The following is a 71,968-nucleotide window of genomic DNA, read 5'->3' as shown; positions in this document are numbered from 1 at the left end:
GAATCCGCGTTACTTTCCCCTCTCTTCTAATGACGTAAACTGCTCAGCGAGTCGTGTGCACAACTGCAAAGAACATTCAGCGGACACGTCCAAAAGAACAATTCGTGGCTAACCACAGCGTGAGTTACCTTTAAAACATTACAAATGATGTCTTTACATTAGCGATGAACTGTTTTAATATATTTCTCATGTTATACAGGAACTATGAACATTTTACCGTTCAAACTGTTCGTATCTGCGATTACACGATTTAATTCAAGACAGAACCCGACGTGTGCAAGAATATTCATATTTTTATTATTATAAAGAACTTTAACAGCTTTATATATCTACGAACTGTTTATCCGTATTTTTAATGGACTTTAATTATCATTGAAAACATTGTAAAATTGTATTTATATTTGTATTTTCAGTTTTTCACCATTTGGATTGGTAGTGAAATAAAAGTCAGCTCCTGATTGTTTTATCTTTACTTAAACCCAGTCGTCTTGGTTACACTCACTGGTCAGGCCAGTACAGTGAAAAAGCTACAACTTGCCAGTTGTTTTTCTTGGATAACGTACGCCACTCCACGACAGTCAACAGACCAACAACGTAGTTTCAACGACAACGTTTTGTGCTAGTAAATTGACAACAACTTGTCTACACATCTCCTGAACAGGAAATACAACGGAGCATCGTTCGTAGCTGTTACCTTGACACTACGCAACACAGGTTGTGCGTCCTAGGCAGAAAACCAACAACGTTGAACAAACATTGCCTACAAATAGTTGATTTACATCATGGATCCAAAAGAGGGACGAAAGATACCAAAGGGACAGTCAAACTCATAAATCTAAAACAAACTGACAACGCTATGGCTAAAAATGAAAAAGACAAACAGAAAAACAATAGTACCCATGACACAACATAGAAAACTAAAGAATAAACAACACGGACCCCACCAAAAACTAGGGGTGATCTCAGGTGCTCCGGAAGGGCTAGCAGATCCTGCTCCACATGTGGCACCCGTCGTGTTGCTTATGTGATTACAAATCCGGTAAATAGTCTAATTCGGTAGGTCACATTCATGAAAGGGAAGGGGATTGTAGTTACGACGTAAGGAACATATCCGATATCATTTGTGAAACGGTTATTCCATAACGGTCAACCAACTCGTGATGGCGTCCGTAAAATTTATACGAAGGGATGATTTCAACTTCACCATTTGGAACTCTTGGTTTAATAGCTTCCTTGTGAGCAGTAACCCTCTATCAAGAAAATCATGATAGGAAATGCAAGCACGGGAATATCGTATCAATTGGGAGATATATACCCCGTATGCAGGTGCTGCTGGAATGTTGCTACTTAGAAATGGAAAGTTCACAATTGGAAAGCTGAAACCATCTCTTTTGTCGTAAAGTTTTGTTTTCAACCGACCCTCATTGTCAATTCCTAGATGTAAGTCAAGATATGAAGCCGACTTAACTGTATCTGTAGTATCCTTTATCTCCAATTCGATGGGATAGATGCGTTCCACATAGTCACCAAATTTTGAATTGTTTAGTGAAAGAACGTCATCTATATAGCGGAAAGTAGAGTTAAAGGATATTGCTAACTTCTTATCTTTCTTCCTAAGAAGTTCCTGCATGAAGTCAGCCTCATAATAATAAAGAAACAAGTCGGCAAGTAGAGGGGCACAGTTTGTTCCCATTGGGATGCCGACAGTCTGTTGAAAAACACGTCCTCCGAACGTTACAAATATGTTGTCAATCAAGAAATCAAGCATCTTGATAATATCGGTTTCAGAGAATTTTTTGTTTGAATCAGAATGATTCTTTACAAAGTATGATTTATCCCTCCCTAAGACAAGATACTTGTACAATGTATCTACGTTGGCCATTCTTTTTTATGAAGCAAAGTAATACCAACTCTTTCAATTTGTCTTTTAGTTTGGAATGTGGAATACTTGTATAAAGAGTAGAAAAGTCAAATGTTTTAATACTGTTACAAGATGAAAGAGAGTTAGATTGTTTGTACTCTAAAAGATCTTTGGAATTTTTAAGTATCCACATCTGATTCACTCCACCTCTAGAATAGGCAGTTTCACAATAACTTTGAAGCCCGTCTTTGATTGCTGATAAAATAGATGTTAATAATTTAGAAAGAGGTTGCGTGGAGCACTTGGAAGACCCAGCAATATACCGTTGTTTGTAAGGACACTTATGTAGTTTAGGTATCCAATACAGTGATGGAAGATCCAGTTCTTCATCTTTGGTTGAAATACCAAAGGAACAAAGAACAGACCTATGATTATCCAGGATTTCCTCTTTAGTAAGTGTCTTGAGGGTATATGTTGAGTTTCAAAGTGAATTGTCTATACCTAATTCGTTTATCAAGCAATTAATGTAGTGACTTTTACAGACAAAAACGATGTTATTTGGGGCTTTGTCTGCGGGGACAACAACATATTTATCATGGAGGTCGGATAAGTGTTTAGCAACATTTGGGAGTCCAAATCCAAGTCACGCGGAACAGCAAGAAGAGGTTCAGCCCCCAGAGGGAGATGTCACTGAAGAACCAGAAGAAAATCCGTCTAAAACAACAAATGTAGATGAAAATGCCGAGACTAGGCGAGTGCGTGAACTTACCGAAAAGGGACAGGGAGCCTTTATAGAAAAACGTGACAAGTTCTATCACGACTTAGAGGCCCTATGGTCAAACCTAGATTCTCAGTTATTAGAAACGGCCAAGCCTCCTAACGACCTCCAGCAATTGTTAACAGCACAAGATAAAATTGTACAAGCCTGTACTAAGTATCGCAGGCTCACAGACGAGTACTTGACATTTCTGAAAAATACAAAAACATTAGACAGCCTTCAAGACATTGATACGTGCAAATTCTCAACGGATATCCGAATGTCTAAAGTCGAACTGGCAATTGAAACTTTGCACGAGCATCGCCTTACCTTGACAAAGGCTAAGTCTACAAAAACGAGGACATCTAAGGGCAAGACCACCTCGCACAGTGGGAGCTCACACGCCTCCGACATGTCGAGCCTAGCACGGAGAAAGCGCGCCAAGGCAGAGTCCGCTAGATCGAAGATAGCCTTTGCCGAGCAAGAAGCTGCCCTCCTAAAGCAGGAAGCCGTTTTACAGGAACACACCCTATACAGGCAAACAGAAATCAAGGCGTCCGTGCTAAACAAGAGGCCACACAAAGAAAAGCCGAAGCGGAACAAGAAGTAACACGTAACATTGCTGAGGCTGCTAACCTGAAAGCTCAAATCGAACAGGAGGAAGAGCACATCAAAGCTAAAAAAGAACAGGAGGCCGTTCGCAGGAAAACTCAAATGGAACAGGAAGCCGCACGTGCGGTTCGAAAAAAAGCCGAACTTAAAGCTGCAATGAACATTCTAGAAGCACAAAGAGAAGCTGCAGCCGCAGAAGCCGAGGCTCGTGTCCTGGAATACGACGGCAGCCAAGCCTTTAGCGAACTACCTGACGAAAAGGAAGACCCGCTCCAGCGTGTGCAAGATTTCGTCAATAAACTTCCTGTATCAACTGTTGTAAAGAAAGTACTTAGTAACAGGACCTCAAAAGAAAAAAACACAAATTCCTGTTAAGATCGAGCTGAGTCACGAAGCGTTCGTGCCGTCCTCGGCACTGAACTTGCTGTCACAGACATCTGCTGTCTTACCTTCCGATACTAAGTCACCGGAAGTTACCTTAATCCCAGATCTGGGATTAGTAGCCGGCATACAAAAACTAGGCCTTTCAGATGAGAGCCCTACTGAACACCAAAAACAGGATGTTAAAGAAGCGATCCCTGTCTTACGCATAGAATAAGACGTTATAGAAGAGATCCCTGCTTCAAACCAAAAACAAGGTGTAATAGAAGAGACCCCTGTTGCATACCAGCAACAAATTAATCCTACGTCGGAGATAACTAGATTTCTTCTACGCAAAGACCTATTATTCTCCAGGCTAACAAATTTTAATGACCTGGCAGAATCCTTCCATACATGGAAATCTAGCTTCAAAAACGTCATAGACAAATTGCAAGTTTCTGACTCGGAACAAATAGCATTACTTATTAAGTGGCTAGGGCCAGAGTCTGGTAAACATGCCATAAGTATTAGGGCATCAAATGCCAACAACCCTACTAGAGGCCTACAGAGGTTATGGCAAAGATTAGATGAGCGATATGGTGCTCCAGAAATGTTGGAAGCCTCTCTCAGGAGTAAACTTGACAAATTCCCAACCTTGACAAATAAGGACAACGCAAGTCTCTACGATCTGTCTGACATTCTATCAGAAATAGAATACCACAAGGAAAATCCCAAGCTGGGATGTCGGCTAGCTTATTTTGATTCACCGACCGGAATAAACCCTGTCATTGAAAAACTACCCTATGGACTTCAGGAAAAGTGGATTACAAGGGCTACAAGGGCGTCTAGATAAAAATCTAACCACGACGTTGCCTTTCCACCTTTTACAGAGTTATCTGCATTTATCAGTGAAATCAGCAGAATTAAAAACGATCCTGGATTCATTTTTGGGTCAAGAGTCACACCAAGTACAAAAGGTGCTGCGCCAAGGTTTACACCTCAGCCTGGAACAAAAATCAACGTTCACAAGACACTGACAGCGGTCGAACAAAGATCTGGAGAGACTGCACAGCTATAAAATCTGTGCATAATACACAATACCAAACATTCGCTAAATGAATGTCGTGGGTTCAGAGCTAAAACTATAGAGGAACGCAAGGAACTGTTGAGGCAAAATAATCTTTGTTACAAATGCTATGATTCGACTATGCACAGAAGTCGTGATTGCAACGCGAGTATCAGTTGCAATGAATGCGGAAGTAAACAACACACTACCGCATTACACACTAATCGAGTGTACCAAACCAAAGGTGCACCGCCTTCACCGCCTAGATCAGTCGACGGCGGGGAGCAACTTGAGTTAGCTGAAACCAAGCTAACCTCTGTTAGTTCAACTTGCACAGATATATCCAAAGACGGCAACAGTAGTAAATCGTGTGCCAAGATACTTCCAGTGAATGTCTTTCACAAAGATAATCAGGACAAAGTAATTCGCATGTATGCAATTATTGACGACCAAAGCAACCGGTCTCTCGTGGCTCATGAATTCTTCAGCCTATTCAACGTACAGGCAGAAACAAAAGACTATTTGTTATCCACATGCTCCGGCAGCAAGGTTACTTCCGGTAAACGAGGAAACGGCTTCGTCGTGAAGTCTGTACAAGACAATACTAGATTCAATCTGCCTGAACTGATTGAATGCGATAACATTCCCAATAATCGGAACGAAATTGCTACACCTGAGGATATATTGCAATATCAACTTGCAAGAACTACAAAAACATATTCTCCCGATTGATGGAAAATGCAAAATCCTATTGCTCATTGGAAGAGACCTTATAGAGACACATCATGTCCTTGATCAACGTCTAGGACCACCAAAGGCTCCATTTGCGCAAAAGTTAAACCTGGGTTGGATTATCGTTGGAGAAATACGCTCCGATAAGCAACATGTTCACCTTGAACTCACTACAAAGGAAACAAATCCAACTCGCAGTGTTGTGAAACCACATACAAAGAAATTACCTGAGCGTAATAAAACCAACACCCAACTAAATGACATTCAAACTGATTCGTTCTGAAAACATTATCCCCGTTTACATGGGCAACCGAAAACGACTTCTATCGTCAGATTTGCAGAAGCCGAAAAGTTCACTTCGGAAGCAACGCCACCAAAAGTGAATGCCAACAAAGAAAAGTACATCCGAAAACATTCAATTCCCAAGGAAAGCTTCAATTCGCTTTTGGATACGCAAGGACAAGAGGAAAGCAGAATAGACAATTCCAACTTAAGTCACAGAGAAAAGGAACATGGCACCGGATGGTTTACTGTATGCCGTAAACGTAAAGGGAAAGCGTCCGTCTTGCAAGACGTCCTCGTTGGATCGCATATCCGTGTCGAAAGGAAATTCTTCAATTAGAACTACAGCCATGGAGTTGGATCTTAGATCGCCGCGATCTCGTCGGAAACACCGCCTTATCTAGGATAGAAGCTGTGAAATACTCAGCCTCCCGTTGGACTACTTCAAAGTAAAACTTTGGACTGTTGTTATATATATATATATATAGCATTTTATTTGTTTTTGATAATGGAATAGTGATGTCAGATAGACCTCAGACGGGGAGTGTTCTGCAAATTCATTCATTATTTATTCTTCATGTGATCATCATTTTATATTTTTAACGTTTCATTGCGTACATCGCTTTATGTGCGCCAGTTTTAGGAGTTTTATAAAGGACAGTGTAGGAATCCGCGTTACTTTCCCCTCTCTTCTAATGACGTAAACTGCTCAGTGAGTCGTGTGCACAACTGCAAAGAACATTCAGCGGACACGTCCAAAAGAACAATTCGTGGCTAACCACAGCGTTAGTTACCTTTAAAACATTACAAATTATGTCTTCACATTAGCGATGAACTGTTTTAATATATTTCTCTATGTTATACAGAAACTATGAACATTTTACCGTTCAAACTGTTCGTATCTGCGATTACACGATTTAATTCAAGACAGAACCCGACGTGTGCAAGAATATTCATATTTTTATTATTATAAAGAACTTTAACAGCTTTATATATCTACGAACTCTCTATCCGTATTTTTAATGGACTTTAATTATCATTGAACACATTGTAAAATTGTATTTATATTTCTATTTTCAGTTTTTCACCATTTGGATTGGTAGTGAAATAAAAGTCAGCTCCTGATTGTTTTATCTTTACTTAAAGGTGTCAGACCACCAATTACTCCCTCCAATGTAGAACGTAAAAGTAGCCCTACTCTGACACAAAATAGTGCTTTTGATGTCCTTGTTTACTTAAACTAGTAACCAACAACTTTGCAGAAATGAAACTTTTGGTGAAAGAGAAATATATCTAGATCATTTTGAGCCAAAATTTACTTGTCTATGACTTTGCATTAAAAATTGAGGATTAATGCGCTCCATAGTATACTAATTTTAGATTTCAAGAAAACCAGGTTTTTGTTTTGGAGTACCTCTGTTTGATAGTCAGTTACTTTGTTAGAAGGCTTTAAAGGTATGGTGAGAATTGGCATGTAGAAAGCTGATACATGTACAATTAAGGATATACCTGGTTTCTATGAAGTTAAACTTAAGGTAAAATATTTAGAAAGCTGTGAAAATTGCAAAATTTGGTTGAACAGATAGGGATTTTTAATTGGTGGTCTGACACCTAAACCCAGTCGTCTTGGTTACACTCACTGGTCAGGCCAGTACAGACATGCTCGCCAAACTGGAACTTCAAGAACTAAAAGCCAGACGCACTAGCCAAAAATTATATTTTTGTACAAGGTGGTTGAGGGATTGGTACCTGCTATCGATCCAGACGACTTTTTAAAAATCAGCCATACCAAGACGAACCATCACAGCGAAAATGTTTGAAAATAACAGGGCAACAAACATAGTGGAAAAACGTGTGAGGAACAATACTAGGTGCTTTGACATTCCCACCAGTAAAACTTAGCAATACTCAAACTCATTCTTTGTGTCCACAGTTATTAACCAGTGCACGACAAGTTAAAAATACTGTAAACAAAAAACACACTTGTATTTATAAGAACGAAAACAAATAACATTTTGTGATGTTTGTAACTTGTGACAACTGTACAGGGTTAAATGTTATTATCCAAAGTTACATTAGAAATTGGATCCATGGCACTTTCAGGTAGTTGGTTCAAGTCAGCAATATGTATTATAATATATATGAGATATCTTATAAAGTATATACGATATATTTGATACTATTATAAGATATCGTATTTACTGAGATACTATGATAAGATATATATACTATATACGATATGATATATAAGATATCTAATAAATTATTTAAGATATTTCATATAATTAGTATAATTAAGAAATCTTATATATTATATAAGCTATCTTGAAATTCTAATAAATAGTAATACGGTTTGCCATATTCAAGTCTTGTAAGAAAAAAGCCAATAATTAATGGTACCACGATTTCCCGAGAAATACGAGAAAAACGTTATATTCCCAAAACAAACTGATATATCCCGAGAAAAAGATTTTTAATGGTGTTATAGGTGATATACTGGTTAAATTCGTGTTACAGCATACAATAATCAGGTTTAAGGCGTTCGTTATTAATAAAAGTACACGCAACCTTCAGAAAATCTTTTTTTTTATGTCTTGAATGCAAATTCCTTGTTAAAAACAATATGACAGACGTTATATCTCTTTAACATTTTTGTCATACTTTTATTTCAAATATAGAATTCTTTACATCCATGAGTTTGATTCCTCTTTATTTTGTGAAAATTATTTTATTTAAGAAATTTTAAAACTACAAACGTACCCTGCACAAGGCACGGGCATACTTTATGAAGTCCGCGAAAATTATTTATTAAATTCTTTATTAACTTTGATCCTTACGGCTCATCAGTATAAATAAGTACATGTACAGTGTATACATATGTATGGCATATTACACACAATATAAACAATATGCATAATAAACAATAGGTGACGTCAGAAGTTTAATCAATACAAAATATCTTTTATTACAATAAACTGTTTCTTAATTTAAAAGAGAAATGTATATACTTTCCTAAGTTACAAAGCTGTTTTGTGTTTTCACCTGACAATAATTCTATTAATTTAAAAGTTGAAGGCATAGACCAGTAATATTTTTTTATATATTTTTTTCGCAAATCAGTATATATATACTACATTTGAGGAAGAAATGAAATTCATCCTCTATTAATACTCCTAAATAACAAAAAGACCAGTACAATATCTTTCATTTCTATTAGTACCAACATAACGTCCAGTTTCAATACAAAGATTATGTGAAGACAAACGAATCCTTGTTATACATTTACGAAAAAGTACAGGAATGCATTTCTGTAAATAAAACCACATACTTATATAATCTACACTTTGCAGAGGAATCTAATAAAAATTGTAACTCTTGGTTGGCTTATCAAACAAACGCTGTCTTATCAAAGGTAAATATGAGCTTTTCTACATTTAACAACCACTGATTATCCCACAAATTATTCATTCCAAGACTATATATCAATCTTTTTACATATGTTACCCAATTCATACATTTTGAACAATTTAACACAAGTTCTCTATTACAAGACCTTAATATACAGTTGTCACTAATTAAAATTTTGAACCAAATTTAAGTATTCTTTAATTACGCTCATACTGCAGTGGAAATCTACCTAATTCAAAATAGACCATCACATTTGAGGTATTTTGACACAACATTTTGCAGTAATCCAAATGGACCTTTTCTACCATAAGAGACTTGTGTACTCCCCATATCTCACACCAATACATTAAAGTCATAAGAAACGAGTGACCGGTGAAAAATAATGTTCGTCCAATTCTTGAACTAATGCATACAAACATCCTAAACTTCGTCTTCTGTGCTCGAATTTATCATTTTTTTCGTGTAAATTTCGTATAATTGTCAATTTTTTTTCTCAATCGGTCAGTGTTGTTGTGAAAATATGGCAGGTAATTAAAGTTCGTGTTTTGAAGCCGAAGTGTAACGATTGTCACCTGTATGTCAACAATTGACGAAAAATAAACAAAAAAGCATGGAAATTGAGCACGTGTTTAACATGTAAATTCAGATAATAGTTTATTTTAAGGACATCCATGCGTATTGTGGTCACCGGATTTTTACGAGATGGGTCACACTGAGGTCACCTTGCATACGGAAAATATGTCGGGGGAATAGCTTGCTGGAAGGAAGCTATTCAAATAAAGTAAACTTCTTCTAAATATGAATAAATTAAAGAATTTTCTTCAGAAAAAAGTATATGTACATAAGTTTTATAATGAAAACTATCCATTGAGTTATAAAAATCATATGCATTATTTTTTTTTGATTTGAGGTTTCTTATGACTTTAATATACTACTAACATAAGTATCAAATAGACTAAGCATTGTAAATACCTTTAAACATAATGATGATGTAGTTCTCCTCATACTGAACATAGCTTTTCTACCTTGTTCTGCACAATGTTTCTGTGTAGTAAGAAATTTACAATTCTAGGGTGTTAAAACACCTAAATAACAAAATTGATCCACAATGTCCATTGTTTGACCATTATAGACCCATGTCTCATTTATCAAAATTTGGATTCTTCACCATCCATTAAATTTGAATTTACATCATTGCAATGCATAGAAAAGTCAGTTTTTATCATTTTGGTCTTTTGTGGATAGTAGTCTCATTGGCAATCATACCACATCTTCTTTTTTTATATTTAATAGAACATGTATGGGAGCATGGTCACTGTATGTAGTAACATTACTTGTAATAAATTTTAAAACTTTTTCAATGTTATTTGGCTTAGCTAATAAGTAGTCGATCACACTCATACCTCCTGGACCACTGTATGTAAAATCATTCGATAGTCCATCAGGGTGGCGCCCATTTATAATTCTAAGTCCACTGCTCTTACACAAGTTAAGTAGTTTTGTTCCATAGTCGTTGGTTCCTGCATCTGGGTTATTACGGCAAGAAAAAGCCTCATCAGCAACATATGTAAACAGATCACCAACCCTATCTAAAATACTATCATGTAATTTATCATTTTGTACATAATCATTCATATTAGCTGTTCTAGCATTTCAATCGCCAATAACAAAAATATTTGGACATTCAGCTGAGTAATGTATCATTTGAGACTCAAGCTCATAAAATAAATCCCATTTATGAATCCTGTAAAAGGATGAGTTGTGTGGTGGTATATACAGATTTGCAATTAAATAGTCACTTTCACATCCAGTCAGTTCTTTATCCAAAGTAAATACAGATACAGATACATATTTAAATAAAGTTTATTCATTGTTATTATGTCTCTGGACAGGTCTTTGTTTTTGTTTTTTGAATGATGCTTTCTAATGTATTATAATTATAAATTTATTTGTTTGTCATTGCTTGAACCTCCTGTGTGATTTTTTTGTAATACAAACTGTAATTAATAGTATTAAAATGTTATGGACCTCAATTGGAAATGAAAAATAAACAAAAAAGCATGGAAATTGAGCACGTGTTTAACATGTAAATTCAGATAATAGTTTATTTTAAGGACATCCATGCGTATTGTGGTCACCGGATTTTTACGAGATGGGTCACACTGAGGTCACCTTGCATACGGAAAATATGTCGGGGGAATAGCTTGCTGGAAGGAAGCTATTCAAATAAAGTAAACTTCTTCTAAATATGAATAAATTAAAGAATTTTCTTCAGAAAAAAGTATATGTACATAAGTTTTATAATGAAAACTATCCATTGAGTTATAAAAATCATATGCATTATTTTTTTTTGATTTGAGGTTTCTTATGACTTTAATATACTACTAACATAAGTATCAAATAGACTAAGCATTGTAAATACCTTTAAACATAATGATGATGTAGTTCTCCTCATACTGAACATAGCTTTTCTACCTTGTTCTGCACAATGTTTCTGTGTAGTAAGAAATTTACAATTCTAGGGTGTTAAAACACCTAAATAACAAAATTGATCCACAATGTCCATTGTTTGACCATTATAGACCCATGTCTCATTTATCAAAATTTGGATTCTTCACCATCCATTAAATTTGAATTTACATCATTGCAATGCATAGAAAAGTCAGTTTTTATCATTTTGGTCTTTTGTGGATAGTAGTCTCATTGGCAATCATACCACATCTTCTTTTTTTATATTTAATAGAACATGTATGGGAGCATGGTCACTGTATGTAGTAACATTACTTGTAATAAATTTTAAAACTTTTTCAATGTTATTTGGCTTAGCTAATAAGTAGTCGATCACACTCATACCTCCTGGACCACTGTATGTAAAATCATTCGATAGTCCATCAGGGTGGCGCCCATTTATAATTCTAAGTCCACTGCTCTTACACAAGTTAAGTAGTTTTGTTCCATAGTCGTTGGTTCCTGCATCTGGGTTATTACGGCAAGAAAAAGCCTCATCAGCAACATATGTAAACAGATCACCAACCCTATCTAAAATACTATCATGTAATTTATCATTTTGTACATAATCATTCATATTAGCTGTTCTAGCATTTCAATCGCCAATAACAAAAATATTTGGACATTCAGCTGAGTAATGTATCATTTGAGACTCAAGCTCATAAAATAAATCCCATTTATGAATCCTGTAAAAGGATGAGTTGTGTGGTGGTATATACAGATTTGCAATTAAATAGTCACTTTCACATCCAGTCAGTTCTTTATCCAAAGTAAATACAGATACAGATACATATTTAAATAAAGTTTATTCATTGTTATTATGTCTCTGGACAGGTCTTTGTTTTTGTTTTTTGAATGATGCTTTCTAATGTATTATAATTATAAATTTATTTGTTTGTCATTGCTTGAACCTCCTGTGTGATTTTTTTGTAATACAGACTGTAATTAATAGTATTAAAATGTTATGGACCTCAATTGGAAATGAATTAATTATCTTATCTCTAGGCTTTAGAATATACATGTCATAAGTGGATCGGTGCGGGACGTTTGCGCTTTTTCATAGTATGATTTGTGCTTTTTATTTTGGACACTTGCGCTTCAAATTATAGGACATTTGCGCTTTTTAAAAACGCACATTTGCGCTTTGTACATAGGACATTTGCGCTTTTGCAATATTTGTTTTGTATGACTATCCTCCTCTTTTATCCGGGCTTGGGACCGGCAGGCTTGACCGTGAAGAGTTGGTCATATTGTTCTTTGTGATTGAAAAGTTTAAAAATCGTTTCATAGCACATATCATAGCACATTGATATATGCTTTAAAGTTTATATACAGCTAAAAGTATATATTATAAAGACATAAAAACCCGTAAAGTCATCACAGGTCAGTTTTTAGTTATTGCAATGACACAATCATCAGTACATCAGTACATTTTATACACGGATATTTCATTTCCTCTGACATTTTGGAAGAAAATCGTAAATTACTTGTTATATGCAAATGTTACTAAAATAATACCAAGCCATTGTCTTCATATTTTTTTTTATGAACAAAATTTGAGAAAATTTTGTATTTTGTATTAAAACAACACCAAGCTTTAGTTTAAAAGGAGATATTTAGAGAAAATTGTACAGTAATAACCGCATTTAATCTTTCATAAGAAAATAATATAATTACTAAAATTTGGAAACATGTTATTTCAGTTAAAAACTTTGACGAATCATAATTCATTTCATTAACAATAACGATATTTTTAACAACAATCAGTTTTTCATATGAATGTAAAATAAAAGAAATTATTCGGTAAGCTTAAATACCCGAATGAAGTTATGATAACGTTGTATTAACTTTTTATAATTTCATTTTTTTAATTGAATCTATTCTTTCAGTACTTATGATACTTTTCTATTCTTCCAGTTCTTTTAAAACTTAAGTTGTCTACCTTTAGAATGTCCGCCATATTGTGTTCAACAAGGATTTTGCATACAAGACATACAAATCGATTTTTTTTTAAATGAAATTACACTTTTATTGAGAAAAAAAATGAGTAATATCTTTAATTAATATTCTTTAATATTGTTAAAAGTAGTATAAAACAATAAAAAGTAGCATAACACCATAAAAAATCTTTTTCTCGGGATATATCAGTTTGTTTTGGGGGTATAATGTTGGTGTTTTTTTTTTGTATTTCTCGGGAAATCGTGGTACCGAATTATTTATAAAGAAAAACTTGAATTGGATGTAACCCGGAAATAAATCCGCAACCGATTTTTTTATTTAGTTTACACTATATCAAAAATGGCCGCTCCAGCAAAAAGTTTGCCGAGAGATGCTCAAATTATGACTGCTATTTTGAAAGATCTTGGTGTTACTGAACATGAGCCACGAGTCATTAATCAAATGCTTGAATTTGTTTACAGTAATTTTTTACCATTCTTTATTTTGCTTGAAAATGTTTTTTGTTGTGTGGTTCTACATTCAATTTTTGCTATGATCATGCTATATCGGCTTCGTCAATTACATAAGAATGTATCCAAAATAACCACATTAGCTGCCACAGCTGCTTATAAGCTAGTCCAAATAATTATGACGTCTGGCAAGGCTATTTTTTTTTTTTTTTTGGGACGCCTACTTATACATTTTATAAGCGAGATGTGCATTTAAATAACCACATACACAGGAACATTTCCCAAATTTAAATGCACTTGTAAATGAAGGCCTGTCCCATTCCTTCCACAGACAAGGGGGCATTTTGCTGTTGTAGAAAAATAATCCCGGGCCCCCATAAAATAGCTTTTTATCTTTTTATCTTAAAACAATGCCAAAGCATGCATGGAGGGGTGATGCTCAGGTGCTGCTTTGGCTCCCAAAAAGTTTGAGCCAGAAAAATCACCAGCTCCTTATTTGTCGCCAGTTTTGAAAACTTGGAGCAAACTTTGGAACCAGCTAGAGTCTTTATTTCTTCTACCAAAATTTAAACAATGTTCAATTTAAATTCCTTATGCACTCAGCCTGAACATTACATCATCTAAAATGTAATACTAAGTAAGTTATTGCATCTAGGGTTTATATACATAAAACAAAACAACATGTGTATTGTTGTAAATGGGCAAATGGTGAATGAATGAATATGTGTGATATATATATACATGTATACGAGTTACCTTTTAGTCGGGAGTATTCAACCAACTAGGTTATCCATCAGGTTTCTAGTTCTAAGTATACGTCTAGACACAGAGGTTGTTTGCAAGTAACTCATTCAAATCGTCAGGTTCCCACTATCAGCTGATCTGTATTTACGGTTTCCGGTATGACCAACAAGACCAAATACCAACTTTATCAATACAACAGTATTTTATTTTGTTATGTCAGTATTTTATATATGTAGAAGAATATAAATTAGTGTATGGTACATGTATGTATATTCTACAGAATAGAGAAAATGTCTTTAAATTTAAAAATAAAGTATAGAACAAATGGATAATTGAATAAATAAAATAAAATAAGAGGTGTTAAAGTTTGTATTAAAAAAAAGAATACAGAAAAAGATGACACCAGTGTAAGAAAGTGCATATTTTATTGTCATGCAACAAAAATTACCGTTAAAGGTCATCTAGCAAGAATTTTTTAATCAGGCCAAAAAAAAATATATGACTTTAGGTTACATCATCAAAATTAATAGGGTAGGTAGGTCGGTATTTCGATTTTATTATTTTTTTCCATTTAATTTTTTACGCCATGATTTTGAGTTGTGTGGTCCGAGTTGTCCATGGGCTGAGTTAATCCGTATTTTTAATGATTGGATTATTTCCCTTGGTTATTGGTTGGAAAAAAATAGTGGCAAAGTTTTTATTTCATTTCATAAGTTGTGAGTTTCCTTAAAACAGCTGTCATATTCATGATTGTGAACATTTGGATGTATCAGGCAATTGATTAAATTTATTGGCACCCCTTACGTCGCTATTGACTCAAGTTCTATTAATTTTTCACTTTACGTCGGAAATAAAATGGCATAGGGTCAGCGCTAAAATTAGAGTCGGTCAGGTAACCGTAAACAGAGATATATTTTTGTTTGGCCTCATGAAGGTACCCACATTACCACCCTTGAACATGTTGAAGAGGAGTCCACTTGTTTTTAATAATAAAAAAGAAATAAGTCCATGAATATTACAAAATTCTATCACTTGAAATGTACCTCTCATAAATGAATTAGCCATTAATATATTGAGGGGTTATTGACTTTGATCAGGAATAAAAAAAAGATGTATGATTAATATAAAAAAGAATGTTGTGATATATCAATCCTCTTCCTATACATCTATATATAGCTAGACAATGTAGAATAAACTAACACACAGCAATATGCCAGATACGCTTAGTAAAACTAAGTCCCAGAGAGGTTTGAGTCCAATGTCAGACATATAGGCAAAAAATAAACATAGCATTGAAGATGCAGATTAACAAAGCACTTACAGCAGTTACTGACAATGTGATATGCCAGCTCCAGACTTCAATTTAACTGATTATATTTCTTAATCATATGAAATCAAGCAAAATCCCTCCCGTAAGGTGTTGAGTATCATATCATAAAATATAGGAAACAAGAATGTGTCCAGAGTACACCGATGCCACGTGTACGCACGCACACTAGCACTATCATTTTCCATGTTCAATGGACCAAGAAATTGGATAAAAAATATAATTAGGCATTAAAATTAGAAAGATAATATCATAGGGAACATGTGTACTAAGTTTCAAGTTGATTGGACTTCAACTTCATCAAAAACTACCTTGACCAAAAACTTTAACCTGAAACATGCACTTTCGTTTTCTATGTTCAGTGGAGCGTGAAATTGGGGTCAAAAGTTTAATTTGGCTTTAAAATTAGAAAGATCATATCATAAGGAACATGTGTACTAAGTTTCAAGTTGATTGAACTTCAACTTCATTAAAAACTAACTTGACCAAAAACTTTAACCTGAAGCGAGACAGACGGACGAACGAACAGACGGACGAACGAACAGACAGACAGACGAACAGATGCACAGACCAGAAAACATAATGCCACTCTACTATCGTAGGTGGGGCATAAAAACCTGTATCATGCTAAAAGCTGGTGTTAGAAAACCAGTAAATTTGTTTATTTACTATGCAAAGACCTTATGAATGAATAAATATCAATACCAAAATATGCCATCTCTAATGACCTGACAATATGTACAGTATCATAACTATATCCCTTCTGAATAAGTCTTTTGGTTAGCTTTATGGGTGAATGCTGACAATTTTGTGCTTTGTATTGAATAGTACATTGTACCATAAAAGATTGGATGTGAAATACTTGAACGTATAACATGCCTGCATGTTGATTTATGTTTATGAATGATGTCCTTGTACTGATGATACAATTTAGTAAATGCTTTGACAAGTTTGTGATACCTAAAACCCTGCTGTAAATTTTTTCAGTAATACAGAGATTTCTTTACTTAAAAAAAATAGTAGGACATTTGATGGTGTTTGAGTAATCTTCATTGCATTAAATCAGAATTGCATCTCTATAAAGACAACAAAATACCTGTTAACTATCAATACATGTATACATTTTAAGAAGGGCAATGAAATATAATTAGGAGCAACATTCAAATTTAGGGCCATTTATATGTCTTGGTAAACATGTATAAATTGAAATACATTTTATACATACATGTAGTGCCAATATCTGAAATGTTTGAGTTCATTGAAATTATTCATAGAGGCCAAACAATGGATCTTTTTTCAAATACAGCATGAACATTAAATAACAAACAAAATTAAAAAAACCTGACAATAATACTATACACATGTACTATAAACAGCAAAATAATTATTGCTGATATCATAGCTGAGGCTTTTCAAATTTATCTCCCTGGCTAAACTATTTTCGAATACACAAGTTATCTCCCTTACTACATACATTGCATCAATGAAAATTCAAACTAAGAAGACAATACAGTTAATATAAAGTAAATTAATAATGTTATGAAATATATATTTTTTTAAGACTGATTCACATTCATACATGGACATGGACATCTGGTTAACAGCCAAAATACCTACTGATTCACATTCATACATGGACATGGACATCTGGTTAACAGCCAAAATACCTACTTTATAATGCCATGATAAAAGGTTTTGAAATTGTTATAACCAGAATGAAGTGCCTGTTCCTAAATTTTCTAGATTTTTGAGTACAATTGTTCTCCAGATAAATCTCTGTGAGACAGTTAGCAAAATTACAAATAATAATGCTAAATGGATTAAATTTTGTCATAAAGGTCAACATATCATAATAATATTTAGAAGCAAATTATCATTGGAACAAACCAACATGATAACTCTAAAAAGTTATTATACCCCACGCAACGAAGTTGCGGAGGGTATAATGTTTTTGACCCGTCCGTCCGTCAGTCCTGTTTCTTGTCATCACAACTCCTCTCAAACCACACAACAGAATTTTACGAAACCTTTTCAGATAATAAGGACATACTATGTAGTTGTGCATATCGACGGGAAATTGCGATTACATTTTTTTTCTAGGAGCTACACCCCTTTGAACTTATTTACTTTAATGTACTACTGTAACAGTTTGTCTCCGCAACTCCTCTCAAACCACACAACAGAATTTCACGAAATCTTTTTATATGAAAAGGACATATTATGTAGTTGTGCATATCGACAGGAAATCACGATTCAATTTTTTTTCTAGGAGTTGCACCTCTTTGAACTTATTTGCTTTAAGGTACTACTTCAACAGTTTGTCATCTCAACTCCTCTGAAACCACACCACAGAATTTCATGAAACTTTGTAGATAATAAGGACATACTACGTAGATGTAAAATTGAGAAAGGAAATGGTGAATATGTCAAAGCGACAACCACCCGACCATAGAGCAAACAACAGCCGAAGGCAACCAATGGGTCTTCAATGTAGCGAGAATTCCCGCACCCGTAGGTGTCCTTCAGCTGGCCCCTAAAATATGCATAATAGTACAGTGATAATGGACGTCATACTAAACTCCGAATTATACACAAGAAACTAAAATTTAAAATCATACAAGACTAACAAAGGCCAGAGGCTCCTGACTTGGGACAGGCGCAAAATTGCGGCGGGGTTAAACATGTTTATGAGATCTCAACCCTCCCCCTATACCTCTAGCCAATGTAGAAAAGTAAAAGAATAACAATACGCACATTAAAATTCAGTTCAAGAGAAGTCCGAGTCTGATGTCAAAAGATGTAACAAAAGAAAATAAATAAAATGACAATAATACATAAATAACAACAGACTACTAGCAGTTAACTGACATGCCAGCTCCAGACCTCAATTAAACTGATTGAAAGATTATGTCTTCATCATATGAATATCAGGTACAATCCCTCCCGTTAGGGGTTTAGTATCATACTATCATAAAATATATGAGAAGAACATAACCCGTGTCATGCCAACAACTGTTTTTTTAGAAATAAATGTGTTTAGTTCCGATGCAAAGACCCTATCAGTGAATCAATGTTAAAGCCAAAATATGCAATCTTTAATGACCTGACAACAGTATCGTAACTATATCCCCTTTTAATAAGTCTATTTAAAGGTTTTGTTAGTTTCTGAGGAGAATACTGACATTTTTGTGCTTTATAAAGAATATTTCCATAAAATTTTGGATGTGAAATACCTGAACGTATAAGATGTCTGCATGTTGAGTTATATTTACGAATTATTTCCTGTGCATATCAACAGGAAATTACGATTCAATTTTTTTTCTAGGAGTTATGCCCCTTTGAACTTATTTGCTTCAATGTACTTCTGCAACAGTTTGTCATCTCAACTCCTTTGAAAACACACAACAGAATTTCATGAAATTTTGTAGATAATGAGGACATACTATGTAGATGTGTATATTGACAGGAAATTATTATTCAGTATTTTTTCTTATACAATTTTTTTTTCTTAAACTTATTTAATTTCTCCAATGACAATGTGGGGACGTGGGGTATGTGAGCACTAAGGTTCTTTAATTTTTTTAAAATTTAAATCATGTACATCATGTACATGTAAATAGAAAAAAATTGATTGATTAAAAATATTTGAAGTAGGACAGAGATCTGCTGGAACCCCTAGACTCCTTTATTGTCATCAGAAAAAAAAAAACAGAAACCATATGTTGTATAAATTAAAAATATGTATCATTATCTTTGACATACATGTATGAGAGCAACCTTTGTCTTGCAATTATATTCTTCAATGTATCAAACTATTTAAGCTTTATAACTTACATTTTGTACTACATGTATGACAATCATGTGCAAATGAAAAAAGAAATTCATTAAAAAAAAATGATGTATCGACCAATGACTGAAATGAGTGATAATTAAATCACTTGTTCTAGCAGTATCCCTGAATGTTTACTGTTAATGAGTTATAACACTTAGATTTGGACCTTTAAATTTTGATAAGGTGATAATGAAATGAATACTTACCAAAATCTATTCAGATTTTAAAACAATATTCATGATATTATGAAACATAAAATGCAGATCACATTCAGTTTGAATTTTGGTGAAATGCATTTCCAGTTAAAAGTTTTCTGTCGGTGCAAATGTGAGTAGCACTGTGAAGGATAATTTTATGGTCACTGTACATGTCTCTCCTTTAGTCCCATTTTCAAAATAAACTGACAGCTTGATAGAAAGCTTGCATTCAATGTACATGACAGTAAATTCCAATAAATTTTCCTCACATTCCCTTGACCCTGCTATACATTATATTGGTTTAAAAAAAAATATGGGAATTGTGGAAATTTGACCATTTTCTTATTGTATTGTACATGCTGTAATTAAAGCAATGGCATCTTGGGTACTCTAAGTAACTCCTGGAGACTGTTTGACAGAAAGCTCACGAACTTGATAGGATTGTAGATTTTGTAGTTGGCCATATATATATATAATATCATTATTTAGATCCTGTCATGTGTACAGGAGTTATGGGCTCCTCAGATAATGTTTTACAGAAATCTCAAATTGTAAGAAAAAGAATATGTGGTGTGATTGCCAATGCAAATATTCCATTATCTAACTGACACACAACTTTATCTATAGTGTTAACTATAAACTTTTTCTTACATTCATTTTGACATTGTAATTGTCAAAAAGTTGATATGAAAATTTGGGGACTGAGGAGGCAATACATATACTAATAAACGAGAAGACCTCGTTTTGTGTGTCGCTTCTCTTCCTTCCACACTAAATTAATCATCATGCCTCTGTGTCCTATAGGTACCATTTATAGTCCCATTTGTCATCCATTCTTATGATTATTCAGTTTGGGTTATTTTGGGAGAAAAACGGAAAAAAAATGCGTGTGAATATTTTTCCATCATTGGAAGAAATTTTAAGTCATACTAGACATCCGGTTTGCGTTTTTTCTGTACTTTGTACATACCAAAGACTAAATAACGTGTATTTGCTATCTGCTATCATTTCCAAGTTTACTATCCACGGCGGTCACTGAGTTTATTAAATAAAGAGGGTCTATATAATATGTCAATGACTGCCGTGGATCGATTAGAAAATTGAGAGTTGATAGTAAAAAGCAAATACACTTTATTTATAGTAATGTATGTTCATAATATACAGATAAACGGTAACATTATTGAAATCAATAGAAAAAAAATTATAGGAGTTTTGGAGGAAAAAAATAGGAGCCGGGCTAGAAAAACAATTGTCATGTCCCAAAGTACATTTGTACCTAAAACTTTTGATACCTTTTCTGAAATTCTTTAGTCATAAACTCTTTTACAAAAATTCATGGGGTCACTAAGTAATAACTGTATATTAAATAGAGAGAGTCTATATAATATATCAACATACCCGTAGCCAGGGGGGTTCCGGGTGTTCGAAACCCCCTTGAAATCAAATAAGCACTGTTAAAGTCAACGTTTTGTTCATATTGTGACTGTTAAAGTCGAGTTCATGAGTCCAACGAACCCTCCCTTGGAAATTCCTGGCTACGGGCCTGATCAATGACTGCTGTGGATTGATTAGTTAACTGGGAATTGATAGTTAAAAGCAAACACATTTTATTTATAGTAATGTAAATGTATGTTCATAACATACTAAACGTATGTTCATATTGAAATAAATAGAAAACAAAAAATTGGAAATTTTGGGAAAAAAGGAGAAGGGGTTGAACATGTTGAAAAACAATTGATCCTGTCCCCAAGTACCTATAACTTTAGTTACCTTTCCTGAAACTCTCCAGACATTAATTTTTTTTACAAAAATTCATCCTACAACACTTTACATACTTAGCTTTCAACCAGCTTTCGTGGGTGTGTTCTAACATTTATCATACTTGCTTAAAGTATTTCAGTTTGGGTTATTTTGGGAGGAAAACGAAAATATAGACGTCCATTTATTGTTTCTGGCCTGACTTTTTGAGAAATATAAAAGACTTCCGCTGCCCTTTAGGCCTGTTTTGAAATTAAACATAATTTGCAAAAGAACTTGGGACAGAACAATTATTTTTTTGCGTTTTTCTGTATTCTATGATCATACATACAATGTATACTATAGCTTTAGTGTATTTGCTATTTATATATATTATCAATTCCAATAGTTTTCTATTCACGGCGGTCACTGAAATATTTCTGTATACTACATACATATACTATGAATAATTTGTATAAATTTGCTATAATTTACTATAAATTCCTATAATTTACTATAAATTCCTATAATTTACTGGGGTGACTTTTAACATGTTTAATATATATCAGTGACCATTTATATGGTAATTATAGTATATATATATATATGTATGTTCATAGTATACAGAAAAACCAAAAAAGAATAAAAATCCATATTTGTAAAAAAGGGGGAGGGCAAAAAAAAAATGTGCCAAGTCTCCAAGTACCTTTGACTTTTGATACCTCTCCGGGAATTCTCCTGTTTTATTTTTTTTTACAGTTTACATACGCTCCTTTTCCCCGCGATTTCGCGGGTGTGTTCTAGTTATATTGATTGTTTGAAGTATGTGCAGTTAGGTACTTTTTTTATATATACATGTATATGTAAGACATAATATAAGTTAATATTTTTTATATGTTAATGGTTTGCATTTTTTTAACTAACAGGATATGTATCTGATATATTAGACGATGCCAGAGTATACTCCAGTCATGCTAATAAGAAAACCGTTGATGCTGATGATGTCAAGCTGGCCATACAATGTAGAATGGACCATTCCTTTACATCACCTCCACCAAGAGATGTAAATATACTTATAATTTAAAGCGTGTTATTGCCGGTAGGGAGTTGGGTTATGTTGGCATATATCTTTGATACTCTATGTTATTCTCATAGACCATTAGACCTGAACCCATAATTTGGACACTTGCTTGTGTGGTTGTTGTGTGATTGGGTAACCCGGTTGTTTTTCTCATAGATCATTAGACCTGAACCCATAATTTGGACACTTGCTTGTGTGGTTGGGTTGTTTTTCTCATAGATCATTAGACCTGAACCCATAATTTGGACACTTGCTTGTGTGATTGGGTTGTTTTTCTCATAGATCATTAGACTTGAACCCATAATTTGGACACTTGCTTGTGTGATTGGGTTGTTTTTCTCATAGATCATTAGACCTGAACCCATAATTTGGACACTTGCTTGTGTGATTGGGTTGTTTTTCTCATAGATCATTAGACCTGAACCCATAATTTGGACACTTGCTTGTGTGGTTGGGTTGTTTTTCTTATAGATCAATATCCCAGTCTTCTGTGTTACTTAATTAATTTTTGGTGTTCTGAAATGACATTTCTAGATTCTAATAAAGATATGTGTATGTCACATGTATGTGTCAGACACTCTCATGATTCAATGAGTGGGACAAAAATGCAATCACCTTTGTAAAGTAGAAATTAATGTTATTAGTATCACATTGGTTCAATTAACATGATAGAGAATGCTGGTTGCTTGGCATGTTAATTTGAAATGTAAAATTGCTGTTAAAGTTATACTTGCATACAGTACAGACAGTACATGTACATGAAGATGCTCATATTTAACCTTTTCAAGAACAGATTTATAAGAGTTATGCCTTAATTCAACATGTTCATAGACCGTTTAGTTACTCATTTGAATTTGCATATAATGTACATAAAACTAGAGATATTGTATGATTGCCAATGAGACTATATATACACAAAAGAATGAAGGACATGGTGTAAAAAAAACTACAAAGCACCGAATGGCCTTTAACAATATGTTAAAACCCTACCACACACATTGAGTATGTTATTAAAAGGTCTTGGACGAACAATGAGAAAACCCCTATCATACACTAAGAGCAAGCTATAAAAAATCCCAAGTTTTTTTCCATAAAAACCTTTTAGATTAAAAATATTCACAAGTCATACACATTTCAGATACATACACAGCGTTAGCTGTAAAAGGTACTAGATTTACAAAATTGAAAAACCCAATCGTACGAAAGGAGTAAATATAAGCTGTAAAAGTTCCTGGATTAACAATGAAAAACCTTTATCATACCCACAGTGTAAGCTACATGTATGAAACATCCTTGATGAATAAAATGGAAAACTCCTACCAGGGGTGTGGAAATGCTATGCCCGACTCGTACATTTGAACAACCGGACAAGTAATTATTTTTGTCTGGGTTGCCCATGGACAAGTAAAAAATTATAAAAGACAAAGTTCAAATCCAACAAAAATATAGAATAAATTCTAAATGTATAAAGATGTTTAATTTATGTAAAATAAATCAATGGTCAGCGAGTAAAAACAATGTTCATGACGATTAATATTACATAATACCGGAAATAGATTGATTACCAAATTAGATAAAAATAAGTATGCGAACACGAGTCCATTGACCTGGGATCGTCGATTAGGTTTTATTCATCATGACTGAAAGTGTCATTTTATATGGCCAAGTTCGGATGGAACTCGAGTTCTGACTATAGTTCCATATGAACGGTAAATAATTTTGAAGAGTAAGGACTCTAGATTACTGGAAGTACAAGGCCCCTACTCTGAATATGTTTCCATTCAAATTTGATTGGATCGACGTCATAACATCCGGGATATCGAGTCGATCTCTAGTAACCCTGCCACAATCTAGGGCTCATTGAGTTCTAATGGCGGGAAAGCTATATCCAATCATAACAGGTGTTGTATACATTATATGACCATGTCAATCCCATCTACTCTAGATATCCATCCGAACTTGGCCTATGATTTTGAATCGTTGATAGGGACTTGATAAATACTTTATAAAAAAGTGGAAAAGCCAGACAAAAAGAATAATGAGTAGAGTAAAAAAATGAAAAATGAAATGGAGGATAAGGAGTATTAAAAAAAATACGGAAGCGAGAATTTCAGACTTCGTGACTATCACTATCAGATTGCACCTGGCTATCTAGGATGGAAATTCAGAAAATAAATTATTTTTTTGTCTTTATATTTATAGATCAAAGGTCAACACTGTTTGTTGTCAGAGTGGTAAATAGAAGGGATGCTTTTATTGCCCATTAAGACAATTTTAAACAAGTGTGTCAGTTGAAAGAAACACCGATAAGTCAATAGTTTGCTAAGAACTATGTATTAGCTAACAGTGAAATACATCAATATTTATTGGGACCATTAGGGCAAGTAACTTTTTTTCCAGACAAGTGAAATTTACAGTTTTACTTGCCCAGGTACAAGTGCCCACAGCAAATATTTCCACACCCCTGCCTACCATACACATGGAGTAAGTTATATAAGGTTCTAGATGAATAAAATGGAAAACTCCTACCATACACATACAGTAAGTTATAAAAGGTTCTAGATGAATAAAATGGAAAGCTCCTATCATACACATACAGTAAGTTATAAAAGGTTCTGGATGAATCAAATGGAAAGCTCCTACCATACACATACAGTAAGTTATAAAAGGTTCTAGACGAATAAAATGGAAAGCTCCTACCATACACATACAGTAAGTTATAAAAGGTTCTAGATGAATAAAATGGAAAGCTCCTACCATACACATACAGTAAGTTATAAAAGGTTCTAGATGAATAAAATGGAAAGCTCCTACCATACACATACAGTAAGTTATAAAAGGTTCTAGATGAATAAAATGGAAAACTCCTACCATACACATACAGTAAGTTATATAAGGTTCTGGATGAATAAAATGGAAAACTCCTACCATACACATACAGTAAGTTATATAAGGTTCTAGATGAATAAAATGGAAAACTCCTACCATACACATACAGTAAGTTATAAAAGGTTCTAGATGAATAGAATGGAAAGCTCCTACCATACACATACAGTAAGTTATAAAAGGTTCTAGATGAATAAAATGGAAAACTCCTACCATACACATACAGTAAGTTATAAAAGGTTCTAGATGAATAAAATGGAAAGCTCCTACCATACACACACAGTAAGTTATATAAGGTTCTAGATGAATAAAATGGAAAGCTCCTACCATACACATACAGTAAGTTATATAAGGTTCTAGATGAATAAAATGGAAAACTCCTACCATACACATACAGTAAGTTATAAAAGGTTCTAGATGAATAAAATGGAAAACTCCTACCATACACATACAGTAAGTTATAAAAGGTTCTAGATGAATAAAATGGAAAGCTCCTACCATACACATACAGTAAGTTATAAAAGGTTCTGGATGAATAAAATGGAAAACTCCTACCATACACATACAGTAAGTTATAAAAGGTTCTGGATGAATAAAATGGAAAACTCCTACCATACACATACAGTAAGTTATAAAAGGTTCTAGATGAATAAAATGGAAAGCTCCTACCATACACATACAGTAAGTTATAAAAGGTTCTGGATGAATAAAATGGAAAGCTCCTACCATACACATACAGTAAGTTATAAAAGGTTCTGGATGAATAAAATGGAAAGCTCCTACCATACACATACAGTAAGTTATAAAAGGTTCTAGATGAATAAAATGGAAAGCTCCTACCATACACACACAGTAAGTTATATAAGGTTCTGGACGAATAAAAATGGAAAACTCCTACCTGTACCATACACATGGAGTAAGTTGTAAAAGGTTCTACATTGTAGATTATCACAAATGAAATAATTCAAAAGAGTCTTTTAACAAAATCATGAGGTTTGGGACATTGAATTACTATGAGTTTATTGTTTTGATTGTTTCTTAATATCTAAAGTTTGAACACGGAATGAAAGAAATAACAAAGTCAAATAGATTATGATAAATATCTAAATAACAGATTGTACATTTATGTTTCCAGCTCTTGATGGATATAGCTAAACATAAGAACAGTCAAGCTTTGCCTTTAATTAAACCTTACAGTGGACTGAGGCTTCCACCAGATAGATACTGTTTATCTGCACCCAACTACAAGATGGCCAGTCATAAAATGGTCAAAAAGGTAGGTTAACAGTACAACCAAACATTCTTGTGAAAATCATTAAATGAATATATCGAACAAACAAAAAAAATATTAAAAAAAAAGAAGATGCGAACTATGACATCCTTCTAAAAATGAAATATCAAAAGAATTTGTATCAATATTGTGAAATTCTCCATATTTAGGAAAAAGAATATAATTTTATAGTAAGATTATGGAAATGAAAATAACCAAAATATTAAAAAAAATGTCTTGACAAGCTACAAAATTGGCTGTTATAAAAAAAGGAAATGTGGTATGGTTGCCAATGAGACAACTCTCCACAAGAGACCAACTGGCACATAAATTAACAAGTATAGGTCACAGTACGACCTTCAACAATGAGCAAATTCCATAACGCATAGTAAGCTATAAAAGGCCTTGAAATTACAAATGAAAAACAAGTCAAGCAAGAAAACTATAGGTCTAATTTATGTACAAAAAATGATGGAAAAACAAATATATAACACATTTACAAAAGACAACCACTGAATTACAGGCTCCTGACTTGGGACAGGCACATACATACAGAATGTGGTGGGGTTAAACAGTCATGTTGGCAGGATTCCAACCCTCCCCCTAACCTGGGACAGTGGTGTAACAGTACAACATAAGAACAAACTATAAAAATCAGTTGAAAAAAGGCTTAACTCATGAGATGGATACAGATAGAAGTACATCTAACAAAAACACAGAGAGGACGTGGCCTGGTTCAAGTCTTTTCAAATGTTTTTTTTCTGTTCTACCAGCATAATGTGATGTAAAAGAAATTATCAAGTTGATATTTAAGTATTTAAAGACAACATTTTATTTAAAGGTTATATTTAACCGGATTTTTGTGACAAAAATGTCGGTTATTGATTTGGGGATGTACGGCGGGCGGGCGGGCGATCAGGCTGTTGGGCGAGCGGCAATCAAATGTTGTCCGTGCATTAACTCATGAACCGTTCAACCAAAGCTTTTAAAATTTTAATATGTTATTCCTGACAACTATACGAAGGTCAAGTTCAATAATGGCGATTTTGACTTTTACCGTTCAGGAGTTATGGTTCTTGAAAGATTGAATTGTCCGTGCATTTACTCATGAACTGTTCTACCAAAGCTTCCCAAATTTTAATATGTTGTTACTAATGAAAGAATGGAGGTCAAGTTCAATAATGACGAATTTGACTTTTACCGTTCAGGAGTTATGGTTCTTGAAAGATTGAAAAATGGAGTTTCCAGTCATGTCCGTGCATTTATGCATGAACTGTTCTACCAAAGCTTCCGATATTTTAATATGCTGTTACTGATGACAAAATGGAGGTCAAGTTCAATAATGACGATTTTGACTTTTACCGTTCAGGAGTTATGGTTCTTGAAAGATTGAAAAATGGTTTTTCCCGTCGTGTCCGTGCATTTTCTCATGAACCATTCAACCAAAGCTTTTGAAATTTTGATATGTTGTTACTGATGACAAAATAGAGGTCAAGTTCAATAATGACGATTTTGACTTTTACCGTGCAGGAGTTATGGTTCTTGAAAGATCGTAAAATGGCGTTTCCATTCAGGTTGTTGCATTTACTCATGAACCATTCAATCTAAGCTTTTCAAATTTTAATATGTTGATACTGATGACAAAATGGAGGTCAAATTTGATATTGAAGATTTTCACTTTCACCATTCATCAGTAATGGTTCTTGTGATATTGCCAGGACACAAATAAATGTTAGTAAATCCGGTTTGCTGTCGTTGTGACAGCCTCTTGTAAATTTATTAGATTTAGTAAAAAAATATTTGAAAGTTCATGGTCGTAATAGATATGCTTAAACTTATAAACTGTTTTATTATTTTGTACTTTTAACTTAACAAATTAACTGTTGCTATAAATTCCCCTGTATCATGTAGGAATATTGTTTGTGCCAATACGTAGTACAATTATGTCAGTAGTCTATTATGTAAGTTCAACTGTCCATGCTGTTGGCAGCAATTTCAATTTAGAAGACAAAATTTTCGTATCTTTTCAATTTGGAGGCAGGGCTTCAAATGAAGCGGTGGTCCGAGGTTGCCAGCTTCCACTTTTGCAGTCAGACTTTCGACTTGGTTACTAGCTACGCCCGACCCTCAACTTGAAAATTAAAAAAAAAACTTTGCAAACCTTTTTACCAAAGTCTCCTTATAAACGATATCAAAACTTATTTTCATCATTATTATTCATGACACCAATGTTCATTTTGTTTAACCACTAGCTTTATACAGAAAATCGCCGACAAATAATGTGTAAATTCGAGTAAAATCGTATCTGACAAAAACAGCATTGAAAACAAAATGGCTGCCGATTATTAGGTAGCAATACACAGTTAGGAGTTTAGTTGCGCATTTTGGCCCCTGTGGATTTTTTAAATAGGAATGTTATTACTTCAAGCGATTGAAATTCTACTTTTAGCCAAATTTTGGGGAAATATGTGACATCTTTTCCCCCCTTTTAGCAATATTTCATAACAAATAAATGCAGATTGTTGCCATGGATACACCCAAAAGAAATGATATTTTACCATTTTATATACTGGATATAAAATCTATGGAAGATTCTGAATACATACATATGCCCATATATGACACAAACAGTAAGCTTGATATTGAAAGAAAGCAATGAAAAGGGGATGGTAAAATTTATAAGGGCAAATTTTAATAATTTTTCCTAACTGTTTATTGCTACCTTATGGCATACTTACCAAGCTCAGAATTGTATAATTTAAGACTTTTCATGCCACAAATCTATTGATATTTAGATTCTAAATCAACTTCTGAGAAAATTAAGTGTTTAAGAATGACAATACATGTTAATTTTATTGTTTACAGTCCTTAGCAACCAAAATTGGACTTTTTGACACAAGGCTTATATTTATACTCTATCGGCTTAACTCATGCTTCTGATGGATTGGGCTGCATGTAGTAGCCTAAGTATTGAACGCGTTGGGTTTTTTTTGCGAATATATCAAATTATTGTTTTAATCAAGATTTCATGTGCATTTTGGCATATTTTAAATGTATAGTTAAATCAGAAGTAAGAAATTGATTCACTATCACCAAGTTTTTTAATCAAGTCTTTGGAATGCAATAAGCATAAAGATTGACATTTTTATGCTTGAAATTGCTAAATTTTGTACTATTTTGCATCATCAGAGATCTTATTAAGATTTTAAACATTAAAAATCTGACAAAAGAAGTATACTTTTTAAGATTTTGCTAAACATTGAGGTAGAGACAAGATTTTACACATTGACTTGGCACCTTTCTTTAAAATCAGTTTTTGTCGCGTTTCAGTGTCAACTGCTAACCTTCATAAAATATTCATTACTCAACCAATTTTCAAAAAATAAAAGGCCATTTTGCTCGATTTAGCTAGCAGAACACAGAAAATAAGTTAAAAGGGAAAATTTAAAAAAAATATTTACTATTAAGGTAGCAATACACAGTTAGTAGTTTAGTTTCGTATTTTGGCCCCTGTGGATTTTTCAAATAGGAAAGTTATTGTTTAATTAAATTAATTTTTAGACAGCTGAGTGCTAATTTAGCCTTCAAAGATGGTTTATAAGAGCATCAAGATTATTTTTAACATGTTTTATGGGCTGTTTTCTGTTTGACAATCCGTATGTTCATAGCTAGAACGGCCATTGGTCCAGAAATTAATGTAATGTTTACAAACACTTTTTTTCTACACGAAGTTTTTGACGCAATTTTACAAAAAAATGAGATGAAAGACATATGATTTTCATTGGATTTGCTGAATGATATATGTACACCGTTTCAGAAAAGGTATTACTTCAAGCGATTGAAATTCTACTTTTAGCCAAATTTTGGGGAAATATGTGACATCTTTTCCCCCCTTTTTGCAATATTTCATAACAAATAAATGCAGATTGTTGCCATGGATACACCCAAAAGAAATGATATTTTACCATTTTATATACTGGATATAAAATCTATGGAAGATTCTGAATACATACATATGCCCATATATGACACAAACAGTAAGCTTGATATTGAAAGAAAGCAACGAAAAGGGGATGGTAAAATTTATAAGGGCAAATTTTAATAATTTTTCCTAACTGTTTATTGCTTCCTTACAATACTGGATTCGATTCCGGAAGCGGATAAGGGTAATTCTGGGTTTTGGCCATCAACTAAAAAAAAATCCAGACATGTGACAAAATACATCTATGCATGGTAAATAAATATAAACACCAGAATTGAAAACCAAAAGATGTATGTAAAAGAAATCAAAAGCAGAAAATATTTTGTACAGAAACTCAAAATTACTTTTTGACAAATTTTAATGTCAAAATCCAATACAATGTGACAGCTGGGAACAGTATATCTAACAATATATATGTTCCTGGTGACAGTATAAATTTTCTTTATCAGTGATAAATGTTGGTAATGCATGTTAGATGCTTTTAAAGTGTAAACATAATACAGCAATTTCAATGGGTATTTTTTTTCTAAATTTTGATGGGTCAGTTGAAATAGCTGGAAGTTTCTTACTTTATTTTCACAAACTAGATTATATGATACCTGAATGTAAGCAAATCATATGATATATAGGTGGAGTCCTTTGGGCCACTCTACCCCCTTCCTATTTGAAAACTTTGAAACGGATGAGATCCCCACCCCTCAACCATATACATTCATGTATAGGACTAATCAAATGAAATACAGGGGAAGTCCCTAGGGTCACCCCACCCCCTCCTGTTTTAGAACTAGGAAACAGTCGAGATTCCCACTCCTAAACCATATATATATATATATATGTATGGGACAATATGATAAATCAAATGAAATATAGGGGGAGTCCCTGGGGGTCACCCCATCTATCCTGTTTGAGAATTTGCAAACGGTCGAGATCCCCACCCTTAAACCTTATATACTCATGTATGGGACAATATAAAAATCAAATGAATTATAGAGGGAGTCCCTAGGGTCACTGTACACACTCCTGTTTGAGAACTTGGAAACAGTCAAGATCCTCACCCCTTAACCATATATACTCCTGTATTGGACAAAATAACAAATAAAATGAAATATATAGGGGAAGTCACTGGGGTCACCCCACCCCCTCCTGTTTGAAAACTTGATAACGGTCAGGATCCCCATCCCTTAACCATATATATTTATGTATTGGACAATATAACAAATCAAATGAAATATAGGGGAAGTCACTGGGGTCACCCCACTCCCTCCTGTTTGAAAACTTGATAACGGTCAGGATCCCCACCCCTTAACCATAAATATTCATGTATGGGACAATATAAAAAATCAAATGAAATATAGGGGTAGTACCTAGGGTCACCCCACCACCTCTTGTGTGCATTTTGAGAACTTGCAAAAGATTGAGATACCAACTCCTAAACCATATTCATTCCTGTTTGTCATTTTAAAAAGATTGAATGACATACAAGGTTAATCTCATGTCACATATGCATATCCCTTTGCTAGACCTAACCAATATGTACTAGAAAGTCGGGCGACTATGGGAATAAATAATTATGGGAGCTTTGTTTGGGAGTCTTCGTAACAGCATTATGTTACAATTATTTCTTATTTATTATTAAATATTTATTGATGGAAAACATGAGTAGGTTTAAAGAATTTACCTTAATCATATTTTGAATTATTTCTGGTCCTATAAAAAATTTCATTTTGATATGGCTCATTTTAAAAAAAAAACAACATATCTTTCAAGCCCAAGAATGTTTGACTAACTGTTTTATAATTACCTGTCATTTTATTCCAAACTTAAACATAATGGACTTTGGGTGAAGCAGGGGTCATTTACATTTACTATGGGCAGGTCAGTCAGACCTCACCATTGATCCTTGTAGTAGTAAAAGTTTGTCTGTTTTGTGTCTCATAACTTTTGTACTGTAGAACACAAACTCAGTTTTCTTTCAAGGGAAGCAAGTCCGTTCATACTCAAGTCAACTTGAACTACTAACAGTCAACTAATACCAACTAGAAGAACTGCAATCATTGCGAACTTGTACCACTGCAAACTCATCACATTGTAAAAATATACTTGATATATATTGCTTTTGAAAACCTTGCTTTTGAAAACCTTGATAAAATATGAATTATTTGCCTTATTGATTAATTCCATTAAATGAACATAAGTGTACAATATATGAATGTTTAATGTTTGTTCAATTAAATCTTTAAAAAAAAAATTGAAGCAACATTGCCACAGTTTTCATAATTGTCGAGCCTGCAACTTTTGTTGCAGAAAGCTCGACATAGGGATAGTGATCCGGCGGCGGCAACGGCGGCGGCTACGGCGGCGGCTACGGCGGCGGCGTTAGCTAACTTCTTAAAAGGTTTATATTTTAGAAGGTGAAAGACCTGGATGCTTCATACTTTGTATATAGATGCCTCATGTTACGAAGTTTCCGTCAGTCACATGTCCAATGTCCTTGACCTCATTTTCATGGTTCAGTGACCACTTGAAAAAAAAGTTCAGAATTTTTGTAATGTTGAATTCTCTCTTATTATAAGTAATAGGGTAACTATATTTGGTATGTGCGTACCTTGCAAGGTCCTCATGCCCGTCAGACAGTTTTCACTTGACCTCGACCTCATTTCATGGATCAGTGAACAAGGTTAAGTTTTGGTGGTCAAGTCCATATCTCAGATACTATAAGCAATAAGGCTAGTATATTTGGTGTATGGAAGGACTGGAAGGTGTACATGTCCAACTGGCAGGTGTCATCTGACCTTGACCTCATTTTCATGGTTCAGTGGTTATAGTTAAGTTTTTGTGTTTTGGTCGGTTTTTCTCATACTTTATGCAATAGGTCTACTATATTTGTTGTATGGAATGATTGTAAGGTGTACATGTCTAGCGGGCAGATGTCATCTGAACTTGACCTCATTTTCATGGTTCAGTGGTCAAAGTTAAGTTTTTAAGTTTTGGTCTTTTTATCTAATATTATATGCCAAAGGTCAACTATATTTGGTGTATGGAAATATATTATGATCTATATGTCAGTCCCGCAGGTTTATTTGACCATGACCTCAATTGCACGGTTCATTGCACAGTGTTAAGTTTTTGTGTTTTGGTCTATTTTTCTTACTAAAACTATAAGTAATAGGTCAACTATATTTGTTGTATGGAAGCTTTGTTAGCTGTACATGTCTGCCTGGCATGGTTCATCTGACCTTGACCTTATTTTCATGGTTCATTGGTCTTTGTTTAGCTATCTTGGTTAATGTTAAGTTTATGTGACAGTTGTAATAAAGCTTTATACTTAGGACTATCAACATAATTTCAATGATTAGTAAAGAAGGCGAGACATTTCAGTGTGTGCACTCTTGTTATGTTTGCCTTGGTTTTTGGTTAACTGCCTACAGCGCTTACAGTGCTTTGATTTTTACTGCAAATACATTACAGGGGACCACAACATCTTTAAAGATAAAAAGGTTATGAACTTTCTTGAAAAGGACCAAAATATCATTGTTATCGAAAATAAGTTTCCTATTGTAAAAATTTATATAAATGGGAGAAATTATTTGATTCTTGTTTAAAAACAACTTCTAGTACTTCCTTGGTATTTTATGGTCACACTGGGGAACACAGCTGCCAGCAATGTAGTAATGTATGACGTAAATGTTACATTAAACTTTTAGAGAATAAGGTGATTCAAGGCTAAGTGCTTCAAAAAGAGTCAAATAGTACACAACTATATCATTACCACATCTCAACTAAAGGTCTCCTCTGAACATGTAAAGGTCATATATTTTTTAGCTCACCTTTCCTAAAAGGAAATGTGAGCTTTTGCCATCACTTGGCGTCCGTCGTTTTCCGTCGTCGTCGTAAACTATTTCAAAGATCTTCTCCTCTGAAACTACTGAACCAATTCAAACCAAACTTCATCTGATTAATTCCTAGGGTATCTAGAATAAAGTTTGTGTTTTAATTCCCATTTCATCAAAAAACATGGCCGCCATGGCTAAAAATAGAACATAGGGGTAAAATGCAGTTTTTGGCTTATAACTCAAAAACCAAACGTTTAGAGCAAATCTGACATGTGGTAAAATTGTTAATCAGGTCAAGATCTATCTTTGAGATGAATCGGACAACCCATTGATAGGTTGCTGCCCCTGAATTGGTAATTGTAAGGAAATTTTGCTGTTTTTGGTTATTATCTTGAATATTATCATAGATAGAGATAAACTGTAAACAGCAAAAATGTTCAACAAAGTAAGATCTACAAATAAGTCAACAGGACCAAAATGGTCTGTTGACCCCTTTAGGAGTTATTGCTCTTTATAGTCAATTTTTAACCATTTTTCGTAAATCTTAGTCATCTTTTACAAAAATCTTCTCCTCTCAAACTTCTGGGCCAAATAAAACCAAACTTGGCCACAATCATCATTGGGGTATCTAGTTCTAAAATTGTGTCCGGTGACCCAGCCAACCAACCAAGCTGGCCGCCATGGCTACAAATAGAACATAGGGGTAAAATGCAGTTTTTGGCTTATCACTCAAAAACCATAGCATTTAGAGCAAATCTGACATCTGGTAAAATTGTTTAACAGGTCAAGATCTATATGCCCTGAAATTTTGAGATGAATTGGACAACCCGTTGATAGGTTTCTGCCCCTGAATAGGTAATTTAAGGAAATTTTGCTGTTTTTGGTTATTATCTTGAATATTATTATAGATAGAGATAAACTGTAAACAGCAAAAATGTTCAGCACAGTAAGATCTACAAATAAGTCAACTTAGACCAAAATGGTCTGTTGATCCCTTTAAGGAGTTATTGCCCTTTATAGTCAATTTTTAACCATTTTTTGTAAATCTTAGTTATCTTTTACAAAAATCTTCTCCTCTGAAACTACTGGGCCAAATTAAACCAAACTTGGCCACAATCATCATTGGGGTATTTAGTTCTAAAATTGTGTCCGGTGACCCAGCCAACCAACCAAGATGGCTGCATGGCTAAAAATAGAACAATGGGGTGAAATGTAGATTTTGGCTTATAACTCTGAAACCGCAGCCTTTAGAGCAAATCTGACATGGGGGTAAAATTGTTTATCAGGTCAAGATCTATCTGCCCTGAAATTTTCAGATAAATCTGACAACCTGTTGTTGGGTTGCTGCCCCTGAATTGGTAATTTTAAGGAAATTTTGCTGTTTTTGGTTATTATCTTGAATATTATTATAGATAGAGATAAACTGTGAACAGCAAAAATGTTCAGCAAAGTAAGATCTACAAATAAGTCAACTAGACCAAAATGGTCTGTTGATCCCTTTAAGGAGTTATTGCCCTTTACAGTCAATTTTTAACCATTTTTCGTAAATCTTAGTTATCTTTTACAAAAATCTTCTCCTCTCAAACTACTGGGCCAAATTAAACCAAACTTGGCCACAATCATCATTGGGGTATTTAGTTCTAAAATTGTGTCCGGTGACCCGGCCAACCAACCAAGATGGCCGCCATGGCTAAAAATAGAACATATAGTTGAAATGTAGATTTTGGCTTATAACTCTGAAACCGCAGCCTTTAGAGCAAATCTGACTGGGGCACAATTGTTCATCAGGTCAAGATCTATCTGCCCTGAAATTTTCAGATGAATCTGACAACCCGTTGTTGGGTTGCTGCCCCTAAATTGGTAATTTTAAGGAAATTTTGCTGTTTTTGGTTATTATCTTGAATATTATTATAGATAGAGATAAGCTGTAAACATCAATAATGTTAAGCAAAGTAAGATTTACAAATAAGTCAACATGACGGAAATGGTCAATTGACCCCTAAGGAGTTATTGTCCTTTATAGTCAATTTTTAACAATTTTCATAAAATTTGTAAATTTTAACTAACATTTTCCTCTGAAACTACTGGGCCAAGTTCATTATAGATTAGGTCCGAGACCACAATTGTCGTCCCTTGATTTTCGTTGTTCACCAATATAGTCCCTAGTGTTGACAGTGGGTTACTTGACATTAATTTGTATACCCCTTCCAAATTTATTTCTCCATGTTTAATGCCTCAAATTGCAAATAGGGGGTTGAAATTACACTGTAAAAAAATTTGGGTCCAGAATTTTAAAGGAAAGTAGTGATTTGGTCCAGCTGAAAAAGGTTGAAAATTAGCACTTCGGAAGCTGTCAAAAGATTTCAAGACGCCCTAAACATAAAATTGTCCATATTTTGAGTTAGAGCCGATGAAGTTTTCTATAATTTTGATATAATTTGTCCCAAAAGTAGTACAACACACTGTAAAAGTTTCTTTGAGAAAGTGCAGGTGGGATTTTTTTAATTTTCATTTATGTTCTAAAAGAAATGCACTACGAAATAATTGTGTTCTCGGACCAGATAGAGATAATTGTAAGCAGCAAGAATGTTCAGTAAAGTAAGATGTACAAACACATCACCATCACCAAAACACAATTTTGTCATGAATCCATCTGCTTCCTTTGTTTAATATTCACATAGACCAAGGTGAGCGACACAGGCTCTTTAGAGCCTCTATTTTTTTTTTTTTATTTTTTTTTTTTTTTAACCTTTGGATTCAAGCGTCACTAATGAGTCTTTTGTAGACGAAACGCGCATCTGGCGTACATATAAAATTTAGTTCTGGTATCTATGATGAGTTTATATATAGAGAGTTGTCTCATTGGCACTCATACCACATCTGTTGGTTTTCTAAACTGACCAAAACCTGTCAAATATCTTTAAATCGTCTTCAAATAAGTTCTATTTCTCTACAACTAATCTGTCTGTTCTTAATCTAGTTTCATGGCTTAGATAAAAGAACTTATCAGAAAATTCAGGATATAGTTATGATATTTATCCAAGGGAAAGGATTTGAGATGAATCTGATATCGTTTATATAAGCCAGTTTACATGATGTATTATGGTATACCTTTGTGTGTCCGTCCATCTTTTTGTTCATTTGTCCGTCTGACCCTCTTCAGCTTAAAGTTTTTGGTTAAAGTTTATGGACAAAGTAGTTTTTGATGAAGTTGAAGTCCAATCAGTTTGAAACGTAGTACAGTACAAATGTTCCATATGATATGATCTTTCTATTTTTATGCCCCACCTATGATAGTAGAGGGGCATTATGTTTTCTGGTCTGTGGCTCCGTTCGTCTGTGCGTCCGTCTGTTCAGGTTAAAGTTTTTGGTCAAGGTAGTTTTTAATGAAGCTGAAGTCTAATCAACTTGAAACTAAGTAGACTTAGATATAATCTTTTTAATTTTAAAGCCAAATTAGACTTTTATCAATTATAATAAAATTGAGAAAGGAAATGGTGAATATGTCAAAGCGACAACCACCCGACCATAGAGCAAACAACAGCAGAAGGCAACCAATGGGTCTTCAATGTAGCGAGAATTCCCGCACCCGTAGGTGTCCTTCAGCTGGCCCCTAAAATATGCATAATAGTACAGTGATAATGGACGTCATACTAAACTCCGAATTATACACAAGAAACTAAAAATTAAAATCATACAAGACTAACAAAGGCCAGAGGCTCCTGACTTGGGACAGGCGCAAAATTGCGGCGGGGTTAAACATGTTTATGAGATCTCAACCCTCCCCCTATACCTCTAGCCAATGTAGAAAAGTAAAAAATAATTATAAACATGATAAAACTTATATGAACATACATTTCTCTTACGTAAATATGATAAAAAATGGGTCAAATATCAAAATGGCTGAGAATAAACTCATAGATACCAGGATTGAAATTTTATATGTACGCCTGACACGCTTTATATCTACAAAAGACTCATCAGTGACTCTCGAATCAAAAAGTGATTAAAAGGCCAAATAAAATACAAAGTTGAAGAGCATTGAAGACCAAAAGTTCCTAAAAGTTTTGCCAAATACAGCTAAGGTAATCTATTCCTGAGAATGATCATCCAAATTAATTCCACTTTTACATAAAAACATAAAGAAAAAGCCCTGATAAATCTTGATAATGGAAGTTGAATTTACCTTTTGCTAATAAAATTCTTTTATTCTACATGACAAACCCAGCTCAGTTTCATCAGACAACAAATTCATGTTTACCCAATACTTACATATTATATTAACACATACAGGACATTTATGAAGTTTTTGTCACATTTTTTTACGGAACTACTAATAAGACCTCCTGAAATTTGTTATGAGTCTTCATGTGAATATTCTTTACTTTCTAACAGATTTTGGGAACAATTTCTCTTCAATTTCCTGCTAAAGAAATACTTGAAGTGGGGTTTTATTGATGGAGCCCTTTATTGCTTGCTGTTTGGTGTGAGCCAAGGTTACATGTGGAAGGACCTACTTTGACCTATAAAGATTCACTTTTTGCTTGTTGTGACTTAGATAGAGAGTTTTCTCATCGTCACTCATACCACATCTTCTACTATCTAATAGCTCACAGTTCTACTGGTTAAGAACAGTAATTTACCTTATTTCTTTTAATAGCAACAAGCAAGGATACAGTTTGGTCTGCCTATGGGTCAACAGTTTCCAGGTTCACAGAGAATAAGCATTACACCACATGGAATTGGTAAGGTTTTATTGGTAATGGTCACACTTTGTCCCCATTTTTTAATATTTTTGTTTGAAATAACCTTTAAAACAATAATAGATAAAAACAACAAAACTGATCAGCTAGATAAGATCTACAAATGAGTCAAATGGCCAGAAATGTCAACCCCTAATTAGGAGAAATGGCATTTAATAAAAATGTTTTACCAACTCTGACTCAAGATCTTTCTATAATCTTGAAAACAAATATGGAGTTGTTTAACAACAAAGCGTTCGTTCTGTATACATGTATATCAACATGCTTTCAAGATAAAAAAAAGTTAGTCAGTTGTTATGCAAGCAGTGTATTTCTGAATGCTCCCTCCTATTGATTTAATCATTAAAAAGATGTTTTCTTTCAGGCAAATCAAGTGGTAATCCAAACCTAAGTGTTGTTACCAAAAACATGTCTGTTCCTACTGTTACCATAGTAACTAAACCACAAGCATCAACAGTGGTACAAAGACCAGCATTCAGAATATCAGCAGGTATATTAAATTTTTGTATTTATAAGCTAATGCCATAAAATATGAGCAGGCGTCAGATAGAAATTGACCTTATGCAAATGATTATCAATACATGTGCTATTTTGGGTTGAAAAAAATCTGACATGAATCATCAATACCTTGACCTCATTTTCATGGTACATTTTCAACTTACGTTTAGTTCAACTGCAAGTATGAGTTCAAATTGATGTTACGAAAGTCTTCCAAATTAGAATTTAATCACAACCAGTAAAGCAGGCAAGCTGTTTCAGTTTTGTACTCATATTAACATGATTAACACATTTAAACGTGAGCTGGAACCTAGCGCATGGTAGATGGTTCTATTCCATTCTTTATTGACTCAGTTTTCCTGCCAAGGGTTGTGGTTCCCTCAGGGCACTCAGTCTCTCTCCACTCATAAAAACTGACCATCTCAATATAGCTTATTGTGTTGGAAGTGGTCAATCATAAACTGACCATCTCAATATAGCTTATTGTGTTAAAAGTGATCAATCATAAACTGACCATCTCAATATAGCTTATTGTGTTGGAAGTGATCAATCATAAACTGACCATCTCAATATAGCTTATTGTGTTGGAAGTGGTCAATCATAAACTGACCATCTCAATATAGCTTATTGTGTTGGAAGTGATCAATCATAAACTGACCATCTCAATATAGCTTATTGTGTTGGAAGTGATCAATCATAAAACTGACCGTCTCAATATAGCTTATTGTGTTGGAAGTGATCAATCATAAACTGACCATCTCAATATAGCTTATTGTGTTGGAAGTGGTCAATCATAAACTGACCATCTCAATATAGCTTATTGTGTTGGAAGTGGTCAATCATAAAACTGACCATCTCAATATAGCTTATTGTGTTGGAAGTGATCAATCATAAAACTGACCATCTCAATATAGCTTATTGTGTTGGAAGTGATCAATCATAAATTGACCATCTCAATATAGCTTATTGTGTTGGAAGTGATCAATCATAAACTGACCATCTCAATATAGCTTATTGTGTTGGAAGTGATCAATCATAAACTGACCGTCTCAATATAGCTTATGTGTTGGAAGTGATCAATCATAAACTGACCATCTCAATATAGCTTATTGTGTTGGAAGTGGTCAATCATAAAGTGACCATCTCAATAAAGCTTATTGTGTTGGAAGTGATCAATCATAAACTGACCATCTCAATATAGCTTATTGTGTTGGAAGTGGTCAATCATAAAACTGACCATCTCAATATAGCTTATTGTGTTGGAAGTGATCAATCATAAATTGACCATCTCAATATAGCTTATTGTGTTGGAAGTGGTCAATCATAAAACTGACCATCTCAATATAGCTTATTGTGTTGGAAGTGATCAATCATAAACTGACCATCTCAATATAGCTTATTGTGTTGGAAGTGGTCAATCATAAAACTGACCATCTCAATATAGCTTATTGTGTTGGAAGTGGTCAATCATAAACTGACCATCTCAATATAGCTTATTGTGTTGGAAGTGGTCAATCATAAACTGACCATCTCAATATTGCTTATTGTGTTGGAAGTGGTCAATCATAAAAACTGACCATCTCAATATAGCTTATTGTGTTGGAAGTGGTCAATCATAAAAACTGACCATCTCAATTTAGCTTATTGTGTTGGAAGTGGTCAATCATAAAAACTGACCATCTCAATATAGCTTATTGTGTTGGAAGTGGTCAATCATAAACTGACCATCTTAATAAAGCTTATTGTGTTGGAAGTGGTCAATCATAAACTGACCATCTTAATAAAGCTTATTGTGTTGGTAGTGGACAATCATAAACTTATTGTGTTAATAAAATGAAGATTATAGAAGAACAAAGATAAAACTGAAAAATAACAACAATTTCAATATTATGATTACATCCTTTTTTCACTCCTATTGTAACAGATTTACAGTATTGTAAACAAAACAACATTGTGAGGATCCTTATTTACAGAAGTATTTTTCTGTGGATACCAACTTATTATTTTCCTTTTCTTGCTCTTGTCTTATTAGTCCCAACCAACCACTGAGTATTCAAAAACAGTACAATAAATAATGTATTAATTAATGCTGCAAATACATAAATGATTGTTTTATTGGCACTTATTATTTTATATTTTCTAGGTACAAATTTACAACCCATTCATGCCAGTCAGCCAATGTCATCTGCACTACATCCTTCAGCTTTATTATCTAAGACATTACAGATCTCCCAGTCTACAGCCTCACTCATATCTAACAATACTCTTAAGAGGAAGCATGATGATGATGATTATGATACATAACATATAACATATTGTGATACAGAACATCTTGCATATTGTCTTACATAACTTGATACATATTTTGATACAGAACATCTTGCATATTGTCTTACATAACTTGATACATATTTTGATACATAACATCACAGACATTTCCATACATAACATGACAATTATTTAAACTTTTAATATAAAGTGTAATAGACTAGATGTGTACTGCATTCATTTTGATTATAATGTAAACTTGCTAAATATTTCAAAGTTTCTCTATAAAAGATTGATTTTTCATTTGGTAGTCAGCCATAGCTTTTTTTCTCCAAGAAATGGTTTTTGCTATATTTAAAGAAACAAATGAGTCTTCAATGAATGTGATGTTAAGGAATAAAACATTTGTACATATTGACTTTTATTATCTTAAGCACCTGAGATCACCCCCAGATTTTGGTGGGTTTGGTGTTGCTTAGTCTTTAGTTTTCTATGTTGTGTCTTGTGTACTATTATTTGTCTGTTTGTCTGCTCCTTTTTTAGCCATGGCATTGTCAGTTTATTTTTGATCAGGGAGTTTCACCCCTCATTTTGTTTCAAGTCTATCTGTTGTTCAGATATGTACTACAAGGATAATTTATAAACTTTATTAAGTGAATCTTTATTTAGAATTCATCTGTTTCTAAAAGTAAAACGTATAAGGTGAAACATGTAACAGAGAACATTATTTGGTTAAGATATGAAATATTCATTTAAATGAAATCTGTATGCAAATTAAGAGACCCACTATCATTGTTTTTTCATTCTTCTGAAAAAGTCCAATCCCTCTAAAGATCTGCAGTAAATGCAATTGTCTGCAGTGGTGCTATATTAATGGTTTTTTTTTGTCAATACGATTTCCATCACTTTTAATGGATTTTGTTGCTACTGACTGGTCAGGTTCAAGGTTTGTCTACAATCAAATTGAAAAGTTAAAAAGTTATAATGTTTATTATTCACAAATAATTTGTATTTGTGTTAAATGATAAAATTGAATTTATGTCGAGGAAGGTTAGAATTTTGGTTTTAGTAAGAATACATTGAGGATGGGATCACATGAACTTGAAACTTGTTCTTGTTTTTATGAATTATGGTTTTCTAGATGGACCATTTTTGTTTTTATGCATGGGGAAAACGTACATTATGCTTGTAAAGAAGAACATTTGGTCTTGTGTTTATTGAATATGCTCTTTATCTTTGTACTATATTTAACCTTTTCCTTTAAATTTTATCCAAGTGCTACAAGTCTTGTAGACGAAACCTGTCTGACTTACAAAATCAAAAGTCTTATATCTATGATGAGTTTATTTAATATAGATGTGCCAGTTTGAATAAACTAGTATTAAAGCTGGGATTATTGAGTACACAAGAAGAACTAACAACCACAGTGGATAACAGAATATTCTCTCACATTTTTATTTGAAATTGTTGAATAAAAGTTAAACAAAGTTGGAAACAGCGTCCAGTGTTAACATGAGACAGACAAATATTTGATTTGAAAGGGAAAAAAATACTGAATGATATAGGAGAGAATTCCTTTAATGTTTTTATTTAACAAATTCAATCACACCAGATGTCCTTTACTTAGTATAGACTTCTGATCATACATATGGCAAATTGTGAAAATGCTTTACAAAAACCATTGGCATAAATAACTAAAATGGGAAGTAAATAGCATGAATGTTTTAAAGAGGATCCTAAAAAGCTTGTTAACAGCACAGCAGATACACTAACATCAACTAATGAGAGAAAATGAAAGAAATGTATAATTCCTGGAGGTGGCGGGTTTATACGATATATCAACTCACAAACATCAAAATGAAAATTGCTGAAAAACGTGTTGGATTTGTGCAAATATTTATGAATCTGCACTTAAAAGGTGCTCATATGCATTGAATCAAATTTCAAAATGTTCTCAGAATCGCCATTAATTTGAATGTCAAATAACAAACAATAACTGTTCTGAATACTCCATGTCATTTTATTGTTGATGTTTTTGTATCAATAATCTTCTTAAGGGGGCTCCTGGGTATAAATCAATTTTTACAAATATTTCAAAATGTAGGATCTGGAAACAAGCTTCACACAGTTTTCATCAATCATATTGGTTTTTGGTGGAAGAAGACTTCAAGTCTTCTGAAGACCTATGGTGCCGACTTTAAAATCATTGAACCTCCGTATGCCGCATCCGTTTCTGTGCATTACAATTTCATAACAACTTCCAATTCTTGACACCGATTTTTACACATAATTAAGCATCTGAATTATTTAATTTGTAAATTAGGATAGAAAAACAATCACTATCGTAAATATGTACCCTTTTATTAATGTAAATTATTAGATTTCGTCTCATCTACATGAACGTTGTTTGTTTACTTGTAACCGGATGTTTTTAATGAAGATATTTGTAGTACGCATGCGTGAATTTGGTATCGGGTCGACTGGCCCTGTTTACATGTTCGCCCTTGGTCTGTTCGTCTTGAGTTCTTTCGACCATATAGTATATTCGCCCTATGTTCATTCTCTTCACTCTTATCAAGGTCGTTTTAAAATACGTCCTTGCGTTTATTAAAAATATTAATATTAAGGGTATCGTTAAAAAAAACAACCTCTAAAACACGATTTAGTGAAAATCATCTGTTCCTTAATTGTTCCCAAGGTAAATCAATCGTGTTCAGCCAATCAAATTCTGTGTTTCTCATGATCAAATTAATAAGCCAATCAAAAACTTTTTCTCTGAAGATTATTCTAACATACTAGATTTTGAACTTTGTTGTTTTCATCTAGTTGTAATTAAAAATCGTAAACATGGCACTGCCGCAGGTGAATTTTCCTCTGCAAAGAGGGTTCTTACACTGCTTAAGGATAAAAGCATGGCTGATTTACAAAATTCAATGATGCAGTACTACCATAAAGATAATACTGAATAGTAGGGTTTTCACTAATTTATTGACATAATACGTTATTTTTGTATTCAATTAAATCATTTAGAGCACAATGTACTATTCTTTTTTTCACAAAGACCAACTAAAAGGTTAAGACCCCCCCCCCCCCCCCCCATTATGAGTGGTGTCCCTTAAATGAAGAACTGTCCCTAAAACAAGGGGTCATTTTACTGTTGAAAAAAAAAGAAAGAATTTTTTTAAGATTTTTAACTCAAAAGTGGGAACATTCATTATATTTGGAACAACTTTTCTAAATAAGGGGTCAAATTAATAAAGAAGATATAAGTTTAGAAACATCATTGACATGTTTTGACCATTTAATACTTCATAGATGCATAGTTCTTGGGGAATGTTTCATTAAATAATATGAATATAAAGGTGCTCATTTTTTATAGTGGGTTGTTATGTTCTTCCAATGAGTGTTGCCCCTCATTTGGAGTGTTGTTCCCAACCTGCAAAAGGTCCATTTTAGTGCATAAATTCAAAATTTGAAATTTCAACTAGCATCATTTATTCTTACACAAGAAAATAAAGTCTGGTCTGCTAGCTACATGTTCATCTTTTCTACTGATTTAATAGCTAGAATCATGCAAACAGACTTAAGAAAAAGGCATGTAAGCTCATCATACAAATATGACACTTTTTCTAGACAATCCAGATTGTGCAAAATACTTCGCTAAAATATGTTAACCTTTAAAATTGTTGTCGCGCACTAAAAACCCCCATGGGAACTTTCAAAAGTTGGCCGGTATGTAACAAGTCTTACTATTTTTATGCCCCATTTATGAGCATTATGTTTTCTGGTCTGTCAGTCCGTCCTGCTTCAAGGTTAAAGTTTATGGTCGAGGTAGTTTTTGATGAAGCTGAAATCCGATCAACTTGAAACTTAGTACACATGTGTTCCTTATGATATATATGATATTTCTAATTTTACTGCCAAATTAAAGTTTTACCTAATTTCCACGGTCCATTGAACATAGAAAAATGATTGTACGGTACTTGACACATCCTTGTTTGAAGGAAAAAAAACCGTCATATCGACAATTGAACAAAGCAGGCTGGGTTATTGGGGCTGCTTTTATGGTAATTCAAGTAACCTTTTATTCACCTTCTTCCACCTCAGCGCTATCAGCTCTTTGATTATTAGTATCTGTATACCTGTGATGAGAGTTGTAACTGGGAACTTTATCAAAACTGAATAGATTTTTCAGTCCTCACTTTCTTAAGAAAAAAATTAAAAATCTTAAGAGTACTGTCACCAAAAAAAATGGAAAATGGCCATAGCCTGCAGCTCAGTAGTACACAATTAAAATTTCAAAAAATATTGTAGTAGTTGTTAAATGACAAAATTCAGTTGAATTTTAGATAATTAACTATCCAACTTTATTCAAATGTTTAGATTTAGAAGATGCAGATCTCTTCCATTGGTACAAATTGAATCATAAACTAAGGAAATGAAATTACATTAAACAACAATTGATTTCAAAATTGTCAACCCTTTTACATGTTCTAGCTGTTCTTTTTTTCATTCTTTATATGAAGACTATCAAAAGATACCCCCCCCCCCCAAAAAAAAAAAGAAAATAAAAAAGAAACAATGGCCGTCTTTCCCCTCAGAGCTATTCAGCTCTTTGATTACATTTTTACCGTTTGCTGATAATTGAAGTGTGGCAAGATTGTAAATTCCTAACAAAATCACATCTAGCTAATGTTCAAAAAGTTGATTTAACATTTTTTGTAAAAGAGCTGTAATTGGCAACTCGTTCAGAATTGACGTTCTATTATAAATTTGCTTTAAAATTGATTCAGAACATTTCTGGATGACGAATGTCGAAATGACGAAATTCAAGTCCAAATAGCAGATATTGAACCGCAAAAAAGCTATGTTGCCTGTTGTGACAATATTCATCTGACATTGACCTCATTTTCATTGGCTAATAGGTTTGGTAAAATTGTATGCCCCATTTATGGGCATTATGTTTTTTTATCTGTATTTTTGATCGTCTGTCCCACTTCAGCTTAAAGTTTTTTGTCCAAGTAGTTTTTGATAAAGTCATATTAACTTCAAACTTGGTACGCACGTTCCCTATGATACTATATTTCTAATTTGAATAAATTAGAGTTTTGACTCCATTTTCACGGTCCACTGAACATAGGAAATGATAGTGCGGATGTAGCATCCGTGTACTATGGACATATTCGTGTTTATTTACTATAAGCAATATGTAATCTGAATTTGATGTGCAGAATGATGTCTATCGGACAGGATTTTTCTGATCATGATCAAATCAAATCAAATCAAATTTATTGTACAAAAACAGGCCACCAGCAAATTTCGCTGTAGAAGGGTGAATCAATGGTCTAAAAACAGCACAAACAACATTTTCCAAAAGACCAAAAAAGTGAAAAAGTATATTTGAATCTCAGGTGTATTTGCTGTTTAATTTTGTTGTCATATTTCCAGTTTAAACCTTCTAGAATAGTAAAAGAGATGCAAAAAAATACCAAAAGGGTGAATCTAAAGTGATAACTGTTAAAGATCATACATTTTGACTTAAGGACTAAAAATTAAAAACTGATTACTAGTAAACTAAATATAACATATAAAGCTCCTATAAACAGTCCTTTGTGCTAATCTTACGAAAGATGATTGAAATTCTACATGGGAAATGGTATGTCACTTCAAATATAAAAACCGGACACTAAGCATACTTAAGGATAGCAAGGAATACAATTGGGAGTTCACAACGTGTTCACAAAATCAGAATAAAGTTTTATAGGGTTTGCAAAACCAACAAAATGGGGCGAAAGATATCAGAGGGATATTCAAACTCATATGTCGAAATAAACAGACAATGCCATGGTTGATAAAGCTAAAAAGACATCTAGACAAACAATAGTACACAATACACAACATAGAACATAGTAAAGACTGAGTACATACCTCACCACATACTGGGTTGAACTAAGGTTCTCTGGAAGGGTAATCAGATCCTGCTCTATGTGGTACCCGTCATTTTTCTCATGTTATTACAAACCCGGTAAAAGTCTTATTCGGTAGGTCACAGTCGGTAAATTGTTACATGATAAAGTTACGACATTAGAAACATATCCGTTAACATCTAGTAAAACTTACGAAGGGATGACTTCAACTAAACCCCTTGAAATTCTTGGTTTAATAACTTCCTTGTGAGCAGCAACCTCCATCAAGTAAATCATGATTGGAAATACAAGCCCTGAAATTCCGTATCAACTGGTTCAGGTGGACTACTTGTGACTTGTTCATTCATGATTTCATAACAGAAACCAGCTTTATTGTCGAATGTACATAAGCTCACCCTTGGTGTATAGTTAATATATTGAAGTTTCACAACACTTAATAGTATACAGAAAATGAGTTGGAGGGAGGAGAGAGTAATATACATGTGTTCTCCGAAAGCCAGCTGTAAAAATCACATGACGATTCCAGTTGCACATATCCCTGGAGAAGAAGCTATATGTATAAATAAGATATAAAAATATTCAGTACTATACATTTTTGAAAATAGGATAAGAGTATTCACATGTATAAAAACTGTTATGAGTTATTACAACCCTATACTAAATGTGGAGGAAATATTGATTTCAACATATATCTATTTGTTTGTCTGTCCGTTCGCCCAATACTAGTAATTTCACCGTCATACATTTTTTCATGTACTACAGAAAAGAAGGAGTTTATGTTTGGTCGGCCGCTTGACAGGTGACTTGTAACGTATGAATACAGTTTCAATGTGTCACTGCCATATGATATTTGACCGATCCTACTCATTTCTCGTTATTTGAAATGTCAAATAAATCCTTATTGTAAATTAATGATTTAAGGTCAATGTCTCCTATATTTATTTTGAACAGCAGGATCATTCAGCTGTTAACTATAGATGTTTTTGATTATGATGACAAAAAATAAACGTATCAAGAAAGACCAGGACATCAGTAGTTTTTTTTTTAAGTATAACTAAAATTCTTTTTAACCAAAGCCCAAATTCGATTGAAAGTAAGTCTATATAAAGTATTTCGTTAACATATTTTTTTTGGTAAGAGACGTCTTTAGATGAAACATTTTACAAAAACATGCAAGACATGCAATTTTTAACAACAACATATTTAGCACTAAATAATGTTTAACTTTTTATGAAGCGTTATGAAAAATTAGTTCAAGTATGTGAAAACTCATCGAAGAACCATCAAATAAGCTCCTATGTAAATAAATTTGACAAACTTCAGATTTTCACCCTGAGAGTGAATCGAATCGGAGAATTTTTTGCTTCCTCAATTGTTTTTAATCTATAGCACATTTTTGTGTGTACAATATTTGTACTTTCTTTCAATGTTTTAAACTTTGTAAGTCCAAAGTGGACAGACATGTGTGTACCAAACAGCAGTCATTTCATCAAATCAATGACACTTATCAACCACTAAATTACAAGACCCTGCTTGGGACAGGAACATACACAATGTAGCGGGACTAGACATGTTAGCAGATACCGGACTTTCCGCAAACCTGAGGCAGAGGTTCGTCAGCACAACAAAAGGACAAACTAAAAAAAAAACAATGTGTGTGTGTGTGTGTGTGTGTGTGTGTCCAATTATCCCATTACCTGAACAGTATTGGAGCAGTACAGCATAAGAACACTCAATGTTACAAATTCATCATCAAAAGTTGTCACATGTTGCTTTGTTTTGGAGAGGATATATATAGACTCTTATCCATTCCAGTAACTTTTCTGAATGAAATATTTTTTTAAATTCATTAAACTATAAGCAACATCATTAATATGAAATTGTATTACCAATAAAACCAGAAATCAATTATAAAATGTAGCCAAACCAATATTAAGTATTGTCATCTACACTGAAGGGATAAAATAATTAAATTAATGTTGACTGTTTATATGTTACATAACACGCGTGTACACCATTTAATATTACAGACAAGACGACCATCCGTCTAAAATAATTTAGGGAAACAGTTTTCGACTGCTGTTTGTTATTCGTATTTGCCTTTTTACAATCATTCCTAAATTGCAAAGAAAATAATTACCCGACTCCCAATATAGACATTTTTTAGGAAATATAGATTCGCATTGCAGGTGATGTATGCGTTACATGACATTTTTCCCATGTGGGCACACAGTTTTGCACATTTTGTAGTTTATTCGAGTCTTCTGTTTTAATTGTTACCTTAAATGTGAACTCTTAACCGACGTTTTATCGGTTAACTATTGTCGCCTTAATCTAATACCTTATTTAACCACATGGGACTTAAAAGCAAATATGAAACAGTCCTTGAGATTCTATAAACTACATTGCTCAATTAGCACTTTATTGGTATTGTGGTATAAAAGTCAATTTTTGCCTCATAATGGAAGAGACATGGGTAACTGCACCAATGTATCCGTTGTCATCCTAACACATTACTCCTTTTTACCTGTTTATATTACTACAGTTATTTTCCAGGTTATCGGTCTAGTTTTCAATGCCGTATTTATTCACATATCGTATAAGGGTAGTGACAAACACTCAGATGTTACGTTGCTTCTGGCTAGTTGTACACAGCTAGGCCAGGCATTGGTGACTCTTGTAAAGTATATTTATGTGCTGGTTTGCAGAGACGATAACACTTCGTTACAGTGGTACTTTATCTTTGGTAAGTTACTTTTAACAAATTATTTTTACCTTTTACATGTGAATGAAGCTGTCTTACTGAATTGGTTGTAACACTGTTATATGAATCTTAGTTTTATCACTGACACATTCAAGAATTCTCATTTATTAAGTAAAGCAATATTTTGTATGGGGCTTTTAATGTATATTACGAACGAAATATTAAGAAAGGATAACATAACAGATATTAGTCAATTTAACAATTATAATAACTCGAATTCAAATATTCAAATGTAACCAGTTTATGTAATCATTTTACAGATCCATTGGATTTCCTGTTCCGTGGATTGTACATCTGCTTCACTTTATCACTTTCGACAGCCCGGTATGTAGTTCTTAAGAAAATTGAAATTCCAAGAAATAGCCCAATGGTTAGCAGGTCAAAGACCAGACAGTGGTTGCCGTTTCCAATTGTTTTAGTGGCTTTCTGTATCTTTCTACTCATGATCACAATGGAAATACCAGATATTTCAAGATATGTTACAATATACTTTTTGCAAGTAGCCTTTATCGGAATACCAATGTTAAGCTTTGTCATTCTCACCACTTTTCTTATTTTGTATGTTTTAAAAATCGTTCATAAAAGACAAACTATGATGGATCGTCATTTGAAAAGAACGAGTAACAGACAGAAATCGCAACAAAATGTGACAGGCAGACTTCTTCAACAAGCTATCTACTCTATTCTTTACCACATAGTTTTTATGGCACTTCCTTACAGCTATGTTGTAGTAATGGGTATGTGTGTAGTTAATATTACTGACAGGTACGTCTTGAGAAATACAAGTCTGTTTTTCCACTATGTTGAGGCTATTTTACCCATTTTTAATCCGATTTCATTGGGAATTTTTCTAAAGAAAAATAGGAAATCGTTGCAGTCATGTTTGAAAGCGATACAAGATCTAGCAGTGAGAATGCAACCTCTTCAACCAATATTCGAAACACAAGAATTACAACTAGTCCCAAATGCAATAAATGAGTTCATTGAAAGTCAGAAAGAAGGATGCCAAGACATTTCCCGCATACGGGTTTCCAAATTATCAGCTACTAGTAGTAGTAACCGTTCAGTTGGTCGTCGAAGGAGATTGTCTAGTACTGATTCCTTGTATTATTCACCAGATTTACACTTCCTTCAATCCGATCATTCGAATGACGATAGATATGAAGTAAATCGCTCAAGCATTAACAGCGCGACTATAGTTATATAGTTTACAGGTGTCTATTAGGGATATTGATTGCCAGAAGAATTACCATGTGTTATGTATGTCATCTTGCAAAGCAAATTTCACAATTCGAAGAGGCAGGTAAATACTGAAAAGGGTTCGTATTCATTGATGCTTAGACGACGTAAATTCTGTTTTTAACTCTACCATGATCATATGAGTCTCATCCGTTCTATAAATATGCGCCTATGCAACATGATATCACAGATCCTTCAATCCTACCAACGTAACTGTAAGATTCTATCAATACATGATATATTTCACGAGGAGAAAAGTTTTAATAGCTGTGTGTTGTCGGTAGTAACGTAGTCCATTAGGGTTTTGTGTTTGTTATCCAAAACAATCTTGCACGTTTGATTTGCCTTGATAAGTGTCGAACAAACGTCCTCAAAACCATTTTCAGCTGCCTGAAAAAAAAATATTACCAGATTTATATATGGTTTCCAGATATAGGCAATAATCTGATCAAGGGACTACAAAATATGTTGGTTTTTTTTCGATTTGTTTAGAAATAAACACATTTATACTTGATGAATGACTACTTTCATAATAAATAATAATAATTCCCATACACATATTTAGTAAAATGTTTCTAGAACAGAAAACAGGCACACTTAAATTTTACATATAAAAAGTAAACATATTTGGTTTATAATATTTCTATCAGAGACAATGTAGAGCCATAAATGTTTCCATATAAAAAGCACACGCATTCTGGTAAAATGTATCTATCAGAAATAATATAAACACTTCAATATTGCAATAAACAAGACCTATAAAAACCTGGAATGATCATGAAAGTACACACATTTGGTACAATGTTTCTATTAAAGTTAAGATATAGCCGTTAGTTTTTAATATGTATTCCGGGTACTTATTCATATAGAACTGTCATTTTGAAAATGTGAAAATGGGAGATAATTTTGGTTGGATATGTTTTTCAACAGCTGGTAGTCGTCGTTTCTTAATTAAAAGAATTGTTTTTCTTTGAATTTTGTATTGTAAAAGGGGTTGACACGAAACAAATAATCAAACATATAAATCAAGTCTTCGTCGCTGAACTGGTGTTTTTTTGGGCAAAATTCTTAACTTTACATTCGACGATATAATAATTCAGCTCCATCAAATTTATGGACCTGTATATTTATTTTAAAGTCATTTATTATTCAAGCATTTGAACCCGCTGCATTTGTTTATACCTGTCCTAAGTCAGGAACCTGATATTTGGTGGTTTTTGTTTGTTGTTGTGGTTGATAAGTGTTTCTCGAGGTTTTTTTTGGATAGATTAATCCGTCGGTTTTCATGTTTGAAATTACTTGAAAAACTTTGAACGGACGTCCAACGGATGAAATGTCCGTTGAACGTCCGGTAGATGTCCGTTTTGTACGGTACTCGTCCGTTTCGTTTCCGTTTTGTATCCGTTACGTGTCCGTTATACATCCGTTGGAGGTCTAGCAGATAAATTCACCAACGGACTTCTAACGGACGTCTACCGGATAAAACGGATGTTGAACGAATGAGAAACGGACTTCTACCGGACGTATAACGGATAAAACGGATGATGAACGGATGAACCGTTCGCAAACCTTTTTCACTTTAACCGCATTGGTCATTCTCAAAAAGTTTGATTGTACTTGAGTATAGCATATAATAATAAGAACACAGTTATTAACTTATATCTCCAGAAAAAGGGGAAGTAAATCTATTAATATTATAAAAAAAAACTTTAATGACACAGTTATCAAATGGGAAATACATTATTATAAGATTCACACAACGAGATATATGGTTTATTTTATAATTTGAATTTTCTAGTCACACTTTCTATTTTGAACTTTTGTGTAGTTCTGATTTATATGAGGGGGGGGGGGGGGGGGGGGGGGGGGCAAGAGGAGTCCCAATAAAAGCAAAACAGCAAATTGATTTGGCTCATAACAGATAACAATTAAAATGGACAAAAACAGATAACAGTAAATGAAATCTTAAAATAATTCGGTCTTTGACAAATCAGAATTTCTTATTACGGATATAATCCTTTGAAATGCATTCCATTTTCTATGACTATGTTTTTAGTATTAATTTATGTATCTAGAATGTGTTTAAATTACTACTCAATATATTATACAAGGAACGTATTATGGTATACTGTTGTCCGTCTGTTGTCAACATGTCGCACATTAACTCAAAAACTCTTTAACCAATTTGCATTAAACTTTGGGAAATTCTTTATATCTATTGACGTGAGCTCCTTTTTTTTTTTTTTTTTTTTTTAGAATTTTAGAATTTAAGTTTCTGGGTAATGGGTTTTTATTCTTTTTATAATTTTATTCAATAAAATTGGTGTTTTTTTTCAGTTTTCTGATAATATCTCAAAAATGCTTTCACAAAGCAAGGAATTTTGGTGAATTGTTTATATCTATTAATATAAGGTCACTTTAAATTTTTATAAATTTTAGATTTTACGTTTCCGAGTTAACGGGTTTTATTAATTATAAAGGGGGGATTTTCCAGTTTTCAGACATTAAGTTCTCATAAAACTTTGCTGAAATGTTTATATCTATTGCTGTAAACTCCCTTTCGATTTGTATTAATTTTAGATTTTATGTTATTGAGTTAAGGGATTTTATTCATTAGAAAAATGTGGTATTTTCTCTAGTTTTCAAAAATAACTCAAAAATGCTTACACGTTAACTTTTATTTCTATAGAAGTCGCTCTTCACTATACTACTACCTGTCGATACATTTATTTTTGGCATTGCACAAGTCATGTCTTCTTTGACTATTAATGACGTTAAAATACTAAATCCCTGTGATGTGTTTTAGTCGATTTTAGTCTCTGATGCATGATTTTTTATTATTTATTGGTTTTGGCTTTTAACTAGCTGTCAGTAACTGCGAGTACTCTCAAATCGTATTTTCTTGTTAATTCGACCTGTTGATACTGTTTATAATGCTTTTTTGTTATTTTTTATTTATATGGATCTTGTCTGTACACTAGCTTTCATTATTTGTAATATCTTCAATTTTTCACTTATTCTTACAACATTTGTATAAACTTCAAGATTATAAAAAAAACGTTTTTTTTCTAAAGTGAACATTGATTGGTTAAATATTTCTCAGTCATGTCCTGTGTTTGAATTTGTTTGTTAGCTTTTTGGTCATGAATGTTTGTCTCTAATATTTAATTAACTGTGCATTTGTATTCAGATATCGCAGATCAAATTTATTCGTTCATTGTTTAATCATACGTTTTTTGATTGAGTTAAGTCTGCCAATTGATATTTTTTCGTATGTTTTTCTTTGTTGTGATGTTATGCTATTGTTTCAGAAAAAGGGAGAAGGTTTGGATCCATTAAAACGTTTAATCCCGCTGCAAATGTTTGCACCTGTCCTAAGTCAGGAATCTGATGAACAGTAGTTGTCGTTTGTTTATGTAATATATACGTGTTTCTCGTTTCTCGTTTTGTTTATATAGATTAGACCGTTGGTTTTCCCGTTTGAATAGTTTTACACTAGTAATTTTGGGGCCCTTTATAGCTTGTTGTTCGGTGTGAGCCAAGGCTCCGTGTTGAAGGCCGTACTTTAACCTATAATGGTTTACTTTTTAAATTGTTATTTGTATGGAGAGTTGTCTCATTGGCACTCACACCACATCTTCCTATATCTATTTCAACAGTTCTCATGAAACGTTGGTGTATTGTTTATATATATTGACTGAAGCTCCCTTTGTTGCTAATAAAAAAAATGACCGAAAAGAGTTTGAACATTCTGACTTTTTCTAAATGACCATTTAATGAGGTGTGTGAATTTTTCTTAATAAGACTATGAGGCAAAGTGGTATATAGGGTAGCAAAATCAAAAGCACCAATTATAAGCATGCAATTTATCAAGTACTTCGAACGAATTTTGACACTCCAAAAGCAATTTATTCCACACAAAGGCCTTATTTGAACAATTTTTTATCAGCTGAGGTTTTTGATTGTAACAAGTGTAATAGTAAGTAGAATACATAGTTTAGTAGGGAAACAATGGCTTGAAACGAAAAAAATCTTTGTTTGTAATGAGTTATGTGCAGCTTCGGACCGGTTGGAACTTTCATTGTACAATGCATTTGGTTCTGCTTTGAAAAGAACCACAGAGCTGAGTCTATGTACCATATTATATAAAAGGTTAACTGGTTGTTAGGACCTAGTCCTTAATTGAGATCCTTGTCAGATATTCCTGGCCATTTTTTGTCATATTTTAAGAATTGTTTTAATTTAATATGTTCGTACGGGAAAACAAGGAACATTATTCTCATACAAAAAATTAAGATAATTCTAAATACACATACATAAAAAAATGGAATTTATTACAAAGGATAATCATAAGTTAAACTTGAAATTGTCCTTGACCTCACTTCTGTGATGGGTAAATGTTAATGGAATCCTTCTCTGAATACGGGACAAACATATTAGTAGTGGTAGTCCCCAATGTCCAATGATCTTCAATTTATACCGAATATTGACTGTCAAAAAAAAAAATGCTAACATTCCAATTTTCAATAACAGTTAACAGCAAATACATTATCACAATTATTACAGATAACAAAAAATCTAATAGCCCAATAACAGCTAACAAAGAATAAGACAATAACAGCCAACAGTAAATATATTTTCAAAATAACAGATAACAAAGAATTAAATTGCCCCATAACACTAAACCCCGTGCCCCCCTCTTATATGTACCCTAGCTCTCGTACTTCTATCACGTACCACGTATGCGATCAAACTCATTTGTAGTTAACGGGCACGCCATACTGTTGTACACCGAATAATGCAATGGCTAATTCAACTGATGACCACGGACACTGCTGTTCAGGTGAAATATCAAATCCGTCTGTTCGTCAAACTCTTGATGAATTAGAATTTGAAAGAGGAATTTGGTCTTCTGCTTTAAATGGAGAGGTTGAAAAAATCCAACAACATCTTACAAAGGGAGTTAACCCAAATTCTGTTGATACCTCTGGATACACTGCTTTGGTAAGTTTTTATATTTATAGTTAGTTCAAGTATAATAACGATATTTAATTCTGTAGAATTATATAGACTATCCACACAAATATTCGTCTGTACAGTATGAAAATTATGATTATATATACATGTAGATAATATTATATATCATGTAAAAGTAAAAGTAGTGTGCGCTTAAATAACAAATAGGTGTAGATCTACCTCAGAAGTTCTTAAAATTTCTTTAACTGAAATAATTGGCAACGGAAACGTATCGTTGTGAATACAGTAGAATGGAAACATGGCAATACTGGCTGATTCGTATTAATTCGGACAATGCAGTCTTCAATGTATTAAAATGTATACATAAATCTGTATAGATCTTTATATAAGAACAACTCCAAAATTCGCAATGTACTGTTTATCAAAAAAGTTATTGTCTACCGCTTCAGACCAGGTTTCCAAATCTTGATAAATTTCCGACCGTCTTTTCACTGCCGGACGATTTATACAGGCAAGTATTTGTATATCTGATATGTATTTGTAGCACTATGGGCATACATATACTCTTATTTATTTTTCTCTTGGACTGTGACAGGATATCGCTTATTTATATTAAGAACTTTTTTTTTAATTCAAATGTTAGCTTAATTACACATTAAACCTTAATACATGCAATTATTTCCGCTGTACCTTTTCAGTTGTAAACGTCATAAAGATTAATTACCGTAAATTTTAAATTAAACGAAACATATGATTTAATCTAATACATTCTTGCATTTATCTTAATTTTATCATACCCCTATACATGTCAAGGAATATCATTTGTTAAAACAAACCGCGTGCAGACCATGAACATTTATTTTTCATACTGGCGGGGTTTTATTTCAATACACGGTTAGTAGTGCTGTTTGATGTCTCTTTGTAAGACCAATACGGCGTTAAGGTAAAATCTGAAAGGATTCACAGACAGACGAAGAAATTGATAAACGATTGACATAAATTCATAACACACATTAAAAGCTTACAAGTTGTTATTGTTGGCATTTGTTTTTGTAAAGACCAATGTAACGTTATATTGTAACGGTTATTGGGTTCGGGTTTGAATACTAGTTTTTATGTTATTCGTTCTATTAATAAGTTTGAGTACAACAAACGTCTTTTTGTCACAGCCAAGCTTTTGTTGTTATCTGCTATTTATTGTGCCAAATAGGAACCACGTTACTAAAGAAGTGCTTTAGGCACCACACTGGTGTCAGAAGTAGTGATTATTGTGTAATTGTTCGACAGAGAAGTTTGGAAATTCATCGGTCAGTTGCTAGTTCGGAAAACCACGCGAGTCGACGATTGGGCAACACAGAAGCGGATCCCCGTCAATCACATCCCAAACATAATTATTCCGGTGATATTTTATGATTTTTATACTATAACTACTAAAAATTGATTAAATATTATAAAATGTTTAGCTGACGAAACTTTGCATCTGAAAATAAAAATACTTCCAGTTGCTCCGACCATTTTTTCACCAAATTTCCGGACATACACTTTTATCTTTCAAGTAATTAGTAGCATGAATGACGATCGGGAAACGGAATTTGATACAATCATCCAGACAGACTTCATAGAAAAGTCAGCGAAGATTCCCAACTAAATGCTTAACGTGTTAGAAAGAATGGGTGACGACATGGAAACCTTGGCTGACACCATGGCTAATATGTTAAGGAAACAGTATGAAATGTCTGCAATACAACGCAACTACTCCTACAACAAAGTAGAACTATAGAAGATTTAAATAATACCTTTTTACAGAACCGGGAGACAATAACATCAGATCTTAGGAGCACAAGAACCAGCACTTCCGGTTACAAAAATGACGATTTTCTAGGAAATTATCCATGCTCAAAGTATGGATTACTAGGAACATATATATTAGATATACTGTTCCCAGGGGTTATATGATGTCAATGATGAACACCTAGATCCTAATTTATATGAAGACAAACCAGTTGACAGTTTCCAGATTGGTCAAGGGAACAGTCCCAGACCATATTCATTAAATCAAGATAGAAAGTCGAGTTCAGATTTACAGCTCGGTCGTGAGAACAGTCCCAGACCACCCCACCCAAACAAGAAAGTAAACCGACATCCGATTTACAGCTCGGTCGTGGGAACAGTCCCCGACCACCTCCTTTCAATCAAGATAGAAACCCGACATCCGATTTACAGCTCGGTCGTGGAAGTGTTTGTGTAATTTATGTCTCTTTTTAAAACGAAAAAAGATAAGAAAAAACCCCAACTCTTTATTGAATTGGCTACAGTTCTATGCTCACAAGACTTACCTTCCATACTGTACACCAAGTTTATATATTTGCATGAAACATACTGCTATACAAGTCAGCACAATACAAGTCCAGAGAAGTTTCCCTACAACGTGCTTGATCGATACAATTCTGTTAATTCCATGTAATGTTGTATATCGTGCAAATTTTTCAAACGCTTCTCTTATCCGCTTTGAAAACATTGCATCACACTTTCACAATTCAAAATACAAAAAATCAGTTTTATGTTCAAGATAGTAAGCTGACAACAGATTCACAGATCAGTCTTGGGAACAGTCCTAGACCAATTTTATTCAGTTTAAATGATAAACCAACGGGATATTAGCAGTTCGGCCAGGGAAACAGTCCCAGGCCATTGTCGCAGAATTTAGATGATGACGGGAGTGTGCAGTCTGGTCGCGGGAACAGTCCCAGGCCAACTGTAAGTTCACACACACCGTTGTCGTCAACACTAAGGGACACAACAGCATATTCCCCTTTTAGACCGTTATTAAGTACTATACAAAGACGGGAGTCTAGATCAACTCCTATGAGCACAAACATTATACAGGAGTCGATCTGAAACATACAAACTTCGTTTTCTAGTGAGAATGCAGTAATACACAGTAGTAACAATACACAGATAAGATAGAAAGTATCAAAGAATGACGATACCCATCAAAAACTACCAACATTTGACGGAAAGGATGATTATGAAGGGTTTATTATTCCATTCAACAGGGTAGCTAGGAGAAACGAATTGACAGAAGAGGAAAAGTTAGATAGGTAGATTGAATGCCTGCGAGGACAGGTGAGTAAATTTATGACTGCAATTCCTCGACAGGAAAGAGACAGTTTTGAATCCCTGTCGTGTCACATGGAAAACAGGTTCAACCGAAAAGAGCCCCAAGGCACGGCACGAAAAAAAACTATCTGATATTAGACAACACAATGAAAAGAATAAAGAGCTTTCTGAAGAAGTAAGGCGATTAGTTTCTAGAGCACACCCAACAAGTGGTATCGAGTTACAAGAGGAACTAGCAGCGGAACACTTTTTGAAGGGCCATAAGAATCCAAAAATAGCATATGAAGCTTTAAATTGCCAACCTAAGACTGTATTCTCAGCACTAGATATTGTTGTACAACTACAACACAATTATCATGCTACGTTGGGTAGGGATTTTGATTATGATGCAAAACAAAGGACCAGACGCGTTACGTGGAAAGATGAAGCGGGAAAACAGTAATGGCCAATATGAAGGGGTGGAAAGCGTTAGGCAGTTGGTAAATTCATTTCGGAAACCAGATAAGAGATCTTTTAGAAAAGGCCATACTGAATGATTCAAAACATGCTACCTTGACAGCCAACGGGATGTTATTTTTGTGGCGATAAAAGCCATTTCAAACGTGATTGTCCAAAAAGATCACGATCCCCCAGCCCTATAGGAAGACAAGGTACTGGTGCAGATTGTGAAAGGAGATCTGTTTATCAAATTGGCAGAGGAAAATATTTACTCATTCCAATTCTAGTCAATGGCAATAAGGTCGATGCTACAGTTGATACAGGAGCAGTTGTAACAGTACTTTCAAGAACATTTGCAAATTTTATTGGTTTTGGCAGTACTGCTGGGGTAAAAGCTTGCTTATTGAATGCGGAAAATGGGAAAGATATGGAAGCTGACATGAATGTTGTTGCAAAGCTTCAGCTGGGTAAAACGGAGATAATTTGGCAAGTATGTATTGCCCCCATAAGAAATGATATTTTAATTGGAATAGACTTACTGAAAGAAGTAAATGGCGTCATAATGGCTGAACAAGGTGATCTGCTGATAAAAAATGAGCTTAACCATGACGGTATCGGAAAGAAAGTGATTGTCAAGTACCAAGAGTGACGGTTCAAATAAAAACCACTTTGAAGCCCATGGCCGAGACAGATGTATTGGGAGGAGTTGAAAGTCCAAAAGAAAGTGTTGTTGATGTTTTGGACCAAGCTTCCTTACAAAACGGTAACAATACTGGGTCAGTTTTAGTGGAAACTTGCCTACAAGAAATTCTTGAAGATGAAGTATCAAATTTGGATGAGGTAAGAGTGAATGATTCAAATCTCCCACCTGGGCCGATAACACAGGATCCAGACTCTGGTGGGAAAGTGAATGAGAATAATACGCAATCACAGGCATTGGTTGCCGTAATTTCAGATAGTATGATGCGGCTACCGACGATAAATCTGATAGTTCAAAGAAAGAGAATTCACTATTGGAAGATTATATCATAGGTTCATTTGATCAGACTATACAAAGTTTGTATTCGGGCATCAACGTGACAGAAAATACCTTGAATTCAACAATACAAGATGATGGATCAGAACAGAAGGTTGTTTTATCACGTGATTCGGGGACACTGAGTCCAGTGTCAAGTGGTAGTAAGACAAATGTGAACGTAACCAAGATGACAGAGTCTCTAAATGATGCCTTAAATCCAAAGATTCAAACTAAGACGGATAACAGTTCAGATTCTAGTGAGTCGAGGACACAGGCTCCAGGCTCACACAGGAGTCATCAGATGACGAAAGAAGAGCACCCAACTAAAATCAGTAGATATTGACGCAAAATATACGAACCGTTGCGTTTTAAAGATGGACAATAAACATTTGTGCAAAAATAAGAAATATTCTTATTGAGAACTGTCTTTTCAAAAAGAAAAGGGGGAATAGTGTAACGGTTATTGGGTTCGGGATTGAATACTTGTTTTTATGTTGTTCGTTCTTTCTATCAATAAAGTTTGAGTACTGCAGACGTCTTTTTGTCACAGCCAAGCTTTTTGTTGATATCTGCAATTTGTGGTGCCAAATAGATCCCACGTTACTAAAGACGTGCTTTAGGCACCACAATATTAAAGACTTGATCATTTTGACAGGCCACTAGTCTAAATACCACATGTTAAGATAGTCGATGTAAGGCAGATCTTATATCAAATAATTGATCACTTTGACAGGCCACTAGTCAAAATACCACATGTTAGCATAGTCGGTATATTTTCTAAAATAATATAATTCAATAAACATGAATATTATGACTACCATGTTACACTTTAGAAAGAACTTATCATTTCAGCATTATGCCAGCAGAAACGGCCACCTCCGTGCATGCAAGGTTCTTCTAGATAATGGAGCAGATCCGAACATATGTACGAAGTCTGGGTTGTCAAGTGCCCTTCATAGATCAGCGATGAAAGGCCATAGTGCTATAGTACAGCTTTTGATATCATACAGAGCTGACTGTTCAGCCCGTGATGCAGATGGAAAAACACCACTTCACAAGGTTAACAATAAATTGTTTTATCCATAAAATCTTGACAGCTAGGCAAATTTTTCATTTACTGACGGCTAGATGTTTTTTCGTATAATCATTTTATTATACTCATCCCAACTTCGATTCAAAATATTTCCTAAAATATCAAACAGAAATGATGACATGTCAGATACGATTACCCAATTCTTACTTATTCTACTTATTGAATATAAGAAGATGCGGTATGAGTGCCAATTAGACTACTCTCCATCCAAGTCACAATTTGTAAAAGTAAACTATTATAGGTCAAAGTACGGCTGTCTTCAACACATAGCCTTGGCTCACACAGAAGCGCAAGCTATAAAGGACCCTAAAAATGAATAATGTAAAACCATTCAAACATGAAAACCAACAGTATAATCTATCATATATATTAGATATACTGTTCCCAGGGGTTATATGATGTCAATGATGAACACCTAGATCCTAATTTATATGAAGACAAACCAGTTGACAGTTTCCAGATTGGTCAAGGGAACAGTCCCAGACCATATTCATTAAATCAAGATAGAAAGTCGAGTTCAGATTTACAGCTCGGTCGTGAGAACAGTCCCAGACCACCCCACCCAAACAAGAAAGTAAACCGACATCCGATTTACAGCTCGGTCGTGGGAACAGTCCCCGACCACCTCCTTTCAATCAAGATAGAAACCCGACATCCGATTTACAGCTCGGTCGTGGAAGTGTTTGTGTAATTTATGTCTCTTTTTAAAACGAAAAAAGATAAGAAAAAACCCCAACTCTTTATTGAATTGGCTACAGTTCTATGCTCACAAGACTTACCTTCCATACTGTACACCAAGTTTATATATTTGCATGAAACATACTGCTATACAAGTCAGCACAATACAAGTCCAGAGAAGTTTCCCTACAACGTGCTTGCTCGATACAATTCTGTTAATTCCATGTAATGTTGTATATCGTGCAAATTTTTCAAACGCTTCTCTTATCCGCTTTGAAAACATTGCATCACACTTTCACAATTCAAAATACAAAAAATCAGTTTTATGTTCAAGATAGTAAGCTGACAACAGATTCACAGATCAGTCTTGGGAACAGTCCTAGACCAATTTTATTCAGTTTAAATGATAAACCAACGGGATATTAGCAGTTCGGCCAGGGAAACAGTCCCAGGCCATTGTCGCAGAATTTAGATGATGACGGGAGTGTGCAGTCTGGTCGCGGGAACAGTCCCAGGCCAACTGTAAGTTCACACACACCGTTGTCGTCAACACTAAGGGACACAACAGCATATTCCCCTTTTAGACCGTTATTAAGTACTATACAAAGACGGGAGTCTAGATCAACTCCTATGAGCACAAACATTATACAGGAGTCGATCTGAAACATACAAACTTCGTTTTCTAGTGAGAATGCAGTAATACACAGTAGTAACAATACACAGATAAGATAGAAAGTATCAAAGAATGACGATACCCATCAAAAACTACCAACATTTGACGGAAAGGATGATTATGAAGGGTTTATTATTCCATTCAACAGGGTAGCTAGGAGAAACGAATTGACAGAAGAGGAAAAGTTAGATAGGTAGATTGAATGCCTGCGAGGACAGGTGAGTAAATTTATGACTGCAATTCCTCGACAGGAAAGAGACAGTTTTGAATCCCTGTCGTGTCACATGGAAAACAGGTTCAACCGAAAAGAGCCCCAAGGCACGGCACGAAAAAAAACTATCTGATATTAGACAACACAATGAAAAGAATAAAGAGCTTTCTGAAGAAGTAAGGCGATTAGTTTCTAGAGCACACCCAACAAGTGGTATCGAGTTACAAGAGGAACTAGCAGCGGAACACTTTTTGAAGGGCCATAAGAATCCAAAAATAGCATATGAAGCTTTAAATTGCCAACCTAAGACTGTATTCTCAGCACTAGATATTGTTGTACAACTACAACACAATTATCATGCTACGTTGGGTAGGGATTTTGATTATGATGCAAAACAAAGGACCAGACGCGTTACGTGGAAAGATGAAGCGGGAAAACAGTAATGGCCAATATGAAGGGGTGGAAAGCGTTAGGCAGTTGGTAAATTCATTTCGGAAACCAGATAAGAGATCTTTTAGAAAAGGCCATACTGAATGATTCAAAACAAGCTACCTTGACAGCCAACGGGATGTTATTTTTGTGGCGATAAAAGCCATTTCAAACGTGATTGTCCAAAAAGATCACGATCCCCCAGCCCTATAGGAAGACAAGGTACTGGTGCAGATTGTGAAAGGAGATCTGTTTATCAAATTGGCAGAGGAAAATATTTACTCATTCCAATTCTAGTCAATGGCAATAAGGTCGATGCTACAGTTGATACAGGAGCAGTTGTAACAGTACTTTCAAGAACATTTGCAAATTTTATTGGTTTTGGCAGTACTGCTGGGGTAAAAGCTTGCTTATTGAATGCGGAAAATGGGAAAGATATGGAAGCTGACATGAATGTTGTTGCAAAGCTTCAGCTGGGTAAAACGGAGATAATTTGGCAAGTATGTATTGCCCCCATAAGAAATGATATTTTAATTGGAATAGACTTACTGAAAGAAGTAAATGGCGTCATAATGGCTGAACAAGGTGATCTGCTGATAAAAAATGAGCTTAACCATGACGGTATCGGAAAGAAAGTGATTGTCAAGTACCAAGAGTGACGGTTCAAATAAAAACCACTTTGAAGCCCATGGCCGAGACAGATGTATTGGGAGGAGTTGAAAGTCCAAAAGAAAGTGTTGTTGATGTTTTGGACCAAGCTTCCTTACAAAACGGTAACAACACTGGGTCAGTTTTAGTGGAAACTTGCCTACAAGAAATTCTTGAAGATGAAGTATCAAATTTGGATGAGGTAAGAGTGAATGATTCAAATCTCCCACCTGGGCCGATAACACAGGATCCAGACTCTGGTGGGAAAGTGAATGAGAATAATACGCAATCACAGGCATTGGTTGCCGTAATTTCAGATAGTATGATGCGGCTACCGACGATAAATCTGATAGTTCAAAGAAAGAGAATTCACTATTGGAAGATTATATCATAGGTTCATTTGATCAGACTATACAAAGTTTGTATTCGGGCATCAACGTGACAGAAAATACCTTGAATTCAACAATACAAGATGATGGATCAGAACAGAAGGTTGTTATATCACGTGATTCGGGGACACTGAGTCCAGTGTCAAGTGGTAGTAAGACAAATGTGAACGTAACCAAGATGACAGAGTCTCTAAATGATGCCTTAAATCCAAAGATTCAAACTAAGACGGATAACAGTTCAGATTCTAGTGAGTCGAGGACACAGGCTCCAGGCTCACACAGGAGTCATCAGATGACGAAAGAAGAGCACCCAACTAAAATCAGTAGATATTGACGCAAAATATACGAACCGTTGCGTTTTAAAGATGGACAATAAACATTTGTGCAAAAATAAGAAATATTCTTATTGAGAACTGTCTTTTCAAAAAGAAAAGGGGGAATAGTGTAACGGTTATTGGGTTCGGGATTGAATACTTGTTTTTATGTTGTTCGTTCTTTCTATCAATAAAGTTTGAGTACTGCAGACGTCTTTTTGTCACAGCCAAGCTTTTTGTTGATATCTGCAATTTGTGGTGCCAAATAGATCCCACGTTACTAAAGACGTGCTTTAGGCACCACAATATTAAAGACTTGATCATTTTGACAGGCCACTAGTCTAAATACCACATGTTAAGATAGTCGATGTAAGGCAGATCTTATATCAAATAATTGATCACTTTGACAGGCCACTAGTCAAAATACCACATGTTAGCATAGTCGGTATATTTTCTAAAATAATATAATTCAATAAACATGAATATTATGACTACCATGTTACACTTTAGAAAGAACTTATCATTTCAGCATTATGCCAGCAGAAACGGCCACCTCCGTGCATGCAAGGTTCTTCTAGATAATGGAGCAGATCCGAACATATGTACGAAGTCTGGGTTGTCAAGTGCCCTTCATAGATCAGCGATGAAAGGCCATAGTGCTATAGTACAGCTTTTGATATCATACAGAGCTGACTGTTCAGCCCGTGATGCAGATGGAAAAACACCACTTCACAAGGTTAACAATAAATTGTTTTATCCATAAAATCTTGACAGCTAGGCAAATTTTTCATTTACTGACGGCTAGATGTTTTTTCGTATAATCATTTTATTATACTCATCCCAACTTCGATTCAAAATATTTCCTAAAATATCAAACAGAAATGATGACATGTCAGATACGATTACCCAATTCTTACTTATTCTACTTATTGAATATAAGAAGATGCGGTATGAGTGCCAATTAGACTACTCTCCATCCAAGTCACAATTTGTAAAAGTAAACTATTATAGGTCAAAGTACGGCTGTCTTCAACACATAGCCTTGGCTCACACAGAAGCGCAAGCTATAAAGGACCCTAAAAATGAATAATGTAAAACCATTCAAACATGAAAACCAACAGTATAATCTATCAAAAAACCTCGAGAAACACTTATCAACCACATCAACAAACGAAAACCACCAAACATCGGGTTCCTGACTTAGGACAGGTATAAACAAATGCAGCGGGTTTAAATGCTAAATAGATACCAACCGTCATACTTACCTGAAACAATAGTATAGGGAAAACGGTAGTATTACATTTTCCTAGCATTAGGTTGGCCTTTTGTGTACCCAAGACAGGTGAAGGAAGTTAACTTAGGAGCGCCGTGGTTGGATGTAAGGGTACAATATATTTTTTTATTTATCTATGAATAACTGCAGTGTTTATATTTACAATATAAATTTTAAAACCTATTGAAATATTTTCTACAGAATTATTCGAAAAGGCTTTCAAAATTTTATAAATTTGCTGCAAAATGACGGTGGGCATGGATAACATAAACAAGCTCCGTTGGAAATTGGTCATGATACTATTTGGCTTCAATTTTTAAAATAGAGTAATAAAGTACTAACACCACACATAACTGTTTTATCCAGGTTTTTATTATAAAAAGTGTTAAAATTAGAAAATGTTAGTATTGTCGCCTATGACAGAATAAATAGTACCGTTTTCCCTATAATGTCACAACACAGAAAGACATACTAAACTATGAATATGACGGGCAGACAGGTTACAGTAATCAATTATTCCACTGACGGCAAGAAATGTTTGCATATATACTAATTTTGCAAAACGTTTCCGAAAATACCCAAAATAAATGATTATGTCCGACTGAATAATGATGAACGAAATAATTTAGACTTTAAAATAAATATAGAGGTGCAGGAATTTGATGGAGCTGAATTATTATATCGTCGAATGTAAAGTTAAGAATTTTGCCCCCCCCCCCAAAAAAAAACACCAGTTGAGCGACGTAGACTTGATTTATACTTATGATTATTCGTTTCGTGTCAACCCCTTTTATAATACAAAATTTAAAGATAACAATTCTTTTGATTAAGAAACAAAGACTACCAGCTGTTGAAAAACGTTTCCAACCAAAATTATCTCCCATTTTCACATTTTCATTATGACAGTTCTATATGAATAACTACCCGGAATACATATTATCATACCTTTAGAAAACTAACGGCTATATCTTAACTTTAATAGACACATTGTACCAAATGTGTGTTCTTTCATGATCATTCCTGGTTTTTATAGGTCTTGTTTATTGCAATATTGAAGTGTTTATATATTATTTCTGATAGATACATTTTACCAGAATGCGTGTGCTTCTTATATGGAAACATTTATGGCTCTACATTGTCTCTGATAGAAATATTATAAACCAAATATGTTTACTTTTTATATGTAAAATATAAGGGTGTCTGTTTTCTGTTATAGAAATATTTTACTAAATAATTTAGTGTTGTCAACGGTTAACCGGTTAACCGTTCGAACGACAGAATACCGAATACCAAAATCGCTAACCGGTTAACCGGACTTTTTTCAATTTTGGTAGATTTGATATATTTGTATAGAAATCATTAAATAGTTATGTTTTATTTAAAAATTGTCGTCGTGTTAATTAATTAGACAGATCAATTATTCAGTATATTGATTGTTATTGTTAATCCTAAAAACATGAAATTAATTAGAACTTGTCTCTCAGCTTGGGGAAGGATCTTGAAGAAACATGATTAGTATACATGTTTTTTTACCAGTAACTTTAAATCAGTAATGCGATTAAATTTTATGATTTACTTCATAAGTTCGTTTTAAATCTATTTTTGTGTAGACCTACATCTAAATGTGCAACCTCCGTCGTGCAAGGCGTAGTCTTACTTGAAACGAATTGCTTACTTAAAAATTGTGAAATGCAAACCAATGTGAATGTTCTCAATGAATACGTGATAGTGACGAGTAGCATGCTTAAAGAAACAAGCAAACAAAGCAAAGAAACAGGTTGTTCGGTGACTTATAGTTGTTAATTTCTGTGTCATTTTGGTCTCTTGTGGAAAATTGTCTCATTTGCAATCATGCCACATCTTCTTTTTTATAATTAATCATTTCAAATTGAAACACTCCACATTATTTTCGGAGACAACAAGAGAAAAGAAAAGAATAATCGGTTTCAGAGATATTCAATCCTACAAGATATAGAAGTTTTATTTTATTTTTCAATCTTAAATTGGTACAGACGCTATAGTTATAATGCCAAAAGGAGAATATTAAATTTTAAAAGCGTAAATTTATGACTTGAATGAAAGGTTGTCAAATTGACACTCATACTACATCTTATATCTATGTGTAGGGTACTATTGATAAGGCTTTCAAACCCCAATCTGAACTATACCGGTTAATCGGTTGAACGATTGTCTGAGTAACCGGTTGGGCAAAAGTGTGGGATTTGACAACACTACTAAATATGTGTATGGGAATTATTATGATTTATTATGAAAGTAGTCATTTATCAAGTATAAATGTGTTTATTTCTAAACAAATCGAAAAAAAAATAATTTTGTAGTCCCTTAATCTGATTCTTGCCTATATCTGGAAACCATATATAAATCTGGTAATATTTTTCTTTTCAGGCAGCTGAAAATGGTTTTCAGGACGTTTGTTCGACACTAATCAAGGCAAATCAAACGTGCAAGATTGTTTTGGATAACAAAAACAAAACCCCAATGGACTACGTTACTACCGACAACACACAGCTATTAAAACTTTTCTCCTCGTGAAATAGATCATGTGTTGATAGAATCTTACAAATACGGTGGTAGGATTTAAGGATCTGTGATATTCTCATGTTGCATAGGCGCATATTTTTAGAACGGATGAGACTCATATGATCATGGTAGAGTTAAAAACAGAATTTGCAGCGTCAAAGGATCAATGAGTAACGAACGCTTTCAGTATTTACCTGCCTCTTCGAATTGTGAAATTTGCTTTGCAAGATGACATACATGACACATGGTAATTCTTCTTGCAATCGAAATCCCTAACAATCACCTGTAAACTATATAACTTTATAGTTTCTTATTAAAATTTGCTTTGCCACATAACATACATGACACATAGGTTACTCTTCTATCAAACAAATCTCTTGTTAGTCACATGTAAACTACATTATTGGTGAAATAGTTCGGTAAACCTCTATGGGAAACTGCATAGGTTGATTTGTGTAACTTTTTTCAAGACATTTTTCAAATTGAAGTGTATCAAACGTTAATTGTATAGATGATTTCCAGTTTAAGCTTTTTATGAATATTTCATCTGACCTCAGATAGTGTGATCAAAGTTTATATCAGGTATATCAATAAAGAAGAATACATATTTCCATGTTTTTTTATCATGTGTGATATAATGCAAAAAGTAAAATTACAAAAATACTGAACTCCAAGGAAAATTCAAAACGAAAAGGCCTTCATCATATGGCAAAATCAAAAGCTCAAACACATCAAACGAAAGTAAAACAACGTGTCATATTCATGACTTGGTGCATGCATTTTCTTATGCAGAAAGTTTGGATTAACCCTTGTATTGTAGCTATCTAAACCTCTCACGTTTATGACAGTCACATACAATGATCGTACTAAAGTCGTTATCAACAATCAGAGAAAAAGATGGCCTTGTACAATTATAAGATACACAAAGCCCTTAATTGAAAAATTAAAACTGTATAACACTTACCCAACCAAAAAGCTGGGTGTGATCAAACCCTGTTTGAAAGCTGTATTATAAGTCCTATAAAAACTCTGTACACTATAATTTTTGACTAGGTAATTGTCAACTGTCCTTTTGTCCTATTGTGATTTATATACCTACCATAGCTTACTAACTATGTGTTCTAATGAAGTAATTAAGAATCTCTTAATGTTATAAACGCATATTTAATATAAATTATTTCGAATGTAAACCAGATCATGCAAGCAACAGTTTCTATTCATTGATGAAATGTATAAAGTTTATTTTTTTATTTGTAACAATGCAAGTTATTTTACAAAATCTCTGCAAAATCACCTAATATTTAAAATATCTGATTTAACACATTCACTGTAACATAAACAGACGTATAAAAGGAAAGTGGTATTGTTCATGGATTTAATATTAATGATACATCAAGCTATTTTGAAGTTTTGATTAAAAAATGTGATAGTGTCCTGAATAGCTTCCTCTGTCGATTGATCAGACAACATCGAAATTGAACGTGGCAAATTATAAACATTTCTAAAAAAATCAATACTAAGCCTAGTGGGATTTGTGCTTCTCGCACTCAATATGCTGATTCTTCTTCCGGAGGAACTGGCATATGAACTTAGAGATGCAACACTTAGTCTGTCAGATTTGCCATTTGATCTTGTAGACGATTGAGAAGCCGCTTTGTATAGGGTACCACAACTAGTCGCACTGATAATGCTTGAGTGATTTACTTCATATCTATCGTCATTCAAATGATCTGATTGAAGGAATTGTAAATCTGGTGAATGATACAAGGAATCAGTACTAGACAATCTCCTTTGACGACCAACTGAACGGTTACTACTAGTAGT

General features: G+C 33.9%; 1 protein-coding gene and 1 long non-coding RNA gene across 3 annotated transcripts; both read left to right on the top strand.

The window, feature by feature from the left end:
* Window positions 1-13,854: 13,854 nt before the first annotated feature.
* Window positions 13,855-42,827, top strand: LOC139517960 (transcription initiation factor TFIID subunit 9-like). 2 transcript variants are annotated; one of them, XR_011663247.1, is made up of 7 exons: window positions 13,855-14,005; window positions 22,758-22,894; window positions 26,934-27,074; window positions 39,544-39,628; window positions 40,011-40,136; window positions 42,288-42,517; window positions 42,566-42,715. XR_011663247.1 is itself a non-coding variant. In XM_071309521.1 (6 exons), exons 1-6 carry the CDS (start codon window positions 13,885-13,887, stop codon window positions 42,446-42,448), a joined length of 771 nt encoding a protein of 256 aa, XP_071165622.1. In that variant the 5' UTR covers window positions 13,855-13,884; the 3' UTR covers window positions 42,449-42,827. The 2 variants fall into 2 exon arrangements, 1 of the variants encoding a protein (XP_071165622.1); XM_071309521.1 differs by having other exon boundaries at window positions 42,288-42,827.
* Window positions 42,828-63,706: 20,879 nt separating this feature from the next.
* LOC139517959 (uncharacterized) lies at window positions 63,707-70,754 on the top strand. The gene is made up of 2 exons (XR_011663246.1): window positions 63,707-67,066; window positions 70,010-70,754. It is a non-coding gene; the product is annotated as an uncharacterized lncRNA (long non-coding RNA).
* Window positions 70,755-71,968: the final 1,214 nt, after the last annotated feature.

The sequence above is a fragment of the Mytilus edulis genome, chromosome 3, assembly GCF_963676685.1.
Source record: "Mytilus edulis chromosome 3, xbMytEdul2.2, whole genome shotgun sequence".
NCBI lineage: Eukaryota > Metazoa > Mollusca > Bivalvia > Mytilida > Mytilidae > Mytilus > Mytilus edulis.
This window is presented reverse-complemented; position numbering and strand designations above follow the sequence as displayed.

Excerpts from the sequence above, each read along its gene's own strand:
- LOC139517960 (XM_071309521.1), top strand. The coding sequence starts at position 13,885 with ATGGCCGCTCCAGCAAAAAGTTTGCCGAGAGATGCTCAAATTATGACT. Across the intron at positions 22,895-26,933 it reads CATCACCTCCACCAAGAGAT|CTCTTGATGGATATAGCTAA; the intron begins GTAAATATACTT and ends TTATGTTTCCAG. Across the intron at positions 27,075-39,543 it reads GTCATAAAATGGTCAAAAAG|CAACAAGCAAGGATACAGTT; the intron begins GTAGGTTAACAG and ends TTCTTTTAATAG.